The following is a 54805-nucleotide window of genomic DNA, read 5'->3' as shown; positions in this document are numbered from 1 at the left end:
TCTGAGCCCCACTCCATTTTTTCTGGCACATAAAGATTTGCAGCAGTTGCTGTTCGGGTTGTGTTTAAATCAATAATATTCTTTAAAATATAAAAGAGTGGCTGCATTCTGCTACTTTCAGGTGCAGGTTTGCAGTTTATACCGTCCGTGTACTTGCTATTTGAGTGTCCTAAGAAGGAGAGCAGGGTTGGCATCATGAAGGACAGGTATGGGTCAGAAAGCACTGCCTTTCTCCCGAAATCTGAGCTAAAGCAGGGCTTAGAGCCCACGAACTGCTGGAGAAATGAAAACCGCAGCTGTATCCCACCCCAGAGCAAACCAGATGCTCACCACTCTTCTTCTCCCACCAGTCCTTCTTCAGCCTGGAGATTATTGAGCTGGCAGGGAATGGTATTCATATTTGCTCCCCAGGGCTTGGTGTTGGGGCTGGTTCTCTTTAATATCTTTATCAATGACCTGGATGAGGGGATCGAGGGCACCCTCAGTAAGTTTGCAGATGACACCAAGTTAGGTGGGAGTGTTGATCTGCTTGAGGGTAGAAAGGCTCTGCACAAGGATGTGGACAGGCTGGATGGAAGGGCCGAGGCCAATGGTGTGAGGTTCAACAAGGCCAAGTGCCAGGTCCTGTACTTGGGTCACACCAACCCCATGAACACTACAGGCTGGGGGCAGAGTGGCTGGAGAGCTGCCCGGGGGAAAAGGACCTGGGGATGTTGGTCGACAGCAGCTGAATAGGAGCCAGCAGTGTGCCCAGGTGGCAAAGAAGGCCAACAGCATCCTGGCCTGTATCAGCACTAGTGTGGCCAGCAGGAGTGGGGCAGTGACAGTCCCCCTGTACTGGGCACTGGTGAGGCCCCACCTCGAGTGCTGTGTCCAGTTTTGGGCCCGTCACCACAAAAAAGACCTTCAGGTCTTTTTGAAGGGCACCGGAGGTGGTGAGGGGTCTGGAGCACAAGTCTGGTGAGGAGCGGCTGAGGGAGCTGGGGGTGTTCAGCCTGGAGAAAAGGAGGCTGAGGGGAGACCTTCTCGCTCTCTACAACTCCCTGAAAGGAGGGGGTAGCCAGGGGGGGTCAGTCTCTTCTCCCAAGGAACAGGCGATGGGAGCCTCAAGTTGCCTTGCCAACTCCCTCAAGTTGCCCCAGGGAAGGTTTAGGATGGATATTAGGAAAACTTTTTACACAGAAAGGGTTGTCAAGCATTGGATGAGGCTGCCCAGGGCAGTGGTGGAGTCACCATCCCTGGAGGGATTTAAAAGCCAGGTAGTCATAGTGCTTAGAGATACAGTTTAGTGATGGTTTGGACTGGATGGTTGGACTGGATGATGTGAAAGGTCCCTTCCAACCTAGGCAATTCTATGATTCTATGATTTTCTACATCAAATAAGCAGGAAGCCCCAGAGACACCTGGTTCCTACTAGTGGGTCAGCTCCTACAAGTGTGAATTCAACGCTCAAAAGGCTGGGTGAGAAGGTGAAGTAGGGCTGATGGCTGGGTCGGAATGGGCCAGATGGTAAGCAGGGAACGAAGAGATGTGGGAATGGGTTATTCCTAAGAAGATTTTGTGGGAAAAGAAAAAAAATAATAATGTTGTTGAGGAAGAGAAACAAGACTAACAGAAAGGAATGTGGTAAATGTGGGAAAGATGCTCGACAAGAATCCAGTATGTGGGTGGGGTATCAAGAGTCCAGAGAAAACACACAGGTTTGGTGGGAGGGTCTCTGAGGACATCTGCAGCCCAAGCTGAGCAGCTGGGACAGCCCTTTGGGACTGAGAGAGAAACAGTGATGCCAGGCCTCTTTTGGTCATGAAATAAGGGGGGAAAGAACCCAGACTACGACATTTTCGGGGTCAAAATGAAGATGTACAGGCTGGCTGTAAAGCAGAGAAATGTCTGTAATACACCAACTGTTTGACAAGGATTACCACACTTCAAAACAGAGCTCTACTCCCTGACTTTGGGTTTCATCAAGGAATGCCCTCTGACGGGGTATAGATGTTCCTCTTTCTTGTTTTTATTGGAGGTGTCATAGAATCATAGAATGTCCTTCCAGATAGCAATGCCATGGCTGCTTCTGTCTTCCTAGCTTGAGATGCTGATTTCTCCTGCCTTTTCCTCACCCCACCAGGACTTCTGCAGGTTGGGGCCAGCTCCTCTGAGCTCCACAAGAGCCCCAAATGCCATCCGATTTACTGCCGAGCTGGCTGGTCACTCTTGTGTCACCCCGCTCGCGCAGCCAGCTGCAAGCACACGCTGTGCGCAGGGGAGTCAGCTCCTGCTGGAAGCACTGGGATGGATCCCTTTGGGTTGACAGTGCTTCAGATGATCCTTTTTCTCTGTGGTCTGTGACCTTCTGTTGGAAAACAAGCTGGGAGAGGTGTGAGCCATGGGAATTTGGGACCAAGACTAGGCAGAAGTACTCACGTGTGACATGGAAGCAATTGTGTTTGCCTTTATTTATTAAGTGCTTTTCCAGTCTGAATGGAAAGAGCTTTAAATTTTCAAAAATGCTGTTTAGGACTGCTCGCTGTCTTCAAGGTCTTTTTAAATTCAAAAGCATAAATCTTTGGGTGTTAATGAAGTTCCTACCTTTTCTTCTCTTTTCTTCCATACCAGAGACTTGCTACTTCTCTCATTTCACTGCTGCAAAGCAAGTATCATGGAGGTTCCGGGGATCATAATTCAGGTTGGAAGGGACCTTGGGGTGTCTCGGGTCCAACCTGCTCCAAGCAGGGTCAGCTCTGAGATCAGGCCGGGTAGCTCAGGGCTTTTTCCAGTCATGTCTTCAAAACCTTCAAGAACAGCAATGCACAACCCCCCCCAGGGGCCTGTCCCACTGCTTGGCCATCCGCATGGAGAAAAATCTCCTAAAGTCCAGTCTGAACCTCTCTCATTCCAACTTATGGCCGTCTAGTTACCTCAGAGTATAAAGCAGGAGTGAGTGAGATCAGGACCCGATCCCATGGCATTTTCATAAAACAAAAAAGAAATCCTCAGCTAAGAACTTCAATAAACTCATCTCACCCTCAAGGCAATCTCCAACACCAAGACACACACACGCTGTGCCCTGAAGGTGAAAAGTGTAATTTTACACTTACCAGGCATGTTAACCCAGGTCAGGAAATCATCCGGAAAGCTCAAAGCAGGAAACTGAAAGGAGGAAAAAACAAAAGATGAAAAGAGACCTTTTTTAAAGAAAAAAAACGCTGAGTAATGTCTTAAGGCCCGCACACTCCTTCCGCAACCCAAACGCCAATGTCAAGCCAGGAGCAAAATGTTGCAGTACAAGAATAGCTACAGTGAAACAAGGAAAAAGAGAGAACAAGGGTGTGAAAGAAAGTGCACGGGACTGCAGGAGGAAGAGGATGTATATAATTTTGTTACCAGCAAAACAAAGATGATGCCAGCTGAGTAATGCGATTGTTGTGACCAGGAGAGAAGCACGCTGTGGCGCCATGTGCGTCACATGAGTTTATTTTAACACTTATTAAACGTGTGCAATTTCCTTCCCTGACCTTTGCCAGGTAAAAAATTGTTGCGTTCAAGTGAGGATTTGTATCCACCTGGAGTTCTCACGGAGTGACTGACTGCACTCAGAGGAACGCACCCTCCTGCTAAATGTGGCTACTGTCGGGTGGCATCGCTGGGTGCCCTCCCCAGCCAGCAGTTCTTATGGAATCATGAAATCACAGAATGGGTTGGGTTGGAAGAGACCTTAAAGACCATCCAGTTCCAACCCCCTGCCCTGGGCAGGGACACCTCCCACCAGCCCAGCTTGCTCCAAGCCCCGGCCAACCTGGCCTTGAACCCCTCCAGGGATGGGGCAGCCACAGCTTCTCTGAGCAACCTGGCCCAGGGGCTCACCGCCCTCACAGCCAAGAATTTCTTCCTCAGATCTAACCCAATTCTCCCCTCCTGCAGTGTAAAACCCTTCCCCCTCGTCCCATGGCTCCCCTCCCTCATCCAGAGTCCCTCCCCAGCTTTCCTGGAGACCCTTGAGGGACTGGAAGGGGCTCCAAGGTCTCCGTGGAGCCTTCTCTTCTCCAGGCTGAACCCCCCCAGCTCTCTCAGCCCGTCCTCCCAGCAGAGGGGCTCCAGCCCTCCCAGCATCTCCGGGGCCTCCTCTGGCCCCGCTCCAACAGCTCCGTGTCTCTCCTGTGCTGAGGCCCCAGAGCTGGAGGCAGCACTGCAGGGGGGTCTCCCCCGAGTGGAGCAGAGGGGCAGAATCCCCCCCTCGCCCTGCTGCCCACGCTGCTGGGGATGCAGCCCAGGCTGTGGGGCGGTTTCTGGGCTGCCAGTGCACATTGCTGACCCATAGCCAGCTTTTCTCATCCCAGCACCCCCAAGCCCTTTCCAGCAGAGCTGCTCTCCAGCCATTCTCCACCCAGCCTGGATTTGTGCTTCTTCTTTGAGGCTCTGTGCCTGTGGGAGCTGTGCAAGAGCAGAGTTTCTTCTGGGATCACACAAACCTGCCCATCCAAAAACCAGATATTTGTTTATAATTGGTTATTTTTCAGCTTGCTCAGCTCTTTAAGGCACCTCAGCAGAAAATTTCAGAAGTGCCAGTGTGCTATGCAGTGGGGATGAAGGGGAGTAGGCCCATCTCAGACACGGTTTGCATGAGCGGAAGCTGCTGTGAAGCAGCAACAGTCTGAGGTTCAACAAGGCCAAGTGCCGCGTCCTGCACTTGGGTCACCCCGACCCCATGAACACTACAGGCTGGGGGCAGAGTGGCTGGAGAGCTGCCTGGCAGAAAAGGACCTGGGGGTGTTGGTCAAGAGCCAGCTGAATATGAGCCAGCAGTGTGCCCAGGTGGCCAAGAAGGCCAACAGCATCCTGGCCTGTATCAGCACTAGTGTGGCCAGCAGGACTGGGGCAGGGACTGTCCCCCTGTACTGGGCACTGGTGAGGCCCCACCTCGAGTGCTGTGTCCAGTTTTGGGCCCCTCACCACAAAAAAAGACCTGGAGGTGCTGGAGCGTGTCCAGAGAAGGGCACCGGAGGTGGTGAGGGGTCTGGAGCACAAGTCTGGTGAGGAGCGGCTGAGGGAGCTGGGGATGTTCAGCCTGGAGAAAAGGAGGCTGAGGGGAGACCTTCTCGCTCTCTGCAACTCCCTGAAAGGAAGGGGTAGCCAGGGGGGGTCGGGCTCTTCTCCCAGGGAAGAGGCGATGGGACAAGAGGAAATGGCCTCAACTTGCCCCAGGGGAGGTTTAGGATGGATATTAGGGAAACTTTTTACACCGAAAGGGTTGTCAAGCATTGGAAGAGGCTGCCCAGGGCAGTGGTGGAGTCGCCATCCCTGGAGGGATTTAAAAGCCGGGCAGACGTGGTGCTGAGGGACATGGGGTAGTGGTAACTTGTCAGTGCTGGGTTAACAGTTGGACTCGATGATTTTAAAGGTCCTTTCCAACCTAATCGATTCTATGATTCATGCCACCACTCCATGGACACTTTAACTGGCATAGTCAGGTACAGCAGTGCCACCATCCTGCTGTTCCCCAGCAGCAGTGTGACAGGGTTTCGAGCTGGTTTGGAAGGGATTGATCCAGACTAAAATTAGCCCAGGAAAAAGTTTGGTTTAACCTAAATAGGTTCTCCTGACCCAATTTGCAGTATGGCGGCACAAACACTTGTGCTGGCAGCAAGGAGGAGACGGTGGGTGGTGGAAGCTGGCAGGGAAGAGCAGCAGAAGCCTGGGTTTGCACAAGCTGAGAAGAAATGTAGCTCTCCCACTATGCCCAGCAAGAGCAGCAGAGTTCCATCGCCCAGGCTGGCGGCGTGCAGCTCCAGGGCTGCCAGGCAAGCGTGGTGTCCAACTGTCACCTGCTGACTCAGACAGGGAATTGCATGGGAAGAGATGATTTTGGAAATGCGGTGCCCACACCGCGATATGAGGTCGATGCATTCACAGACCTCATCACCTGTCATTGCTGCTCAGCCATTTGCAAGCTCTGTTAGAATCACAGAATGGTTTGGGTTGGAAGAGACCTTAAAGATCACCCAGTTCCAAGCCCCTGCCCTGGGCAGGGACACCTGCCACCAGCACAGGTTGCTGCAAGCCCCCTCCAACCTGGCCTTGAACCCCTCCAGGGATGGGGCAGCCACAGCTTCTCTGGGCAACGTGGTACAGTGCCTCACCACCCTCACAGCCAAGAATTTCTGCCCGAGATCTCAGCTCAGTCTCCCCTCTTGCAGTGGAAACCCCTTCCCCCTCGTCCCATGGCTCCCCTCCCTCATCCAGAGTCCCTCCCCAGCTTTCCTGGAGCCCCTTGAGGGACTGGAAGGTGCTCTGAGGTCTCCACGGAGCCTTCTCTTCTCCAGGCTGAAGATGTTCTGTAGATGAACCCCCCTCTCACGACTGTAGTGGGTCTTTTTCAGAATTTCTGTTTCTTGCTGTCACTTATCAACTCTGTTATGGGTTATTTTTCCCCAAAATCTACCAACCAGCCTTTTGGGGAAGTTGAATCTCACTAGCAGCTAAGTGAAGGTGTACAGAGACATCAAAGAACCCATCTTCAGCCTATTCCCAGAGCTCATATCTCGCAGGGCAAGGGGTAGCTTAAATTTTCTTCTTACTTTCTTTGACTGGGGTATAAGATAGGGAGGAGGGAAGGAGTGGCCCCATTTTCTCACCCTGGGCACAGTATGTGACACAGCTGAGCTGACGCCTAAGAGTTTGCTCCCGATATCTCTGTGCCTGCTTGTCCCCAGGGTGCTGTAGCTGTGCACTGCCCTGCATTTGGGGAGACGCTTCCCAGCTCATTCTCCTCTCTGCTTTATCAGTAGTCATTCTTCAGAGCATTTTCATTATTTCCTAACGGTTACTCTTGTTTATCTTCCTTAATAGCCTGTCTGCTTGTGGAAACAGATCCGCATAGCTGCTAGAAAACAAGCTGTTCTGCCACAGCTCTTTCTGTGCCCGTCCTACTATTGAATAAATGTCAAATAGTCCATGCTGAGGCACACTAATTATCTTGAAATAAAAGACATCAAGAACAGGAGTCCATAGGGGAACTATTCCATCAGTCTTCCCGTGCAAACAGCCCCGAGAACATGCTCGGAATGAAATGTGGGTATTAGTTAATAACCTGAAGGTAGAAATGCCAGCTACTAAGGTGACTCAACACGGGAAATTTGTCATGATGCTTTTGAAGACATTCACATCAGTCATCTTTGTTTAGATGTGACAACAAGTACTTGGTGGTAGCAGAGATTATATTTTTCTGGCTGATGCATTCCCAGATGGCTACACGTGCTTTTTTTCTACTACAATGCTTCAACCTTGCATTTTTATTTTTCGAGAAGGGGCTCAATAAAAAAGTACAAGAGAATTTGGCACAGAAGCCTGTACGAAGTATAAAAGCAAATCCATCCGCTCATACCATTAACAACGCAACATTGCTTTTTATGAAGGCATGTGGCACCGTGACGCACCACAAAACATGTGAGTAGTCTGGGAAGCAGCTCCAGATTAAGACACTTAAACTTAGGTGTCTCCGCATATGCTGGGTGTCAAAAACTCTCCATGTTGCTAGTGGAGACGGTAGTCGGTGCTGTCAGCAGTGCCAGGAGTGACTGGGGTAACTAAGACAGACAGCAACTGGCTGTCGGCCGTCACGCTGCTGTTCTCTGCTGGTTGTCAGAGGGGAGATTCCTGCTCATATATCCTTCCGCCTGAAACTTAGTAGTTTCCCAGATGCCTCTCCCTTCTCGGCATTATTGCTGCCTCACTCTGTGTGCATCTCAAGATCTTTTTATTGTGAACACGCATAGAAAAGAACATAGAGAAGGAGACTGAGCCATGCAAACCTATCCATCTGCCTCAGATAGAGCTGTATCCCATGATACCAATTTTTTCCTCTAGTTTATGGACATGCCTGTGCTGATTCTGACCCTGGCAAGTCTAGAAGCAAATGAATTCCCACTGTTTTTTCTGATGGTGTTTGATCCTAAGTCTTCCAGCCATGATTATCCATTTTGTATAGTTAAGGAATGAGTCATCACCCTGACTCCTGCCTTAACTGTGACTCGCCCATCACACGGGTTTCCTACTGAAAGACCCCACTAATTCTACCTGGTTATTTGTAATTCATCTCTGTGGCAGAAAGGAGGAGGTTCAGGCTTTCTGTCTCCTTATATATCTGTCTTACCACTTTCATTTCGTAACTGAAATCCTCTACTTCTCCTCCGATGAGATGCATTTCTGCCCAAAAACTGCATCTTCAGAAGCTTCTAAATAGATCTGACGAGCTCCAAAAGGAAACGGGTGCCAGGACCTGGATGATTTTTGAACAGATTCAATTAACGGTGCTTTGACGCTGGGATCTCTACATTTCTGTTCTCCCTTCAGCATTGCTCGGTTGCTCAAGAAGGTCCCCCTCATACGACATTAATTAAAACTTCAACAGAACTCCTTTCACTCAAACTCCTCCTCAGGCAGATGCTTGCCAGCTACTATATATAATAAATTTCCAGAGGCTCTGCCCATTCTTTTTTGTTTTTTTGGAAAGCATTTGTGAAACAACCATTATTATGAGTCCTCAGGCTCAGTTTCTGCTGGTGCTGGTGGTTTTGGCTGTGGGGAGCTGTAAGTACCAGGCATTTTGTTATTAACAAGCGATCTTTGAAAGAATCCTTTATAGTGCTTTGAGAAAAAAAAAAGTCTGGAAGTCGGGATACTTGGGCTTTACACCTGGGAGTATTGAAAGATTCTTGGACAAATCACATAACCTCTCTGTGTCTCAGTGTCGTCATCTTTGAAATGGGGATAACACTTCTCTACTTCTTCAAAGAGGAATGTACATTTAATGTACATTTTTCAGAGCCACGTATGAAAGTACTGCAAATCCTATACAAAAGAGAATTATCAGACCTTTTAAGGGAATACTCCCAAAGCATTTCCAGATCCTCCATTAGGATTCATACACCCTCCCATCTCCAGTGGTGCAAGAGAAATCCCAGGCACGTGCTCTTCAGCATCTGTCAGTTTGCTGCATTACAATGCGATTATTTCTCCTGTTCCCATTTTTCCTTCTTTTTAAACTACTGCCGTGGTTTAGCCTCAGATGGCAACAAAGAACCACGTGTCGCTCGCTCGTGCCTTCCAAACACAGGAAGAACCGTAAGAAAAGGCAAGACTCTTGGGTTGAGACAAAGGCAGTTTAACAGAACAGCAAAGGGAACAGGCAAACAACAACAACAACAACACGGATAGGGGAATATACAAACGCGATTACGGAACCGCCGCTCCCCCCGCCGCTCGCAGCTCGCCGGCCGGACCCGGGCCGCCCCAGCCCGCTTTTAAGCAGCAACTTCCTGCCCCCTCCCCCGGCAGCTCAGGGTGGGCGTGGCTCACATGGCATGGAATACCAGGAAAAGTTAACCCTATCCCCACCGGAACCAGGACATTATCCACCCCTTATTCCATACCATCTATGCCATGCCCAGCAGGTTCCAATGAATTGCCACCACTTTCCCCTGTTATATATATATATATACACACATATAATACCCTTAGTTTATGGGTCATCCCTCCAAAGTGTCCGTTGAGTTCTTTTAATCCACGGCTTTGGGCTCCATCTGTTAGAACAGTCTCTCAGGGCAGGTGAGATGCTGGGTGGTGCTGGTCTGTTGCATGCTGTATTTTTCGGAGCTTGTGACTGGTGCACCTGGTGTGGCTCATGCACGCAGTCTGTAGGCTGAAGATGTAGATCTTGAGGAAACTGCTATAACAGCACACAATCTGATTCATTGGCTATTCTCGCCCAAAATCAGATCTCCATGAGGTACACATCGGACTTCCCCATCCTTCCGCATCACCCACCAAGTGCACCCAGGTCCTTGGGCAAAAGCAATCCCACGGATGGGTTTGCCTTTGCCTGAGGCAGGACTAACCCAGACTGTCTTCCCTAGCATATTCTTCATGTGCACTACGGGGACTTTATCCCCTTCTACAGTACGTGGAAGTTTTGATTGGGCAGGGCCAGCCCGATTGTTAGATCCCCTGGTGTTAACTAGCCAGGTAGCTTTTGCTAAATGCGTATCCCAGTGTTTGAAAGTCCCACCACCCATTGCTCTCAGTGTAGTTTTTAACAGTCCATTGTATCGTTCTATCTTCCCAGAGGCTGGGGCGTGATAGGGGATGTGATACACCCACTCGATACCATGCTCTTTGGCCCAGGTGTCTATGAGGCTGTTTCGGAAATGAGTCCCATTGTCCGACTCAATTCTCTCTGGGGTACCATGTCGCCACAGGACTTGCTTTTCAAGGCCCAGGATAGTGTTCCGGGCAGTGGCATGGGGCACAGGGTATGTTTCCAGCCATCCAGTGGTTGCTTCCACCATTGTGAGCACATAGCGCTTGCCTTGACGGGTTTGTGGCAGCGTGATATAATCAATCTGCCAGGCCTCCCCATATTTGTATTTCAGCCATCGCCCTCCATACCAAAGAGGCTTCAAACGCTTGGCTTGTTTGATCGCAGCGCATGTCTCACATTCATGGATGACCTGTGCAATAGTGTCCATGGTCAAGTCCACCCCTCGGTCACGAGCCCATCTATATGTCGCATCTCTCCCTTGATGGCCTGAGGAGTCATGGGCCCACCGAGCTATGAATAGTTCACCCTTATGTTGCCAGTCCAGATCCACCTGAGCCACTTCAATCCTAGCGGCCCGATCCACCTGCTGGTTGTTCTGATGTTCCTCCGTGGCCCGATTCTTTGGTACGTGGGCATCTACATGGCGTACTTTCACAACCAGATTCTCTATCCGGGCAGCAATATCTTGCCATAGGTCAGCAGCCCAGATGGGTTTGCCTCTGCGCTGCCAGTTGCCCTGCTTCCACTGCTGTAACCATCCCCACAGAGCATTTGCCACCATCCATGAGTCAGTGTAGAGATAAAGTACTGGCCATTTTTCTCGCTCAGCAATGTCCAAAGCCAGCTGAATAGCCTTCACCTCTGCAAACTGGCTCGATTCACCCTGTCCCTCACTGGCTTCTGCAACCCGTCGTGTAGGACTCCACACAGCAGCCTTCCACTTTCGATGCTTTCCCACAATACGGCAGGACCCATCAGTGAACAGGGCATATTTCTTCTCATTTTCTGGCAGTTTATTATATGGTGGGGCCTCTTCTGCACGCGTCACCTCCTCCTCTGGTGACATTCCGAAATCCTTGCCTTCTGGCCAGTCCATGATCACTTCCAGAATTCCCGGGCGACTGGGGTTTCCCATTCGAGTTCGCTGCGTGATCAGTGCAATCCACTTACTCCATGTAGCATCGGTTGCATGATGTGTGGTGGGGACCCTTTCTTTGAACATCCAACCCAGCACCGGCAGTCGAGGTGCTAAGAGGAGCTGTGCTTCTGTACCAACCACTTCCAAAGCAGCTCGAACCCCTTCATATGCTGCCAATATCTCTTTTTCTGTTGGAGTGTAGCGGGCTTCGGATCCTCTGTATCCACGACTCCAAAACCCTAGGGGTCGACCTCGAGTCTCCCCTGGTGCTTTCTGCCAGAGGCTCCAGGTAGGGCCGTTCTCCCCGGCTGCGGTGTAGAGCACATTTTTAACATCTTGTCCTGCCCGGACTGGCCCCAGGGCCACTGCATGGACTATTTCCTGTTTGATTTGTTCAAAAGCTTGTCGTTGCTCAGGACCCCATTTAAAATCATTCTTCTTCCGGGTTACTTGATACAGAGGGCTTACAATTTGACTGTAATCTGGGATATGCATTCTCCAAAAACCCACAATACCTAAGAAAGCCTGTGTTTCCTTTTTACTAGTTGGTGGAGACATAGCTGCTATTTTGTTGATCACATCCATTGGAATCTGACGGCGTCCATCTTGCCATTTTATTCCTAAAAACTGGATCTCCTGCGCAGGTCCCTTGACCTTACTTCGCTTTATAGCAAAACCAGCGTTCAGAAGGATTTGGACTATTTTACTCCCTTTCTCAAAAACTTCTTCTGCTGTGTTTCCCCATACAATGATGTCATCAATGTACTGCAGATGTTCTGGAGCTTCACCCTGTTCCAGTGCAGTCTGGATCAGTCCATGGCAAATGGTGGGGCTGTGTTTCCACCCCTGGGGCAGTCGATTCCAGGTGTATTGGATGCCCCTCCAAGTGAAAGCAAACTGTGGCCTGCACTCTGCTGCCAAAGGGATTGAGAAAAATGCATTCGCTATATCAATCGTGGCATACCACTTGGCTGCCTTGGACTCCAGTTCGTACTGGAGTTCTAGCATGTCCGGCACAGCAGCACTCAGCGGTGGCGTGACTTCATTCAGACCACGATAGTCTACAGTTAGCCTCCACTCTCCATTAGATTTTCGCACCGGCCATATGGGACTGTTAAAGGGTGAGCGAGTCTTGCTGATCACTCCTTGAACCTCTAGTTGACGAATCAGCTCATGGATGGGAATCAGAGAGTCTCGGTTAGTGCGATACTGCCGCCGATGCACCGTTGTGGTAGCAATCGGCACCTGTTGTTCTTTGACCCTCAACAACCCCACAACAGAAGAATCCTCTGAGAGACCAGGCAAGGCAGACAACTGTTTAACTTCCTCTGTCTCCAAAGCAGCTATGCCAAAGGCCCAGCGGTACCCTTTTGGGTCCTTAAAATACCCTCTCCTGAGGTAATCTATACCAAGGATGCATGGAGCCTCTGGGCCAGTCACAATGGGATGCTTTTGCCACTCATTCCCAGTTAGGCTCACTTCTGCCTCCAGTACAGTCAACTCTTGGGATCCCCCTGTCACCCCAGAAATACAAATGGGTTCTGCCCCTCTATAGCTTGATGGTATTAAAGTACACTGCGCACCCGTGTCCACTAGAGCCTTATACTCCTGTGGGTCTGATGTGCCAGGCCATCGAATCCACACCGTCCAATAAACCCGGTTATCCCTTTCCTCCACCTGGCCGGAGGCAGGGCCCCCCTAATACTGGTCATAGTATCCATTACTCACTTCTTGCATAAATGACTTGGAAGTTCCTTCAAGAGGATCAGAAGCAAGATCAAGCCTTCTGCTTTGTCTGGGGAACGGCCCACTGGAAACTGGGGCGGCACTTTTCCTGGAGGGATCCCCTTTTGTGGTTGTCCTTCCTTGCAACTCCTGTACCCGTGTCCGCAGGATCGAAGTAGGTTGTCCGTCCCACTTCCTCATGTCCTCTCCGTGGTCCCGCAGGTAGAACCACAGGGTGCCTCGTGGTGTGTACCCTCTGTACTCTCTCTCTTGAGTGGGGAAATGCCTGCTTCTAATAGCCGAGATGCTGGCCCGTGCAGGTGGGGAGTAGGACATATTCTCTTCAAGTTGCTGGACCTTCCGCGACAGTTTCTCCACAGCTGAGACAAGGGGGGAAGAGAGACTTTCTTCATATCGCCGGAGCCGGCCAGCTACCTCATCCACCGTTGGTCCCTCTTCACCTTTCCATTCCATTACTGCCAGGGAGTTGGCATATGACGATGGTGCGCTCCGTACAAACTTCCGCCACATGGGCCTTGTGCATCGCACCTCATCAGGGTCTGTGGGTAAGTCTGCATTGTCCAAGTCATAATAAATCATCTCCCGCACGGCTAATTCTCTCAGGTACTGGATACCTCTTTCCATGGTAGTCCACTTGCTTGGCTGACATACAACATCCTCGCTGAAGGGGTACCTCTCCCTCACGCCTAATAGGAGTCGTTTCCAGAGGCTGAGGGCTTGGGTCTTTTTCCCGATCGCCTTGTCAATGCCGCCTTCCCTAGACAGGGATCCCAGCTGCCTGGCCTCCCTACCCTCTAATTCCAGGCTACTGGCCCCATTATCCCAGCACCGGAGCAGCCAGGTGACAATGTGCTCGCCTGAAAGTCGGCTAAAATCTTTTCGCATATCCCGCAGCTCACTCAAGGATAGGGATCGAGTAATTATCTCTGGTTCTGCCTCTTCCTCCTGCTCTCGTGATGGCCCTGGTTCATCATCATCTCTTACTAAGCGAACTGATTTCTTTGTGTACTTCTTCTTCTGTATGGGGGCAACTGATACTGGCATGGGTTGGTTCCCTGGTTCAGTGGCAGTGGCTACCACGGGGGTTGCAGTAGCCGCAGTGTCTGTCGCAAGGATTGCAGTAGCCGCAGTGTCTGTCGCAAGGATTGCAGTAGCCGCAGGGGCCGCCGCAGGGGCTGCAGCAGCCGCAGGGGCCGCCGCAGGGGCCGCCGCAGGGGCTGCAGCAGCCGCAGGGGCCGCCGCAGGGGCCGCCGCAGGGGCCGCCGCAGGGGCTGCAGCAGCCGCAGGGGCCGCCGCAGGGGCCGCCGCAGGGGCTGCAGCAGCCGCAGGGGCCGCCGCAGGTCTGGTTTCCATCTCTTCCCCTTGAGGGTGCTGCATAATTCTGAGCAGTGCCTGGTAGATACTGGCCAGGGCCCAGCACAGCGCGGTGAGTTGTGCCTCTCTAGAATAGCCACAGCATTTTCCCTTCAAATATTCTACCACTTTATCAGGGTCCTGTAATTGTTCAGGGGTGAAGTCCCAGACCATTGGAGGTGAGTAGTTCTCTAGGTACCTGCCCATGCTCTCCCACATGCCATGCCACCCCTGACTATCCAGCCTCGGAGCAGATCTCCGGGTGGTAGTCTTAAATAGTCGCTTAACCCAAAACAAGACCTGGAACGTATTCAGGAGACATAGCACTACGAACACGCTAGTTTGAGTATCCCAAGGATATTCAAAATTCTCAAAAGCTGTCATACCTGACCCGAAGGAGAAAAGGGAGGCAAAAGGGCTGGGGAAATTATTAACAAATTCTGAGAGACGGTGTCCAATGTACGGACAGGACAGCAAAACCGCATAAACACCCCAAAATAGCCGTCTGAACAGTGATGTTATCATATCATAAACAGATATCGCACAGGACAGCAGAATGATAATCCTCATCCCTGTTCCAGACATGGTAAACAGCATCGCAGGGAGTACATAAGCCATATAGGAATTTATGTAACACAGCCATGAGAACAAACCAAGCAACATGATGACCAGTGACTACTTACCTAATAAAATAAATGCATACAAAAAAAAAACCAAAACCGTTTTTTCCACGTTCTAGTTGGATTCTGTCGTTATCTCAACCCTTCGAGCCCCACGTTGGGCGCCAAAAGGACTGCCGTGGTTTAGCCTCAGATGGCAACAAAGAACCACGTGTCGCTCGCTCGTGCCTTCCAAACACAGGAAGAACCGTAAGAAAAGGCAAGACTCTTGGGTTGAGACAAAGGCAGTTTAACAGAACAGCAAAGGGAACAGGCAAACAACAACAACAACAACAACACGGATAGGGGAATATACAAACGCGATTACGGAACCGCCGCTCCCCCCGCCGCTCGCCGCTCGCCGGCCGGACCCGGGCCGCCCCAGCCCGCTTTTAAGCAGCAACTTCCTGCCCCCTCCCCCGGCAGCTCAGGGTGGGCGTGGCTCACATGGCATGGAATACCAGGAAAAGTTAACCCTATCCCCACCGGAACCAGGACAACTACTTTACGTATTTTAGCTGTGAAAGATCATTTACAATGTTACCATCCAGGGAAAAGAGACAAGGTGAGTTCTAGTTTTAGCTCCTCATTCAAGTTAACGAGCCAGTCTATAGCTACTCACATACTTTAATGTGCAAAAGTAAATAATGTTCACTACAAACCATAAGGATCCGTGCAGCTCCCTGGTCAACTAGTGCTGTCCTTATTTCCAAAATCAGCGTAGCGTTAGGTAGATTCCTGATCCAAAAAATTTGACAAAGTCACACAGGTTGCAAGGAGATGTTTTAAAGGTCATTTTGTACCGTGACAGGTGTAGATGCTGGCACTGAAAACGGGGCTGTGACTACCGGGGCGACTGCTGCACACTCGTGTCTTCCTCAGGAGGATTCGCTGGGACCCAAGGGCTGCTCTGCTGGGTTCGTGTGAGTCCCCGCTGTTGCACCTCTTTCCAGATTTCCTTTTTCTGGCTTTTTCACAAAAAAAAAGAAAAAAGAACCCCCCCAGATTCTCAGAAAATAAACTGGGGCTCACAAAATTAATTCACAATGATATTGCTGCTGATATGTGGTGATATCAGGGAGATGCACCTGGTTTACACTTCGCACCTAGTATGTACAACCCGAAAAGTGGCACTATGTGCCAGGTTGAAGGGCAAGCACAGATAAGATCACAAATAACAAGCCGGGTTATCACACACACCCCTGGTTTGCTCAGCTGGACTATGAGGTCCACAAGTGTTCAGCTACCAAGCTGTTTGATCTCCACTGATGGTAGAATCATAGAATCACAGAATCTTCATGGTTGGAAAGGACCTTTGAGATCATCAAGTCCAACCAAACAACCTGCAATCTCTGCCACTAGAGCATGCCCTGAAGTGCCACATCTAGACGTTTCTTAAACACCTCTAGGGATGGTGACTCAACCACCTCTCTGGGCAGGTCGTTCCAGTGCCTGACCACTCTTTCAGTGAAGTAATTCTTCCTAATATCTAATCTAAACCTCCCCTGCCGCAGCTTCAGACCATTTCCTCTGGTCCTGTCATTATTCACCTGGGAGAAGAGGCCAACACCCACCTCTCTCCAACCTCCTTTCAGGGAGTTGTGGAGGGCAATGAGGTCTCCCCTCAGCCTCCTCTTCTCCAAGCTAAACATGCCCAGCTCCCTCAGCCTCTCCTCATATGACTTGGTCTCCAGACCCCTCACCAGCCTGGTAGCTCTCCTCTGGACACGCTCCAGCACTTCAGTGTCCCTCTTGTACAGAGGGGCCCAGAACTGAACATAGTACTTGAGGTGAGGCCTCACCAGTGCCGAGTACAGAGGCACGATCTCTTCCCTACTCCTGCATAGAATCATAGAATCTCAGAATGGTTTGGGTTGGAAGGGATCTTTAAAGCCCATCTAGTCCAATCCCCTGCCATGGGCAGGGACATCTTCAACTAGACCAGGTTGCTCCAAGCCCCGTCCAACCTGGCCTTGAATGTTTCCAGGGATGGGGCATCTCCTACCTCTCTGGGCAACCTGGGACAGTGCCTCACCACTCTCACAGGAAAGAATTTCTTCCTCAGATCTCAGCTCAGTCTCCCCTCTTGCAGTGGAAAACCCTTCCCCCTTGTCCCATGGCTCCCCTCCCTCATCCAGAGTCCCTCCCCAGCTTTCCTGGAGCCCCTTGAGGGACTGGAAGGGGCTCAATGGTCTCCGCGGAGCTTTCTCTTCTCCAGGCTGAACCCCCCCAACTCTCTCAGCCTGTCCTCCCAGCAGAGGGGCTCCAGCCCTCCCAGCATCTCCGGGGCCTCCTCTGGCCCCGCTCCAACAGCTCCGTGTCTCTCCTGTGCTGAGGCCCCAGAGCTGGAGGCAGCACTGCAGGGGGGTCTCCCCCGAGCGGAGCAGAGGGGCAGAATCCCCCCCCTCGCCCTGCTGCCCACGCTGCTGGGGATGCAGCCCAGGCTGCAGGGGGGTTTCTGGGCTGCCAGCGCACATTGACAGCTCATGGCCAGCTTTTTCCCCCCCAGCACCCCCAACTACAACTCCCTGAAAGGAGGTTGGAGAGAGGTGGGTGTTGGCCTCTTCTCCCAGGTGAATAATGACAGGACCAGAGGAAATGGTCTGAAGCTGCGGCAGGGGAGGTTTAGATTAGATATCAGGAAGAATTACTTTACTGCAAGAGTGGTCAGGCACTGGAACGGCCTGCCCAGGGAGGTGGTTGAGTCACCATCCCTAGAGGTGTTTAAGAAACGTCTAGATTTGGCACTTCAGGGCATGCTCTAGTGACAGAGATTGTAAGGGTTTGGGTTTTTTTGTGTGTGTATGGTTGGACTTGATGATCTCAAAGGTCCTTTCCAACCATGAAGGTTCTATGATTCTATGATTCTAAGTCCTCCTCAGGGCTGCTCTCCATCCCTTCATACCCCAGGCTGGATTGGCACCAGGGGTTGCCCTGATCCAGGCACAGGACCCTGCACTTGGCTTTGTTGAACCTCATGAGGTTCACATGGGCGCGCTTCTCCAGCTTATTGCTGCTGCTCGCTGCAATATTTTTATGGGAATCAATGCATTCAGAGAATAAAGTCTCAAATGGGATCAACGCACCTTGGTTCTTCTCCTCCTCCATCCCGACCTGGTGTACAACCTCAGGGAAACCTCATAACTTACCCCAAGTCTCTTTCTATCCCTTTCTGCAGTTCTGTTTCAGGACTTTTATCTGCTTCTATCTGTCACATCATCATTTCTTTTTACTTTAACTGTAAGAAAAATGTAAAAGGACGTTAATATTAAACTGCTCCATACTTTGGTCACAGGTTGTAATTTTTATTTATTTGTTTATCAGCTGCTGTGTTTCAAGCAGTGTTGGGCAAGATCATTTTTGCCCAAGGACTTGATTCACAGATGAAATTGCACAGTGACCAGCTGTGGGCAGTACTGAAGACGTCTCATACCAGTGACAAGAATAACCAGCGAGTCCCAGTATCTGCAAAACCCCATTGCCTTTTCGTAACAATGAGCAGTATGTGGGTAATGATTTTGACCTTCTGCTCCTTTTGAAATCAGAAAGAAAATCTCTGACTTCATGGAGCGAAAGGTTCTTGCTCAGCACTTCACGGAATCACGGAATCACGGAATTTCAGAGTTGGAAGGGACCTCTAGAGATCATCTATCCAACTCCCCTGCTAAAGCAGCATTGCCTAGAGCACATCCCTCAGGGCTGCATCCAGGCGGGTCTTGAAAATCTCCAGAGAAGGAGACTCCACAACCTCCCTGGGCAGCCTGTTCCAGTGCTCTCTCACCCTCACTGTAAAGAAGTTTTTCCGTGTATTTGAACGGAACTTCTTATGTTCCAGCTTGTGCCCATTACCCCTCATCCTCTTACTGGCAACCACTGAAAAGAGTCTGGCTCCATCCTCCTTCAACCCACCCTTTAGATACTTGTAAACATTAGTAAGGTCTCCCCTCAGCCTTCTCTTCTCCGGGCTAAAGAGTCCCAGCTCTCTCAGCCTTTCCTCATAAGGGAGATGCTCCAGTCCCTCCATCATCTTCGTTGCCCTACGCTGGACTCTCTCCAGTAGTTCCCCATCTCTCTTGAACTGGGGAGCCCAGAGCTGGACACAGTACTCCAGTTGTGGCCTTACCAGTGCAGAGTAGAGGGGGAGAATAACCTCCCTTGACCTGCTGGCCCCACTCTTCCCTATGCAGCCTAGAATTCCGTTGGCCTTCTTGGCGACAAGGGCACGTTGCTTGCTCATGGATAATTTACTGTCTACTAAGACCCCCAGATCCTTTTCTTCAGAGCTGCTTTCCAGCAGGTCCACCCCTAATTAAATGTCCACTTGCTAAATAAATATATACTTTGCAGCATCACTAACATTAAGGCTAGTGTCATGACCTCAGGTACCCGGAGGAAGATCACTTCTTTGAGATGTTAAGGCTAATTTTGTCGCCTTTCCTTGCAAACCAGCAGAGTCTGTCTCTCCACTTCTCTTTTGTTACGGGTCTCAGGACAAATACGGGACAGCATTCATCTCACACACCCAAATTTCATTTGAAATTCTCCTGATGAGCAGTTCAGCCCCGTAAGCCATGGCACTCCATGTGGACCTCTCAGTTTCCTGACGCCAGTACTCCTAGAGACGATACATAAATCAGGAAAACACCTAATGCTCATAAAGGTAATGTTTCAGTGATCTCTTCATTGGAGGAACTCACTTCTGACCCTAAAAGCACATTTTTCAGCTCAGCATTGTGTCCCACCTGAAAAGGCAGAGAGCAGAGGAAACACGCACCACTTCTCTCCTGCAGAAGCGGGTGTTGTGGCAGTGTTAGACGCTAAAAAATTATTTCTTCTGTGTTGCTTTTACTTAACTGTCAGTAAAATGAAGAAAGCCATCTGCATGCAGTGCCGGGGGGACAGGTCCTGCTGTAACAATTTCATTTTCCCAGTGAAGGGAGAGGTCTATGGAATTGACTCGGGGTGGTTTGATATGTCATAGACCATTCCCCGTCATTTAAATCTTAAGTTGTAAGCAACGGACAGGTCCTGCTGTAACAATTTCATTTTCCCGGTGAAGGGAGAGGTCTATGGAATTGACTCGGGGTGGTTTGATATGTCATAGACCATTCCCCGTCATTTAAATCTTAAGATTAAGTTGTAAGCAACACTTTAGTAACCGAACTAGATGGTATATGGAAAAAAGAAATTCATTGAGCTAAAAAAAGTGACGATAAAATATGCTGGAGACAGAGGCGATTCGGGCCGATGAGGCGCAGGGAGGGTGGGAGATGTCAGACATCCCTCTCCATGCAGCAGCAGTCCCTCAGATCCAGCCAAACCCCCATGGGGCCATGCTATAAACCAGCCAGGACAGGTAAATAAGAAACATGGCAAATAAAATGTAGTATAACCCACACTGAAAGGAAGAAAACATGACCTTAAAACCACTTCATTGACTTTATCAGATTTTAAATTAATTTTATCATGGGGAAGTATTTAGAAAACAATATCGATATATCAGTGAAGTCCTCAGCTTACTGTGAAGCTGTATTAAAAATGGGACGCAACTGTGATGGGATTGGGAATTACAGATTGGGAATCCCAGAATCACAGCATAGCAGGGGTTGAAAGGGACCTCTGGAGATCATCTCGTCCAACCCCTTCCCAAAGCAGAGTCACCCGGAGCAGGTGGCACAGGAACACATCCAGGCAGGTTTGGAATATCTCCAGAGAAGGAGACTCCACCACCTCTCTGGGCAGCCTGTGCCAGGGCTCTGCCTCCCTCACAGGAAAGAAGCTCCTCCTCATGGTGAGATGGAACTTCCCGTGTTCCAGTTTGTGCCCGTTGCCCCTTGTCCTGTCCCCAGGCACCACTGAGAAGAGTCTGGCCCCATCCTCTTGCCCCCCGCCCTTTAGCTCTTGCTGAGCATTGATGAGATCCCCTCCCGGTCTGCTCTTCTCCAGGCTGAACAGCCCCAGGGCTCTCAGCCTTTCCTCAGCACAGAGATGCTCCAGCCCCTCAGCATCTCCGTGGCCCTTTGCTGTCCCCTCTCCAGCACTTCCCTGTCCTTCTGGAACCGGGGAGCCCAGAACTGGAGCCAGTGCTCCAGCTGTGGCCTCCCCAGGGCAGAGCAGAGGGGGAGGATGACCTCCTTCCACCTGCTGGCCACACTCTTCTTGATGCCCCCCAGGAGACCATTGGCCTTCTTGGGCCACCAGGGCACATGGCTGGCCCGTGGGCAGCTTGTTGCCCACCAGGACTCCCAGGTCCCTCTCTGCAGAGCTGCTCTCCAGCAGGTCAGCCCCAACCTGTCCTGGTGCGGGGGGTTGTTCCTCCCCAGGGGCAGGACCCTACACTTGCCCTTGTTGAACCCCATCAGGTTCCTCTCCACCCAACTCTCCACCTGCCCAGGTCTGGCTGGACAGTGGCACGGCCTTCTGGTGTGTCACCCACCCCTCCCAGCTTGGTGTCACCAGCAAACACTCTGTCCCCTCACCCAGCTCGTTGATGAATATGTTGAATCTCGTGATGCGGCATTTGCTATTTGTCTCCAAAAAAACAGAAAGCGTAGAGTAGTATTTAGCAGGTGCTGTGAGAAGCGCTGGAAGTGGTCACCAGTGGCAACATGGGGAGAGTTTAACTGAGATTAAGAACATTTTTAAGTAACATTTCACCTTGCCTTTTAACAACGACAGGATTTATCTAGGGGAGGGAGCAGCAGGACTCCAATGCCTGGCTTGCCTCCACCATTCTGGTGAGGATCAGGCAGGGCTGAAATGAAAGGAAAATCGGAACGAGGGAAAACTGGAGATTCCCAACCTTTGTCTCAGCTTGCCCTGCTCCGCACCATGGCTCATCCTGCCCTGGATGGCTGGGACAGTGGAGGAGAGGAGGAGTGGGAGGGCCGTGGGTCTGTGAAGGGACAGTGTGGGGACGCGTGAGGGGATGGTGTGGGGCTTTGGGTCTGTGAGGGGATGGCGTTGGGGGCATGTGAGGGGATGGTGTGGGGTTGTGGGTCTGTGAGGCGACAACGTGGGTCTGTGAAGGGACAGCGTGGGGCCATGAGAGGACAGCGCGGGTCTGTGGGTCTGCTAAGGGACAGCATGGGGCTGTGTGAGGGGACAGCGTGGGGCTGTGAGGGGACAGTGTGGGGCCATGTGAGCGGACAGCATGGGGCTCTGGGGCCATGAGGGGACAGCGTGGAGTCAGCTGAGGGGATGGCATGGGGCCATGCGGGGGCAGCGTGAGGCCGTGAGGCGACAGCATGGGTCCATGTGAGGGGACAGCGTGGGTCAGTGGGGGCACGGTGTAGGGCTGTGGGGGGACAGCGTGGGTCAGTGTGAGGGGACAGCATAGTGCTGTGGGTCTGTGAGGGGACAGCGTGGGTCTGTGAAGGGACAGCGTGAGTCTGTGAGGGGACAGTGTGGGTCTGTGAGGGGACAGAGCAGTACGTGAGGGGACACCGCAGGCCCGTGGGTCCATGAGGGGACAGCGTGGGGCTGCGTGAAGGGACCGCGTGGGGCCGTGAGGGGACAGCGGAGGTGTGAGGCGACGCCGCCGCCGCCGGCGGGCACTAGGACCAGGCGGCGCCGCCGCGCCCAGCCCGCTCCTTTTTGTCCCGTCGCGGCCGCCGTCTGCTCCCCCTTCCGGGCTCGGCGGGTTGCCATGGCGGCGGGCTGGCGGCCGCGGCCCTGAGCTGCGCGGGAATCCGCCCGCGGCCTACCCGGTCCCGCCCTGCCCCGCCATGGAGGACGAGCTCTACCTCGAGAATATCGACGAGTTCGTCACCGACCAGAACCGCATCGTGAGTCCTGCAGCCGGGGCTGTGCGGGAGGGGGGGTGTGTTGGGGGGGAGGTGCAGGAGACCGCCGCCATTGCGCGACCCCCTCAGGAGGGAGCGACCCCCCCTCTTTCTGCCTCCCCTCAGCGTGGCAGCCATTGCGGGGCGTGGGGGTCAGCCCGCATGTTTAGGAGACTCCCTCAGGCTGGGGGGAGGGCTGGAAACGGTGAAGGGGGTGGGGGGGCGCCATAGTGCCAGGCCTGGCACTGTGTCAGCGCCTGGGGTGACACTAATGTAACACCCCCCCTCTCAGTTTCGGTTCAAACAGCCCAAAGCCGCCGAGAGCAGCTGCTTTCCGTTGGCAGTTGTAAGGGGAGGCAAAGGCAGTGTGTGTGTGTGTGTGTGTCCCATCGCACCCACCTGCGGGACACGTGTGGGTGCCCAGCTTCCTCTCTGCAGGCGCAGAAGGAAGGAGGCCTCTGCCTTGCCCCTCGGGGCTGTTTGCTCAAGTTTTACTCGTTTTGGGGGGATTTGTGTGCGATGCCTGGCTGCGTTTGCAGTGTTGGCTTTTCCACAGGTCACAACATAAGAGTCAGTGCAGGCTTCCTGGGTAGGAGATGCCTTTCTTGGCAGGATCTTTTCCCTTCTTATGCCTTAAATTAATTTAGTGTCTCTAAAAGTAATTGGTGATGCCATCATTTGCGTCACAGAAAAAGCAACCCTTCCTAAATTCCTTATGCTCCCTAATGGGTGAGCGGGTTTTCTTCAAAAAAAAGTACTATAGCACTGTTTCAGCTACAGGTAGCGGTGTTTCAGCTCAAGGTATAAATGACAGAAGTGTATGAAATGGTGGGTTTTTTCCATGGAAGGTTAAGGCAACCACATGGAAAGTTAAGGAACCACTATTTCATCTTAAAAGTAAAATTACAACTTAGCATATCTAGCCTTTTGAAGCCTTGCTTTTTTTAGGATACTTCAGAAAAATGGTAAGCATGGGTGTCTGTGTTTCTTTCAAAATAGAGATTTTTGCCTAGAAAGTGATACAGTGAAGTTGGTGCATCTTGACTGTAAAGCATTTGTATTAACACGAACTGCCTGTGTCATTATAATTCATTTCAGTGAACTGCCAGACTAATAAAATGTAATTTAATTGTTGTATTTGAGGTAGGAGAGGCCCTAGCCCGAGGATTAGTTTAAAAAGGCAGAGTGGGAGGAGAAACAGGTGTAAAAGACATGCCTCGTCTAAATAATACAGCAGGTCAGTGGGATATGGAAAGGGCTGGGATTAGAGCTGTAGTTTCCTGAGATTTGGCACATTGTGCTGTCAGACTTGTGATGCAGTTGGAGATCCCTGTGTCCCTGTGACAGGCAAGAGTGCAGAAGTCCAATAAATCCTCAACAGTTGTTTGGAAGAGCAATAAGAGCTGGTCTCAATTAAAAACTCGTAGAATGGTTAGAGTTGGAATAGACCTTAAAGATCATCTGGTTCCAACCTCCCTGCCCTGGGCAGGGACACCTGAAAATTGTGCTGTTTCATTTTTTTCCTCTCTGTTTTGAAGCTGAGCACTGTGGGCATTTTAAATGGCTTTTATTTATGCAATGGCATTTCAAGAAGGTGTTCACAAAACCACACCTTTTAGGATAGTTTGTTTAGGTCTCAGGGATTCAATCTACTCCCTAAAGCACAGGTGGGTGGGTGTCCATGTGTCCTCGCATTTAACAGATTTTGCTGTGGGTTTTTTGGAGGGGGAGGTCTAAAGAGTTTGACTTAACCATGAAAAGAACAAAGGAGGGCAATTTAACAAATCAAGAGAGGTTTTATTACTAAAGTTTGGTATTTTTTTCTTGTACAGGTAACATACAAATGGTTAAGCTACACTCTGGGAGTTCACGTCAACCAGGCTAAACAGTAGGTATTAGTGCATCCCACAAACTTTTGTTTTGTGGCAAGGTCTTTAATTACCGTTTTCATGATTGTGGTTAGTGTATTAAAGTGATCTCTCTGGAAAAATTTAAAAATCCTGTGTGTCTTCTCAGGAACAGTAAGGTATGTTATTCAACATGCCTTACCCCTCCTGTAGGCAGTTCTCGCCTTGGCTTTGATGGGAGTTGTGCCTCAGAGAGTAGCACCTCAGCTGGACACCTTGTGCTGCTTTATATCATAAATACTTAGGTCAGAATAGAAGTTTTAGTGTTATATTACTACAGAAATGCATGTAGCTCCTTTCATCCCGAAATGCAGATTTGTTTTCTGAACTTGGACTCCAGTCCTGCAGACAGAGCTGTGCCTCTGTGAGAATCTGCCACTGCACATCCCAGCTCAGGATGCCGTACGTTATCCATGGATATTGCTGGGAGCAGAATCAGGAAAATGCCGAACAGCTTGTGTATGGCAAACGCTCATCCAGTCTGATCACCCTGCTGTGTAGTGCATGATGGATTATTAATATTTACTTCTCAGGCTTGATGGGCACAGGGAAATGTTTGAAGTATCTCCAAACTTAGCATAAATGTGTAACCTTGTCTTGGTGTATTTTGAAGAATAAAAATTACTGTAGCCTTTTAAATATCCTATAAAACAATGAAGGATTCCAGGCCTGTTGCTACACATTGAGGTAAAGTTAAGCATAAGATTTGAAGGCTCCATAAGGAGTGTCAAGTCCCATAATAGAAATATTTTCTCGTTTCTGACTATAGCTTGGACCTAAAGGGGTGTTTGCTGTGTATTCAGCTGCAGTGTACTGTGCCAAGCTTCACCTCTCTGATTGTGCTGGCTGTGACAGCGTGGTAATTGCAGTTTGTCTCTGAACCAGTAATGATCTTCAAGTATCTTTACCAGATAGTGTCCTCATGGAGTGTGTGGTAGTGTCTCTGCCCAGTTACACTCATCAGAAAGCAGTAGTGTAAGTGGGACCTGAAAGTTTGAGTCTCAGCTCAATCTCACCATCACTAATCATGCTCTTTCCTCATGTTTCTGATCAACACGTCAGTGGATGTAACTGGGATTGTATATATACACCTGCCAGTGTGATTTTGTACCAAAAATCACCAGTTCCTCTGTCAGGTGTTTCAGAATGCTGAACTGTAATGAGGGAAACAGCCTTATTGAGGAGAGACTTTGGAACAAGCTGCTCAGAGGATGTGAGACCGTCTGCAACCAACTATTAAAGCTTTGAGAGCTTGTATTCATTTCACCTTTGGTTTATATAGCTGTTGGACTGAGATTCTTCAAAGTGGCAGAGCAGAAAGGTGTCTCAGTAAGATTAAATTAATCCTATTTAAAATAACTGCGCTTCTGTGAAATATTTCCATGTCAGGTTGGCTTTACTCTTTTTTTTATGTAAGCTTCACAGAAGGGGTGGTGACGGGCTCTTTCCTTTCTGGGTAATTAACACTGGTTTCTTTTGTGCAGGATGCTGTATGATTACGTAGAGAGGAAACGAAAGGAGAATTCAGGAGCTCAGCTTCATGTCACCTACTTGGTAGCAGGAGACCTCATCCAGAATGGGCATGTTGTGAGTGTTTTATTTCTCAGAGGTGTCTGTGAACTCTTTGTTCTTGTGTTTCTTCCATCTTGTTTTGTAATCTTTGGGTTAAAAGCTGAAGTTTCTCTCTTTTTTCTGTAACGGGCACAGTGTGCTAGGTCTTCTCTACTTGTACAAACTATCTCTGTCCCAGCACACAAACAATGGGGAGGAAAGATCAGTTAGTTGTGGTTTGGTAATACAGTGATGAATTACACACCAGGGTTTTTAATTAATTAACTTAAATCCTGCTACCAGTCATTGCTCGATCCTATCACTGATAGTGGACAGCACATTTTCTAAAACAGTCTGAAGGGGCCCTTGTAAGAGCAGCTAATCCATTTCCCAGGATCTGCTGTGGAGTGGAAGTGTGCTAAGGAGTGTTTGGAGAGAGCTTGGAATTCAGTTAGAATAGAATAATAATAAACAGAATAATAAATAGTTGAAGTTGTCTTGTTAATTAAAGCAAGTTTTTTTATCCTGGTATACAAGAGAAGCATAAATTAACAGTATTTTGTATTTAAAATGCTTTGACTTATTAAGCAAAGGAATCACTACGTAATATATTTATTTTTTCTTGTTGCTGCTTGTCAGATTTTCAAGAATATCATCTAGAATTTCAGACATACCCCAGAGGTTTTTGAAAGAAGATGAACGAATTGAGTGCCTGTTTCCCTTTGCTCACGGAAGAATTTAATAGCGAAACACTAAGTGTCTTTGACATTCCACTAGGTGTCTCTTTGTATATTTAGATATGAATTTAGCTATTCGTATATTTAAATACTGTAATAGTCTTACAATTCCAGTCCATAGTATTCATTTAGAATTAGTACCTCTCAGGGTGTCCTAGCATTTGTATGTAGACTGGGGGGGAAAGCAACCAACAAACCTTTTTGGCGTTCGTAAATAATAAATTGGTTCACATGCATAGAACGTTCTCTTTAAATCTCCAGATTTGTCTGAAATTGAAGGTAATTATGTATTGCATTAGTTCTGTATAATGGAACAGACTTATTTAAAGCTGTACAGGTAGTGTTGCATTTATAGCCTGAGTTTAACAGGTTTTTCCCCTGATTTCATTTGGAAATAACAAAGTAGCATCTCTTGGCTCACTAGTACTGACCAGAGGTTTGTCAACGCATTCTATTATTTTAAAATTTGCCATAACATATTTAAAACAAACAAGTGAATTCTGACATAGGAAAAAAAATTTTTTTAAAACTGTCTTAGCAGCTTATATATTTCTAAAACAAGATTTACCGAGGTAAACATATAAAGGTCACTTTTTTTCTTGTTTTTGAATATCTTATTTTTGAATGCTGCAATAGCGGTGCCCTTTAAGAAAGGTGACCTGCAGGGGCAGTAAGTTGTGAGGGGCAGAGATGAAGCAATGCCAGGGTTAGGAATGCCACACAGGAGGAGTTTAAAGTTCCTCAGACTGGAGCAGGTGGGAGAAGAGGTCAGATCTGGAAGATACTTCCAGAAGATGTGCAGGCACTGGAGTAGCTGGTGTGTGTTATCTGTCACAAGTCAATTTTGGGTCGTTAAAGGGATGCAAGTGCTTCAGATGCAACTCTGTGCTTGCTGGTAACCCTGCACTACTGTCTGCTGTCAGTAGGTGTAGCCACAAGGCTGTGGATTCAACTGCAAGACTGAAGGGAGGTATGGATAGAAACTGAATATAGAACTGGATAGAAGTGAAGGGAGGTGTGGATAGAAATCAGTCACAAATAGTTCTTAGTGTGTCTTAAGCACTGCACGCCCTTTTCCTTGCTGCTTTTTATCAGCCTCAGGGACCGAGACTCTCCATCTTTATTTACCATTTCAGGTTGCCTACATTTTCTTGCCTCTTACTCTTTTGCTGGCTAGTCTGTGGTATCAGTTAAGCACAAAATTAATGGTTGGATTTTGTCCAGTCTGTCTGTTTGGATATTCTCTGTATTAACCGCAGCCTGTTAAATGTCACAGAGCAAGTATAGTCCTTGAAGACTGCCTGTAAGAGCACATTTCCAGAAACATTCATTTGTGACTTTTAAATTAATGCTTCATTTCTCATGGTGTTTGGCTTCTCTGGTGCCGTGTCTGTGCTACAGATTGCTACATTACAGTTTTACTGGCAATCTAAATATACATGGGTGATGTGGGCTGGTGCGGCAGATTTCTAGCAGTTGGGTCATCAGCTGTGTTAATTTGCTTTTCTCCACTGTGCCGCGCAGTTGTTTAGTTCTCGTTTCATCTGTGTCTCGTCTCCCAGTGTCAGGAATGGAGGACAGAGGATTTCTTTAGGGTTATAGTGATCTGCGAAACAGTCTATTAAAAAAGCAGGGAGATACACCTTTAAAAAATAGCAGCTGATGATTGTTTAAAGGCATTGGCAGTGTTCTTTGCAGCTATAAAGCTGCATCTATAATCTGTAGACTTATTCAACAGATAACTGAAAATATAAATTTTAAGAAAAACAGGTCTTTTCAAATTTTAAGATTGCCATTTATTTATTTTTCACAGTGCCACAAGGTTGCAGTAGTGAGAGAAGATAAACTGGAAGGTAAGCAGATCCTGAAAATTCTGTGGTTTTAACTTTTTTTCTTTGAAAGAACAGCAAAGTGAGTAAAGCTCAGAACTTGCCATCTGCACGTAAGTGCCTAGTCAGGCTGTTGGGTTCAGGTGTGTACTTTTTGTACTGGCTTTTTCTCAGAATTTTGAATATCTGAGCCAACAGCTGTGTAACTTCAGATTTGTGATTTGGGTCTGGTTGTTTTTTTTGTTTTAATGTTAGCATTTTAGTTAGTGATTCTTTTCCACCTCCCTGCCACTGACAGGCAGCTCCCCCTTAAATGCAACAATATCAGAGTAGCATATACCAGTGTCTCACAGTGTTTTAGAACAATTACGAGCCTTCAGGCTCCCAAGGATGCTGAAGCAGATAATTCTCGTTATTGATTGAATGCAGTTGCAGTCTTTGTTTGCCCTGAGTGCTGTGGGTATTAGCTAAATGTCCTACAAGAATGTTCTCACTTTTGTCTGTGGTATTTGCTTTTCCGGTAAAAGGTGAAGAAAAAAAAAAACAACAAAACAAACCACCGTTATAACACTGCTTCCTGCAACTGCTTTCCATGCAGCGTCAGTCATCTTACCAGGTCTGGTGCTGCTGATGAGATCCGATCCACAGCAGGTTCTTAGTCACTTTCAAATAACGTTTTAGGCATTTAGGAACCTACTGTGGCCTTTGTGACCTTAAATATCCCTACTAATGATCTAACTTTGTTTGAAAGACTTGTTTTATTTCCCTTTGTGAAATCTGAGGTAGAATTCTAGCTAAAGTCGTCTTCGTCAGGGTAGTAGATTGTCAAGCAGTGCAACTACTATCTGTCCTGTTTGAATTATGTGTGCTGCGTAATGTTCTGTTATGCTGTGGAGGAAAGGGTTGTTCATGTTTTTTGTATCAGAAGACGGGCCAAAGGTATGACTTACGTTTGGAAGAGCCTGAGATTTGTGATGGGAGTAGGGCTGCATAGTCTAGGACTGGCCCCAAGAAATGATTACTGTGTGTATTTTTACAGTGCCTAGAAGCTCTGTCTCAGATCAGGACTGTGTGGAAAGAATACTATAAGCCACGAACAGAGAATTCCTAAAAACCAGTCCTTGTCTCAGGGGGGTTACAGTTTAAATAGCGTAGAAGAGACAAAGCATTGATTCCAGCAGACTGTTAGAGAAGACACGGTGCCCCTAGTTGATATGGTGGATGCTACCTTAATGTCAGAGAGCAGTTCCAGCAGGATAGAGATACGGCCTTCTATTTTCTTCCTTAGCTTTGGGTAGTCATTTGGATATGCTGGATCCCAAACACCGGGTATTTTGAAGGTAAACACAAAGACATTGCTCTTAATTCAGTTGTGTAAGAATGAACAGTGTATCGTGGAAAGCACGTTTGAGAGGCTTGTGGAGTCTCTTACCTTGATTTCTCAATCAGTGAGCACTGGAAGAAGGTACAATTACACATTTTTATATTTAGGTCCTTGCCGTCAAGTGGTCTGTTGGTCTCTCCACCTTGGTAGAGCCTGATACTTAAAGTTGCCGCCTGATTCTGTAAAGGCTGTGCTAACAGAGGACTTTTTTTTTTTTTCTTTTTTCCCCCCAGCAATGAAGTCTAAACTAGCCATGATTGCAAGCGTGCACGTCTACAGCATTCAGAAAGCCTTGCTCAAGGACAGCGGGCCACTCTACAACACAGACTATGATATCGTCAAAACAAACCTCCACAACTGCAGCAAGTGAGTTGCGTCTTGGTTTTTCCTCTTATGCTATGTGATTTGAGACTGAGGAGATGTTGCTACACAGTGCGCTTCAGCAGAAGTCAATGGTTACCAGGTATGCCTGGATTTTTAGAAAGCTAGAAAAAGATATCTTCTAAGTGATGCCAGATCAGTCCCCAGACAGCACATTGTATGATTGGTAAACTGAGTTATTTCCAGTTTACACTTGGTTCGCTTGCTCTGTTACTTCAATGGGCAGATGGTTCCAGTACATCTCTTCCCTGATGGCTAGAAACCTTTTTCTCGTTTCCAGGCCATGCTTGGTCATGACCATTTTTATCCAGTCCTCAGTCACACAGTAAGAGTAAATCAAAACAGACTTATGAAAACATGAGTGATGTGCTCAGCAAAGTGCTAACATGAGCTTGCCTTCTGTTTTGGGAGTCTGTGTTTTCATCCACCGGACTCCTCTGCTTCTCTGAAGATGTCTTGCAGGAACTCATTCTCTGTCTATAAGATGAGAGCCTGAGGCATAGGGGAAGCATACAAAACAGACCAGGCAGCACAAGTGCCCTGTATGGTTGAGGTAGAGAAAGGTTGTCCTGGAATTCAGGGGGACTTCAGTCTCCAGGGGTCATTATCTCTCCTCTTGCACAGTGCCTGGCAGCTGTGGCTTTTCATTTATATGTTGTTTCCACCACGACAGCTTCAGCTTGATGTAATCGGGATGTACAGTGCCATGACCAATCTGGTTTAGCAGAGGGGATGCCTGAATGTTGTGTCATAGAAAGAGTATAGAATTTGAAAGTAGAAGCGTAGCTGTCTTCAAAACGTTGACAAGTGAGTGGCTGAGCAAATAATGTCCTAGAAGCTCTGTGTTTCAAACGTGAATATCAATACCCTGCTAAGTGCTAGAAAACCCTGATTCAATGCAGACACGTGCCATGGGTTTGGCTGCAGTTGCCTTGTTTCCAGTCATTTTACTCTCGGACATCCCTGCATGGTGATGCTTGTGTCTCAGAGTTTGCCTTTCAGACTTGTGCATGCAGAAGGTTTAGACAATTCAGATTCTGAAATCGCTTTCTGAAGCACGTGTGTAAATCCCTGCCTGGCTTTGGAGCAGACTTTTCCAAGCGAGCTATGAAAAATTCAGCTTCTTCACCTGTGACCTGGCTGAACTAAGTTCAGACTGACCATATTCGCTCTCCCTTGTCAACTACATGAGTTGTCTTTTACACTTGAGACAAGATTTCTGTAGATCCTGCAAAAGACAGAGGTTTAACTATGTGCGTGTTTATAGCAAACAGAACCTACTGGCTTCTTCCGCTTCCCTCTCAGTCCACGTATCTCACAAGCTCTAGGGCAAGGATCTTTATTCTCTTCTGCTGTGTTTGTATGGGACCTGGGAAGACGGCGGAGGTGGCTGGATGTTGTACTAATATAACTAACTGGATTTAATGCATGTTGCTAATGTCAGCTTTCCAAGCGGAAGCAGCTCCTTGCTTGCAGAGCATAGTCCAAACTTTGCTTATTTTTTCAGTGATTATTTAGTGAATTTTGGATCAAGCCCATCAGCTATAGTCACACAGCAGCATTAAGGCAAGCTAACTTCCCAAGTGCCTGGAATATGCGAGGTTTTGACATGCTTGCTGCACAGTCAGTATGTTTTATCGTCAGTGGTTATTATTTGTAATCTGGAGGTGTGGTGGTGTCGCTTTTGGATGCGTGAAGTAGGAGTGAAAGCTGTCCAGAGGGCGGCGTTGACCATGTTGAAAACAGATTGAAAGTAGAAAAGAAAGTAGGAATATTTTTTTCTTCAGTGTCTTCTTTCCTTCCTTTAAAGGTTTGAATCTCAAGAGATTGCTGCTGAGGTCTAGAAATGCTAGATGCGATGGTGTTGTTTTGTTAATACATTTCAGTTCCTGATCTGAGTAGAAGTAGACTGTGCATGTGAGCCGCTAATACTGAGGTGCAGAAACTAACTGGCAGAAGACTGGTTTATTTCTTATGCAAATAAAAATATGCTGTGTAATTCAGTGGATTGGAAGGCGTGAGTCTGTGCTCTTTTGTGGCATTTGTATAGGAAATCTGGAAAGCCTCGCCTGTGATTTGCACAGTGGGGAGTAGAATTCAGTTATTTTTGGGTGCTGCTATTCCTGACTGTCAGGGAATTGTATTGTAACTGTGAGCACGTCATTTAATTCTTCTATCTCCATATCCCCAAACAATCACGTTTGAGACTGTTACAAGCTGAGATGCATCTCTGACTACTAGTGATTACATGGAAATGACTTTATATAGTTAAGTCTGAATGTCACGGATGTCTTCTGAGCCGTTTAATTAGTTCAGTTTCAGTTGTGATTTACTTACCTGGCTGGTGCGACTGTGGCCATTTGTTGCGGCAGTAGTGGACACTGTCAAAAGATCTGAAAGTTGTGAATGTTTTAGATCATCAGCCAGCAATACAATTTATGCCACAAACTTTAGAGAGTGTAACCCGTTTAGGAATAAAATGCAGCCTGCTCCATCTCCACCCTGGGTGTGGAGACAGGCTTTCCCCCACACACACCATGAAATCCAAACAGCTTGTTTAGCATTTGAATGCTCTGGCTCTTGCTGACAGGTTCAGCTGATCTTTTCGGTAGAGGTCTCCATCGCTCTCCTTCTGTGCCAGCCTTTCTTGTCCCATGTGCAAATTAAATTCCCCTTTTTCCCATAACAGGAGAACACAGGACCAGAGAAGCAAGGCCCTACCAGTGAGGAAACCAAGGTGAAAAATAAGTCGTTAAAAGGCTAATTAAATTTTTCACTCCATCACACAGGTTTAGTGCCATTCATTGTGCTGCTGCTGTGCCCAGGACGTTGACCGAAGTTTCTCAAGTGCAGACGTCTGTGCAGGCTGATTCCCAGACACCAAGTGACACGAATGCTGTCAGCGTACCGGTGGTCAACGGCCACGGTCCATCGACTGCTAAACAGACCTTGCAGCAGCCCAAAGGGATCATGGGAATGTTTGCAGCCAAAGCAGCTTCTAAACCCCAGGACACAAATAAAGAAACTAAAGCAGAGGCTAAGGAGACCCCAGGTGTAAGTTACCTCAGACCCTTTGGCAGCCCTCTGGGTTAATAGGCTTAATGAACCGCTCTTCTAGCTTTGCTCTTACTCGACCTACATAACCTTAGCCGCTGTGGTGCTGCCTTGTCCACTGCGTCTAGAGCCTCTGTGGTGCTGCCTTGTCCACTGCGTCTAGAGCTAAACTTGCTGTCCACTGGGAATGCTTTTCGTAACCGTTTTGTGAGTATTTAACTGTATAGTACAGTCATGCCTTCTGTCGGTCATCTTGTGGGACAGTATATTGTGCCACGCTCTTGACCTATCCACAGGAGTGTATTTGCCGTAACTTTGACGCTTTGACGTTCCTCCTTGAGCCAGATCTCCAGCAGTATAAACCAGCATAGCTGCATTATTGAGACAATTGTTCCATTGTCCTCGGTTATGCCAATATATACACCCGTTGAGGATCTCGCTCTTTCCATTGTGCTTAAAAGGATTTGTTTTGAGCAATAAGTGAAATGTGAGAAGTCCAGGTCTTAAAAGTATCAAGGTGTTTAAACTTGGTCTGCGAGGGAAGTTTCAGAGCTTGACCTGTGCAAGACTAAATTGTTTATCTGCTCAACTGCTGGTTTTTCCAGGATAGGATTACGTATTAATTTTAATTAGTATAATTGTTTTTAAAGCAGTGTGGCCAGTAAATGGGTATTAAAATGGTAATGTTCCCTGCATATGATTTGGCTTTTTTATAACAGCTGAGTACATTTTGGTTCACTTTTCCGATTTTTATAGTGAATTTAGAACTGGTGAAATGTGCATGTCTGAGTGTTTTGGGAACTTTAGTGTCTGGTTGCCTTTTTTTTTTTTGTGCTTGAAAATAAATGGGATTAGGAGGCCAAGCTTCCTTAGGTGGGTTTTTTGTGTGCGTGTGTGATTTTTCACTTTGGTGGCTATATTAATGGAATAGAGGAGTGATATTTTTTGCAAATGGCTCAGCAGAACAGCAGACGTGCCAGAGTAGCTGGATAAAGTCTTCATGGTTTGGCCAATCTGTGTTCTTTCCTCTGTCGGTTACCGTGAATTGAGGCACTGATAGTTTGCAAAAAGAATAGTTCTTTACTGGGAACTGACCCAAGTCTCAACCACTTATTTCAGTAACACTGTCAGCCATCAGATGGGAATGTGATCCAAGTTAGATTTGAAGGCCTAGCTAAGGAGCCATAAGTAACTTACTCTCGACCCTTTGATGCATGTAATATCTAATGTCTTCAGATTCTCCCAAACAGATACTGAAATCTAAGACACTGACTAGTCAACAAATTATACGTATTTATTTTGCTTGCCCAGAAGCAGTGCTACATGTTTTGAGGGCTGTGTTGCATTAATAATTCCTGTGGTTACTCCTCTGTTTGCTTCTAGGTGTCTGCAGTAAGCAGCAAACCACCAGCAAAGGGCAACATCATGAACAACTTCTTTGGAAAAGCTGCCATGAGTAAGTACTTTCTAACATGCATCTGTTTTCAGAAACCATTGTGGTCAGGGACCAGCCTGCTGTAGTTTTAAAAAAATAATAAAAAACCTGAGGGATACTGGAAATCTCTCATTTGTTTGTGGTTTTTTTTTTTTAGCTAAGTAGCAATTAAAAAAATCAGTGATATCAGGCATCTTGTTATACAGCTGTGATGGGAGGCATGAACAGAGATGAGCAGAAGCCTTCCTTCCCGCCCTGCCAAACTTGTTGGATTTTCTCCCCTCTTTTCTTACAGTTTTCCATACTATTCTCCTGCTTTTTTGGATTTGGAGGGGTTAATGGGTTTCTGTGCAGCTTTTAAGGCAAAAATTAAAAGTTGTAAGAGGAATTTTTCAGACAAAAAGCTTGCTGGATGGAGATCAATTAAAATGACATATTTGTGCAGACTAACCCAGGACGGATTTTTAGTGCAGAAGAAATCTGATTTAAAGTGAGTACTTGTGGATGGAAAACTAGCTATTGGTAAAATGTTTGCCAAAACCTGTTACGCAGGGCGTGTTAACGATGCTTGCTTTTTATCACAAATCACTGAGGAGTCTGTAGTTAGATTTAGGGTTAATTTCTTTACTGAAAACCAAAGAGCTAATAACTGGAGGATAAAAATTAAGGGTGGCCTTCCTCTCTGAGCAGGGGTTTGGAGTAGGTGGCCTCTGGAGGACCCTTCTGACCTAAATTATCCAACTCTAAAGAAAACATGCTGAAGCTTTTAAGTAGACATTGGAAAAGGACTGTAGGACTTTCTTCAAAGATGCCCTTATAATTGTGAGTACAAGAGGATTCAAAGAAGAGTTGCTGGGAGAGAGTAAACAGCTAAGTTCACTTTCTGACAGCCATCTGTCAGGGTATGCAGGGTACAGTTCCAGCACTGAACACACAAGGCACAGTACTGTTGGGCATCTTTGAGTTCCTGTTTTGATGAGACTGAGGGAGCTGAGGACACTTTCAGCCTAAACTTCACAAGCTTAAGAACAGTTACTACAGTTAAGTAAATTCTTAAGATCTGAGAAGAGCCCCAGACCAAAGTTCATACGCTGAAAACCCAAGAAGTTGAAATTGCATGGTAAAGATAACCCAGTGGTGGAGGAGAAAGCTTTCTGGATGCATTTCCACAATTTCCAATGGGGTTCACTTCTCTGGTGAGGCCTGTCAGGGAGCACATCAAGGAAACTTGTGAGGTTGCTGCAGGGAAGGAGCAAACCGAGCAGAACTGGAAATGATTATGTGTATAGAAGAGATAGGGTGATTCCAGAAGTAAGATTTATTCCCTATATGTTGTACATCTCTCCTGGCTTCAAAGATTTCGCCGTTGCCAGAAAGTCCCGAGTTAACAATAATTGGGTCCTCCAGCTCTCTGCTGTTGATCGTAAATAAGAGAGCTGTCATTCAAGTTCTTTTGTATGAGATGTTTTCCCTTGCTCAATGAAGCAGCCAGCCTGGTTTCCAAGCAGTGTCAGAAAGGCCTTGGCATGGAGTCTTCTAGCCCTCTCGGCAGCCTCTGTTCCTGTTGACAGTGTAGTTTGATCTCAATCTTGAACGCTTTTTCTTCCCTCGGGCATCTTGTGCTTGGGATGATGCAGGTTTCTAACTTGTCTGCTCCTCGTTTCTGGTGAGGTGTGGGTAAAGCTGCTGAATGAAGCTCACAGACTGTAATTAGGTGCTAGTGTGCTAACAGCACCACCTATCAGGTTGATAAATATATGGTTTTGCTCCCCTCTACCTGCTGCCTCTTATCTGGTACTAATGTAAGCCTTTTGGAGAACTGTCCTTGTATGTCGTGCTGTGTAGGCAAAAGAGGCTGGTTCTTGATCACGTTGGGGTTGGCATGGGACGAGAAGCCGCTACATTAATGAAAATACTACTCATGGGCTCCAACGTTATGCAGGGTGGAGGCTGCACGCAGCTCTCGTTGCTTTTCATCAGGGCTGATTCTTTTGTTTCTGGGCCCTTTTGTGCTTGATTAAAACTGTAATTTAGAAGGGATAAAGTGGCTATAAAGATGGATGTGGTGTTATGCCAAGGGGGCTGTCTGGAAGAGGGGTTCCCAGCCCTTCTGTGCCTTTCGTCCTGGTGACTGCAAGGGATTCTGCCGCTGCCTCCAAGCCCGCTTCTGCAGAGTTTTAACTGCTGCAGCACACTCAGCTTGCAGCGTGCTTGGGCTATGCCATCGGGAACAGAATCAAACTGTTAAATCAGCTAGAAATTTAAGCATGCCCGTTTTTTCAGTATGACATAATTTGGTCAATCTAGATCCCTAATGCCTTTACACATCATCTGTAGTGTTTTCTGTATTCTTGGTGCACAGTGTTTTGTTTAGCCGGCTCCTTTGTAAGTTGTCATTCATACTGAATGCTCAGTGTTTGTGCTTTTTTAATGGTTTATTCACAGATAAACTCAAAGTCAACTCTGTGCCTGAGCAGCCAAAGGAAGAGAAAGTAGTCAAGCCTTCAGTTCCTGAAGCAGAACCAGAGTCATCCCCTAATACTGTAGCAGAGAAACCTGGGAAGAAAACAGAGCCTGCTAGAAGTCAACAAAAGGACAAAAAAAGGTGGGCCACGCTGTTCAGGGTCCCTGTAATCTGTTAACCCTCTTGTTGATGGCCTGCATGGAGCTGGTCATACGATGCTGGCTTCCCTCCTGTTTCCAGCTACTAAATTGCATTAAACCTGGCCTAAAATTATCTCGCTTGGAATTCTTTCTTAATATTTCTTTTCCATTTAGCGCTGTAGATGCCTCAGGGCCATTTGTGCCGTTGCAAATGGTAAGGGACACGGTCCAGGTAGTCTTCAGTGGGAGGGGGTGGCTTTCCAAGAGACAAGCTCATGCTGTGAGCAGACTTAGTGTAGACCCCGCAAGCAGTCTGTGGGGGCTGGCAGGAGCACCTGTAGTGTAGGGAAGGGACTATATTCCCAAGCTTATATGTACACAGCTTCCAGCTCACAAAGTTCTGCTTGTTGATTTCCATAGCTAATGTACTGCTGCTTTCAATGCCCCTGGTTTACTTTGGGCTGAGACTCCAAGTAAATTTTAAGTCCAGCCCTTTGTGTTTAATCCAACCCAAACTGACAGAGGCAAAAAATCATTACAGTCTGATGGCTCTCTGGTGGCCTATGAGTAATTAATTGGTGGTCTCAATCCGTTTCTAACTAAATAGGTAAGCGCGCCGCCCAGCCCACCATCGCAGTTAGTGCTAACTGGTCGTCTTATTGATAGCCTTATTCAAAAAGCCAAGGGCCTGGAAACTGCATGTTGGCAGTGTGGTGTTGGGAAGGCCACTTGGGCTGTACCAGCTCTATGAGGATACGTGGGCCTTTAGCCTCCAGGCTTGTTAGTCTGACACGTCTCGCCAACACTAAAAAGAAAGAAGCTATTTTATTTTTCCAGTAGTCTTTAAAAATGGCTCCAGGATTCTGAGACACTACCTCATAGTCAGTTAGTGGCAAGCAGTCTGTCAAAAGAGCTTCTGAGCGATGCTGTTGGGGACATGAGTGTTTGGGAGCCTGAGCTATAGAGACAAGATCAGAAATGTGCTCTTGCCAGGTTGCTGTGGCCAAGCTAGGTGAGGTCCTGGGCAAAACATTGAACCGCAGAGGGGCTAAAGAAATCCTCCTTGTTTTGGAGAACTGGGTATGGGTAAGGATGAGAGGCTTGAAAATGCTCGTGCACCTATGCCTGATTGTTTAGGTGAGTATACTTCAGTCTATGTGATGCTTATCTTTTTAAGAGGTACAGAGGTATTTGATTTCCTTAGCAGTAGTTCCGTCAGGAGCATGCTCGTCTAGGCATGTGTGATGCTTTCATGCACACACAAGGGTTAACATGTGTTTGTTCCTTTTTTCCTTTTCTTTTTGTGGCAGTAAAATGAAGAGGGTGGACAAGTCGGATAACGAGGAAGAAAGAGATCCCGAAAATCTAAAGAAAAAGAGGAAGCGAATCAAACAACTTCAGTCTGACAGCAGTGATGAGGAAGGTAAAAAGATATGTAAACAACCAGGCATGTAGGTCAGGGGCCTGATTTCGACAATATTACTGTCCAAGGCTGTTGGTCAACGATTGAGGGAATAGTTTAGAGGACTAAAGACCGTGCAAATGGCTGTAGCTTGAGCTTTCTGTTTATCTTGTGCTGCAAGCACTTGAGCATACGGTTGAGATGCCTCAGTCATTCAGTCTTTGTTTTAGCTTAGCTCAGATCTGGCTGTCTCCTCACCAAGTGTGCTGCCAGTCACGCTGACGTGTGGGAAGGAGATTCTCAAATCTCTTGTGAAAGATATCGCGCCTTCCAGAATTGTAGGACTGGTCATAACCAGTTTATTTGGTGAGTAAACACTCGCAAAGTGACTTCCCCCCTCTCAGGGTCATTTTTAGTATCTTTATTCTGTCTGTTTATAGAAATGGTTTGGAAGACAGCATTGGAAGCAAGACTTCAAAAAAAAAAAAATAAGATAATAGAGAAACTGGAGGGAAAACAGTTGAGCCATATCCGATGCGACTCTGCGACTCCTCGGTGGCTGTTGGCTTTGATAGGAGTAGGGTGCCCAGAACGTTGCAAGATTTGGGCTTATAATGAGGAACAGCAGGGCTGGATTCCAAAGAATGTGGATAATTGAGGTGACAAATGCCGTTCAGTATAGATAATTGGAAAATAAGTTGGGATCGAGCTAAGGAGTATGTGTTAAATGGAACAGTCATCCAAAGAGCTGATCAGGAAAAGAATTTAGGGATCATTATGGGCAAATAATTGAAACCACTAGTTTGGTGTACAGCTTGAGTAAAAAAAGGTGAAACAGCAACTAAATTGTATTGGCGAGGAGGTGGACTCCTGCAGGAGAGCTGAAGCTGTTCGCTTATTTAGCGTGGCTAGCACATGAGAAACAACAACGAAACTAAGAGAATTTTTTATACAAGTTAGAGAGGCGAATGCTGCTGGATATCTTAGCAGTCTCCTTGCCACCTTAGGCCTATTTTCGTGGTTTTTCTTTTGCCCAGCATAATTTCAAGTGATCTCTGTCATCAGGCATCCATCGCTTCTACTCGGACTATTCCACAGGATGATAAATCTCTCAGGAAGCTGTTCTTCACGATCAGCCTTAATTTTCATCACATTCCTGTGTGCAGCTCCTTGTTTGGCCATAAAAAAACATATATGCCCACACTCTTTGGTATTTATTTCTTTAAATGTTTGTAAGCTATTATGTGGTCTTTCCATTTACTCATCAGTCAGCCTACTGACAAGCTGCGTTGTTTAGCTCTGAAGAGGGAAGATTGAAATCAGCCTGTTTGGCCACTTGAAGTGCTGCTCCTTGCTGGGCTGGAATCTCTCAGCTCGTCCACTCTCTGCTAATGAGAGTGGGCAGCAATGAGCAGAAATGAGACCAGTGTTTCAGGTGCATGGTAGGGCTGTGTGGAGCAGCTGCTCTTTGAAGCATGAGGGCTTATTGGTTCAGTTGTGGTTTTGCTGCCGTGAGTTGGGGACCCACAGCCTCCTGTGCTCCTGACAGTGCTCTGAGCACACAGCAAGCCCAGAGGTGACCGCACAGTCTATTTGCCGTATCTAGTTCTGTTAGAGCTCTCTTAATCTCCTGAGACTAAGAGCAGTGCTGTAAGACTCACAAATTGAGGAGTGCTTTCTATAGAGAGTACTTGAGGGAGGTGATTCTACCCCTCTACTCTGCTCTCGTGAGACCCCACCTGGATTACTGTGTCCAGCTTTGGAGCCCTCAGCACAAGGAAGGACATGGACCTGTTGGAACAGGTCCAGAGGAGGCCACGAAGATGATCTGAGGGCTGGAGCCCCTCTGCTGGGAGGACGGGCTGAGAGAGTTGGGGGGATTCAGCCTGGAGAAGAGAAGGCTCCACGGAGACCTTGGAGCCCCTTCCAGTCCCTCAAGGGGCTCCAGGGAAGCTGGGGAGGGACTCTGGATGAGGGAGGGGAGCCATAGGATAAGGGGCATTGGTTTTATGCTGAAAGAGGGCATATTTAGATGAGATATGAGGAAGAAATTCTTGGCTGTGAGGGTGGTGAGCCCCTGTCCCAGGCTTCCCAGAGAAGCTGTGGCTGCCCCATCCCTGGAGGGGTTCAAGGCCAAATTGGAGGGGGCTTGGAGCAGCCTGGTCTAGTGGGAGGTGTCCCTGCCCAGGGCAGGGGGGTTGGAACTGGATGAGTTTTAAGGTCCCTTCCAACCTAAACCATTCCATGACTCTCTACTGCAAGCTCCTGCTTGCTGCATATCCACTTTTGGTTTTGAATATTATGTTGAATACCTGTATTGCATTGGCATATGCTGACTAGTTAATGCCTTTGAATGTGGTGCCTTCTGTTTTCATTTATTCCAAGGTGTGGTCCAGAGTCTGTATGTATACTTCTACCTCAGTGCATGCAGCAGGTCTGTTTAGTTGTTCTCCCCTGTTTTATTTGTGCTCTTCAGCAAGAGTTAACTGGATTTGCAATTAGAAACCATGGGTCTAGTCCTCTGGTCAGGTTTGGGGCCCGGTTGTCTCATTAACCTTATTCTCAGTAGCTTTAGACATTAAAACCAGCACAAGTAAGGCTACCTCCCCACTCGGCTGTAGGGAGGCTTGGTTTTTGGTTTACTCCTATTTAACCTACTGGAGATGTATGCAGAATGTTTGCCTTTCAGTTTGGAGAATTTTCTTGCCGTTGCTCCTCCTGCATCGTAGTCCTTTTTGTTCTTTCCATTATGTCCAGAATGGGGTTTGTGTTATGGATTAGAATTGTAAATTTATGCAAATTATAGTTTGTGTATACAAATTTGTATATTAAGCAGATTAGCTTAGTACTCTGTTCCATCTTTCAAAAGGGAAAGATTAGAATCGAGAGGAGCTTCTCTGTTCTTTTGAAGCTAATGGCTATCTAAACCACCCTGATTAGGTCTGTGTTCGGCCGTTTGGTTCTGCTCCTTGCCCTTCTAAATCCAACAGGATGAAAGAAGATAAATTTGAATTCTTTGAAAGATTCATATCGAATATTACGCTCAGTATTCAAGTATAAGAATGTAAGTTGGAAGAAACAAATAATTAAAAAAAAAAAAATAACGTACAGCAGCTGGACTTTGAGAGCATTTATCCTTGGAAAGGTTAGAAATGGGTTTCTCCAGAGAGGAGGGGCAATTTTAATCGGCAGCATCAGTGAGCAAAATGGGGCCTGGAGTGACATTGTTCCATGCTGCATCCCTGTGGGAACAGGGAGGAAGGCGCCATATGCTGCACAGCATTTGGAAATCGCCGCCAGACAGGGGCACGCTTCATCCACCACCTGCGTCATTCACCCGCAGATGATCTGGGGGTAAGTTTTAAATATGCAAAAGGCAATATGGGAAGCTGCACCACCAGAGCAGATATCAAAGGCTGAGGGTTTAGCTGCTGCTTATGCTAACGTGCCACGCTAACCTGGCTGACCTCAGCTCGGAGAAAACGGGGAGGTGGTCGCCCAGGCTGCTCCGCGCCGCGGGAGGAGGCACGGCCTCGGGCAGGGGTGCTAACCTCTCCCGCGGCTGCAGCTGCGGATACAAGGGGACGCTTGTCCGCAGCCACTGCTGTGATTAAATGGCGTTCAGACAGGGCTCCACCTGTGTAACTGCTAGTAAAAGCACGGCCCTTTTTTCAGGCAGACTTAGCGACATTTTGTGGGTTTGAAACTAGGTCCGTACGACTGATGCGAAGCACTGTATAGGTGTTCTTATGTCCAGGCGAGTCTTTTTGCGTTGCTCTGTATTAGTCTGCTCTTTATGTACTGAAATTAGCCTAAAATAAGCTCATCTTACACGAGTGTCAGCACATTGTACCAAGTTGAAAATACAGGGAGGGCATAAGGCACAATCCTCTCCATTTAAATGATTTTTCATTAAAAAGTTATATTGGTATGAGGGTGCCTTAGTCACTGCAGGTTGTTTTGCTTCCAGTGCCAGAATAAACTACACAAGTGCGTCCACAGAGGACAGGAGGTTTTGGCAGCTTCAGCTATACCAACACAGGCAGCGTTTCGCAGTGTTGACAAGTGTTTTACAGCCACTTTGGAGGGTGATTTCAGTGGCACTGTAACCTACAAACTCTATCGGTTTCGCAGAGCCGCAGCAGAAGCACTAAAGCTTCTCACAGTTTTTCCAGGCAGGGTCAGAGCAAACCGAACAAAGCCAGGATTTACATCTTTGGTACATCCAATTGCCCAACTTGTATCCATTTCATGCAGCTGTTGCTGTTGAGTAAACTGTGGGCAGCAGCTAGAGGTTGACTCAGGAGTTATCACATGTCAGAGGGCTGCGTTGGCTAGAAGAGGATAATAAAGTAACAGAGATGCAGCTCGATGGCAGTCCGAAACGCTCTGACGTGGGGAGAAAGGTGCCTTCTGCCTGACAAAAACTGGGGGAACTTGTTTGAAGGAGGATGAAGAAAAGCCCAAATTTCCCCCGAGCAAGAATAGTGGGGTTGACACGCTGGAAATACCTTCAGCAGCCTCTGGAAGAGGTAGCAGTTTTTCACCAGGCTGATTTTCATCCCTCTTAGCCCATGCTCTCTTAAAAAATTTTTTTCAAATTGGTGTGGCCAGCCCGTGTAGCCGGTGAAGCAGGTTTGGTGCTGTGCAGAATATGGGCACTTCAGCCTGCAGTTGCTGTGAGACTATGATAAATACTGAGAATGTCGAGTTCCCTGCAGCTCCTCGGCTGCGGTCCAGGCTGCCCCAGCAGTTAGCACCTTAGAGCAGATCCGTTGTTTGGTTTTTATCTTCACGCAGCTGCCAGACCCAGCTCTTTGGAGCAAGGTGAAATACCGAGTCATGTTATCCCGCTCTGTTTGCATTTCTGTGCCTCGCTTACTGAAGTAGTTAGGAGGCTGAGTCCTTGTTTGAAGAATGTAATTTATTATTTAGCCTTGGCAGCCAACCACTGTTTCGCTTGAGCCCTTCTTAACCTATGAAGGTCAGTTGGCCGTATGCCTGGCACAGTCATAACTCTTAACACTGACCTAATCGGTTGGGACAGCTACAGATCCAGAATTCGTGTTACAACGACAGGATGAATGCGGTGCTACAGCCAGCAGAGCTGGGAGGAGAAGCCAAGCAGGCACTCTGTCCTCCTGTCCAGCAGCATCGTTGTTATTATTAAGCAATAGGTCAGATGAGGAGTTTCTTCCCCCACGTTCCTAGCTCTCCCCCACATTTGAGGACTTGCATGGCAGCGTTTCTCACTTGGATTTGGAGAGGATTCCTTAAAGCCATTTAAATTCGTCACAGTGCCTGCTGCGCGGTGCAAGGTGCTGCTCCTTCCCCTCTTGACCTGCGCTGATTTTTCTTCACCGTCATGGCTCTGTCCCTCTGCCAGCCCCACAGCAGAGTGACCCTGGCTTTCTCATTTGCCTATAAACCCTGCTAGTCTCGCTGAGGCCCAGTTTGACATAGCTGGTAGAGGCTCCAGAGCTGGTTTTGCTGTGTACAAATTTGTGAAAGTGGCCTTGACTATTTCAGTTATTTTTGCCATTGAAAGGATTCCACTATCTCTGGAGGAGAGCACAGGTGATGGCAGATGAGAGAATGGGCTTAGTTTTTTGGGGTGGTTTGGTTTTTACTTGTTCTTTAAATGAAAGGTTGGGGTGTCCCTTAACAATCTTTTAGGGTGGGTAATAGCATGTTGCACTTAATTCTTGGATTAAGGTAGTTTTGAGCTAATAGCACGGATTGTTTGGGATGTATAGCACCACTGTTAAGCAATGACTGTTTTACCAGTGGGGGAGAGGTAGAGAAACTAAGGTCGTCCAGTGTTTTGGGCATACGTAGTCTTAAACCCTGCCTCTTTCAATTTCTAAACAAATTACAGTCCCTCTTTTTAATGAGCAAGTGAAATATATGGCTAAAACATGCCAGTTTCTGTGCTTATTTTTAAAGTTTCATTTGGTGGAACTGATTTTTGGCTTACCAAAAATCCCAAATGCACTTCTCCCATCCTATCTCACTCTCCTTCCTTTGGGAACTGGTGAGCACTCTGGCTGCAGGCCGACCACTTCGGACGACTTGTCCCGACATGAATTAAACAAATCTGAGCGAGAACTTGTAAACCTTGATCTAAATGCAGGTTACAAGCAATTGCTTAGGGTTAAATGAAATGATGAGACAAAAGGGTACCTGCAAGCAGGCATTAGACCCATGTGCTATTAAGATGTTCATCTTCTTAGCAGATGTCCCACTGCCTCCCACACCCGAGGAAGAGAAAGCTCCATCTCCACCCCCTGTACCTGCTCTGAAAACTGAACTGGAGCCTGCATCCACAGAGGTAAGAGCATAGTAGGGTGATTAACTTCTGTTTTTATCCGACTCGATGGGGATTGCCCAACCACTTTTCAGATGCTAGGGGGGAAGTCCTGTTCACTTGTCAAGTCATCGCATCATCCTGCTTGAAAGAATCCACCACGTTCACTAGTTCATTCATTTTCTAGACCATTATTTAAACTCTAGCTTTTCTGCTGACATGATGCAGTTTTCTGTTTTCTTCTCTTTTTCCCTCCTAATGGTTCTATGAATTGTGGCTCATATTTGAACACTCTTTTTTTTCCTGAATCTTGGCATCCGGAGTCAGGGCAGGGTCAGAAATGAAACCAGAGACTCCTGGTATTCAGCCTTGTATCGCAGGAAAGCTGCTGTTTGAGGGAGGTGGGCTGTGATTGGCAAGAAGTTAACCTCTGAGCTGAGAAAATAAATGTAGTTTCACGAAAGTGCAGCTTTTTGTCACAGCAGGAGCTCTGATGTCTTGCACACCTTGTTATTTCCTCATTCTTCAGAGGTATGATGGGACAATCCCAGTGCCAGCTTCTCACATAATTTAACACATTTCAACACGTTACATGCCCCAGAAGAGAAATGTGCCCCCTGTGCTGGCAGACGGGAAAGCTTGCTGTCTCAGTTAAGTTGCATTGTGCCTCTCTGAAATTTGTCCTGGTAGGATGGGGAGAATTGTGGCATTTACACAAACGAGACTAGGATATCCTGGGAAGGGACAGAGTTGCTTATCAAATCATGCTCAGCGTCATTAGAGAGACCACATTTCACTCCTGGGGCTGCTGCTTTTATGACCTGTGTACGTGCATGGGGCCTTAACACTTGATTTCTCACAATACTCAATATCCTTCAGGTTTCAGCTGGAGGGAGGAAGAGGAAACGGAAGCGTGTGCTGAAATCCAAAATGTTTATTGACTCAGAAGAAGGCTGCATGGGTAAGACACCTCAGTGGAATTAACTTTATTGAAGCTGTGTTGAAGATTCTTACAGGCCAGCCTCTCCCAGGCTTTGAAAGAGGTTCACAAAATCATTTTGTTATTCCCCTTCGACCTCATGCTCCCAGACTGAGGTAACTGCCCTTTAGTGAAGGCCTGGGTAAGGAGTCATGGAGCTGTGGCTGAATCCTTATTCTTTTTTGATTATTCACAGAATTTCTTCCATTTCTTCTCTATTCCCTCCTGCCAGCATGAGCACTTGTTTCATCTGCTCTCTTCTCCAAAGATACAACTGCTTAAAGGTGATGCAGAGAGGTGTCTAGGTTTTGGGATAAATTCTGTCTGGGATGAGTTGTTTGGTTGGTTTTGGGTTGTTTTTTTTTCTTTCGGAGATAAATCCAGAGCTGTGCAGCAGAGCTTGATTATATGTTAATATAAACTTTAAGTATCCCAAATAAACAAGGAGTAAGTTGGGGATTAAATCCTTGAGAAGGGTTTCTGTTTCTGATAAGGATGGCTCTGCTTTCAGGAGGGAAGAGAGCCTCTACAGAAGTACTGAGAGCCAGAGGCTTTGAATTCCAGCCTGACTGGACACTGCTTCCTCCTGTTACCTGCAAAAAGCTGCGTAACACCGCTGTACTTGTTTCCTCCTCTGTGTCCTGACATTGAAGTAGAGCTGCAGGAGTTCAGAATTTTTTCTTTTTCTTTTTTTTTTTTTCCCCCAAAGGTTTTAAAAAAAAAAAAAAATTAAGAAGGTGGAATGTGTTTTTTGTAGCGCTGTTGTCAGCTCAATTATATGGGATGCTTAACATTCTCCAGCCTTGCTGATTTGAGTAGATGTCACGGGAGCTCAGCCAGTTCTAGGAGGAGATCTGTTGCCGTTGTACAGGTTTGTCATTGTGCATAAGCGTAGATAGATGCAGGCTTGCTTGGCCCAGATTTGGAGCTGCCTGGACATGAGTCAGCTTGTGTCTGTTTGCACCTGCCTGCGTAGTTGTATCTTATGTTTCCTATTAACTTTGTGTGTCTCCGTTAAAGAAATACAAAGCTAGCACTCAGCAACTGGCTGTGCTAGTAACTGAAATCTCAAGTACTGGATTTTTGTCAAAGAATTGGACTTGCACAAAGTTATTGACTGCTTTGGCTAGTTTTGTTATGGGGTGTTTTGCTCTCCCATCCCAGATAGAACCATAAAAACACTTGGAAGGAAAATGGAACAAGAAAGCATTAGCTGGGCAGTTGAGTTGAACGAGGTCTGCATCCAGAGCTTGCAGTAATGACTGTTCCGGGTTCAGCGTCCAACAAAGAGCGCTCTTCTGTCTCTTCAGCCCTTTCCAAACATACCAGGGCTGAGAAAATTGCCTTTCTTTCTCTTCTCCCCGCCCCCAAGGGGCTTAATAGTCTCTTGTGAAATCCAGACCTTTGGTTTCATAGTTCATATCCACTACCGCTTTATGAAAAGGGAAGCACAAGCCCCTGTTGTGCCTTTGGGAGATGGATCCTCTAGGAAGGAGGGAGGGATGGAGCTGGGATGCTGAGGAACTGGGTAGGGAGGAGATGCTTCTTTCTACTAAAAACCTGCCAGTCTCTGTTGCGCAGAACGTGCTGTCTGGTTATTGTCCAGTTTCTCTCCTCCCCTCCCTTCCCTACCCTTTTCATGCACAAGCCTAATCATTCGAAGGCTAAATAACTTGCAAATCTCCCAGGCTAATGTAAATTGTTGTTATTCTTTGAAATATAGGGGCTTTCCCCCCTCTCCCTACTGTCTCTTTTTTCTTTTTTTTTTCTTTTTCTTGAACAAGGACTAGATTATAGAGACATCAAATCCTAACATTAAGATTAGGCTGTTCTCCATGATTTTTAAGTGATCATTTTCACAATAGCTGCAATAGCAAGGAATTGGTGTCAAAAAGCAAAAGTAATTTAGGGATTAGCCCTGAGGGAAATTGAGCAATTAAAGTATCTGTGGAATTAAGCACAAGACACGTTACCATGCTTCAACTGGGACTCAGTTGAGTGCCTGCTCTTAGTCTATAGCAAAGGGGAATTACTGAGGTTTAAGCTAGTGCGTTTCTACCTTCCACTTTCTAAAGCTTGAAAGGATGCACATGGACTTGTATATTGGAATATATGCGTGTACATTGCAGGTAAATTTGTCTTACAGCACTGGCTTAAGTTAGAGCTCACATAATTTGAGTTACTGCAATTTAGTGAGTCTTGCTGCGGGATGAGCATCAGTAACGATCTATCTGTGTGCCCGTAGTTGCTGCAAATACAGAAGTTTTAAGTTCAGCTGAGATCTCGGTAAAAGAAGGTCGATCTCAGATGTGTTGTCTTGCAGTTGGGGAGGATTAAGTGCACGCCCTTGGAGTTATCAACAATTACTGACAGGGGTGACAACACGATAACTTTTTAAAGCTCACTAAGTGGCCAGTGGTCTGTTAAAGCTTCTCGCTGAAAAGCCAGTTGCCTCTGAAGGGAGGTTAGCTTGGGTTTACAGTCCATGTCTGAGCATCCGCTGGCGCTGCGGAGCAGGATTTCCTACCATTCCTCTTCCCGGTTTCTGGTTACGTAGAAAACCTTATTTAATTTGATGCATTAATACAAGTGAAAGCCAGTTTCCCAGAAGAAGGGAAGTTAGGACATCTGTTTAAAAGAATACAGTTGCTAAAGAAAAATGACTTACTAGAAGAATACCAGAGCACTGCTGGGAAAGCCGATACAACAACATTTACTAGTATCTAACGATGGCTTCCATCAGTGGAGCTGACTTCAGTTTAATTTCCGTGACCATTGTTTTATATCCCCATCACTCGACGCTGACAGCAGCGAGCTGGCAATCCCATTCAGTCATAGTCCTTGATTTCAGCCACGGGTTTGGTTTTACTTTTTTAAGGGATTTCTTTATATTTGCCCTGCTTGCCCACCTGTATAGGAAGAAGCCGCCCCCAGGGTTTTGTGCTCCTTCTCTCATCTCTGCGATGCGTTTGCTTCGCTCTTCCCTGACCGTCCGATGTGTGTGGTGCTGGTGAGGGAAGGCTGTCACTGTCTCTGGGTTGTCTTGTCTGGATTTCAGGATGATCTGTTTGCTTTGGCAAATGGAAATCAGGCCAAGTCAAAATGGTGGATTTTAACCTTAAAGTAGATGTTCCATCATCAAATGCTAAAGTATGGATTCTGATCTTGTTCAGATTCATCACTTTCTGATAGCTCCTTGTCAGCCTGTGCAAGACAAGTTGATGGCTGCAGGCCAGTCCCTGGTAGAGAACTGTTTGAGCTGCGGAGGTCTTCAGTCCAGTTGACCCTCGTTTCTAGAAGAGGGCAATGCTTGAATAGGTTTGGAGAGGGAACTTGTGTTGTCGAGGGCCCTTCCCGGTGGGGAGATGCTATTTAGGGTGTGGGTATGGTGAATGAATGTGTATAAGCCGTTTTGAAAGAGCTAGATGACATTAAAGCTCCTGAGTCACTAACCTGCCACCTTACACTTAAGAAAGAAGGGAGACGGTTTGGCTCAGTGTATGGAAAGCCCATCCAGTCCTCTGGATCTACTGCATAACCTTGAGCAACGGATTTAATTCCTGTATCTGGCATGTTACTCCTTTGAACCCAAAATGCTCATTTCCAGAAGTGCAGTGGGGAGGTCTCAGGCTTAACCATCATCATCTGTTCCTCTTTTCTTTTAACCAGTGACTGAGAAGGTTTATGAGAGTGAATCCTGTACAGACAGCGAGGATGACTTCGCCAAGACCAAGCCACCAGCTGCACACAAACAGCCTGCGCAGCCTCTGAAGAAAGAACCAAAGGAAGAAAAGAAGAACCTTAAGAAAGGGGCAGCTACTGCCAACAGAGCCAACAAACAGGTCTCCATCATGGGTTTTTTTCAGAAGAAATGAACTGGGTTTTTCTCCCGGTCCTCTTGGCAGCTTGGGAGTGTTGCTCTTTTTGTGTGGCTTTCTGAAAGCCGCTGCGTTGGAGGATAACAACATGCAATCTTCACTTACGTAAGATATCTTGCTTACTGTGTAAGTAAGCCCTCTGGACTAGATTTTGTATCGGAGAAAAGTTTTATTTGTTACTGCAATAATTTCAATCGTCTTTACAAAGCAGTATGGGAATCGCAAAATCTAGAGGAACTCTTGAAAGACTTTAATCTATCCACATGAAACTTTATTTTTTTATTCAGCCTCTCACCTGTTCCACAAGTGGTAGTTGGACTTATTTAGGAGTCAAGTTGTGGCTTTTTTTTCCCTTCTCTTTACGCCCCCAGCTCCCCAGATTGATCTAAATGTTGGTTAGAAGCTGCAATATAGCAGGTCTTCGGGCATACACACAAATACTGAACATCTGCTGCGGCTTTAACTGAATGAAATGAACTTAATTTTCCCCCTAAGACTGGTAAATAGTTTTTGCTCTGCCTTTCATAATCTTTTTTTGGACAAAGCAGTGCATATAAAATTCTCTTACTTTTTTCTTCCTTGAACATATCCTCTGTAAATTGCTCAGATGCCTAATTATAGACCGGGACGCTGTTGGTGCTCTGTCTTTGCAAAAACATCTTTGAGGCTTCCCACACAATTGGCTCCCATGTAATTGGGGGAAGGCTTCGCTGTTATTGGGAAAGCAACTGTGTCTTCAACCTTGAAAGTTAATGAGTCAAAGGGCAGGGTGATTAGAGGGCAGTTCTGATAACACCCGTCAGGTACCTGCTGTCCTTGTCCATGAGGGATTGCACGCTGCTTTTTGGGTTTGTAGTTTTTGGGTTGCCTGAAGTTCTTTTTACAGGCATAAACCAAACAACGGGAGAGTTGTTTTCTAGGACATCTCGTCATCTGCCTGCTGAAGGAAGTATGTCACGGCAAATGGTCCTGAGGAACCAGTTATTGGAGACGAATAAAGCACTGCAGTCCTGTTAATCAGAAATGAGTCGTCTTTTTGGATGCCTCCTGATTTTTTCTGGTGCCAAATTTGATAGATGCATGTAAAGCCAGATCTTCTAGAAGATGGGTGCTGAGCATTTCTGAAGCTTGGCTTGGTGAGGGCTCCCAAATGGGTGACTGATGTCATCAGTGGTTGTTTCTGGGTGGTGTTAGGCCAACGTACGTATGGATATGTATATCAATATTCGTATAGAAAGTGCTTGTGTTGGCAGAAAGGTAGATAAAGTCTGAGGAGTGTGAACCAAGGAAGAAATGTCTTTAGACACCCGGCTGAAAGTATTCCGACCTGTGGGCAGTAAAAGGGCCAAACAACTGTATTGACAGTCATCCTGACCAGGAGATCAGGTTGGTGACTGGAGAAATTTGAGCACACACCTGTTAGTGACCAAGAGTTGACTCAATTGAAGTCACATCACCCTCGGCAGCTTGCACCCTCAGCAGATGTGAGAGGATCTCCTTCAAACCACCCAGTGTCCTGGCTGGGTGGGTTCAGCTGCTCACTGTGTGGATCGCTGCTCCTGGGGCTCTTCAAGGGTCACCTCGTCGCTCAGCACCCTCCCCATGTGGCTCCCCGTGAGAGTTAAGAACTGAAATTCTGGACTTTCTGTGTTGGAGATGTATAGGGAAAAAAATAATGGGAAGATGGGAAGGCAGAACTGGCACGGTACTCACAGAGGTTGCTGCACAAGCCGAAAAAAATGTTTCGTGCTCTCGTGGTACGTTGGAGTGACGTGGGCAGCAGAGGGCCATGGGGGAAGAATGAACAACCTTGTTCTGACTTTTATGAAGAAAATTTAACTGTTAAAAAAAACCGAACTGCTGTAGTGTTTCTGTTATTCTTGGTAGAATTGGGGGTGTATTTTGAAAAGTAATAAGTAACAAAACCCCTTAAATAAAGATTTTTTTTTTTTTCTTTTGTCCTTGCTTTTTCTTAAATGATGTGCTGCAGCCTGATTTCCCGTGGTCGCTGTGACATTCAGCTGCATGGAAGGATATCACTGGTGAAGTGGGGAAAGAGTTCTGCCATCGAAACCAGGGTTGCGAGCATTAAACTGAGCCTTTTAGAGCATCCCAAATGTGAGTGAGAACATCTCAAACTCTCAGGATCTGTATTGAATTGACCCCTTGAGTCTTATTCCCGTGGCAGATGTTGACGGGACGTGGTGTCCCTGCTGCTCTTGCACCTCACCTCCACCGTGGTCTAGCTGGAGCTCGCTGCTCCACCCCGACTCCCTCTATAACCAGATCAACGTCATATGCGACTTCCTCAGGAAAATGACTTAATGTCTGAAGAAGCAGGACATAGGCGAACTTCAGGCTTCCAAAAATCATGATCTCATATTCCCCTCCTGCACTTCATGGGCTGCCAGCCCACAGGGGGGCCTCGGGTCCCTTGGCGAGCCTGGAGCTGTGTCCCCAGGAACGGGGCTGCGTCCCCTAGCTGCTGCTTAAAGGGAGAAGGTTCCTTCTTCCAGATGTCACCCATTTGGCACCCTGTGGCTGGTGGGGGACAAAATGTCTGGGAGGCGGTGGCAGCCCTGAGCCAGGCACGAGGACCACATCTCCTGCCTCCCGGTTGGCTCGAGACTTGGTATCGATGGTGCTCAGGGTCCAGAACCTCATCCTGGAGATACAGGAATCTTTTAGGGATTTTTTTTTTTCTCATCTTCCCCCTGCATTTCCCTTCCCACCCCCTTTACACCCAGAAGAGGCTGTGGGAGAGGATGTTAATTTAATATTCTCTGCTAAATAGCGTATTTCACAGTGGTTCTTTGCTCAGGCTTCCTGAAAGCCTTTTTTTTTTTTTAGGCGGAGTGAGCTTCACCCTTGTTTTGCAGGTGGGGTGAGAGGCTGAAGAAGCTGCACCGCCACGTGCTCTGGGGCAAAGCTATAGATGCACCAGTTGGCCGAGGTGCCTCTGACCCAGCGACCGCCTGTGCCCTGGGAAGGGGCTAGAAATGCTGCTCCTATGGATGAAAAGTCCCCGTCCCTTGTTCAGGAGATAGCAGAGCTGATTTACAGCCCTCTTTCCCATGGGGCAGAGCCTGCTCGGAAAAAAAACCTTCTGTGTTTCCCACTCCGTGGTTGCCTGGCCTTTATCTAGTTAAAGAAAACCAGAGGAGGGATGGGAGGAAGCGCTGCTGGGTGCTAACGGAGGGCAGGAGGGTGTCCTGGCGGCGTGTGGGGAATTGTTTTGCTCTCTGAAGAGGCAATGCCAGCTCGGCCGCAGATACCGGAGAGGGGAGCGCAGAGCAGCAGGGCCTTATAAGGAAGCAAAATGCGACTCGGCGAGGCCGAGCGCCGGCGGAGGGGAGAGCGGGCGCTTGCCAGGGCCGTGCGTCAGCGCCTCGCTGCTTCCCCAGCTCTAGGGAGCGTGCTGCAGCACCCCGGGGTGCACGTGGGGTGCTGCTGGGCTGGATTTGGGGCACCCCCTGCCGCGGCACAGTCTGCTTCCGTGGCAGCGGGTCATGGCATCTGTAGCCCTCGGTGCTGAGATCACTGTAGAAACTTGACGGCAGCTCTCGCTCCATTAACACCCCATGAGCGCTACAGGCTGGGGGCAGAGTGGCTGGAGAGCTGCCCGGGGGAAAAGGACCTGGGGGTGTTGGTTGACAGCGGCTGAATAGGAGCCAGCAGTGTGCCCAGGTGGCCGAGAAGGCCAACAGCATCCTGGCCTGTATCAGCACTAGTGTGGCCAGCAGGACTGGGGCAGGGACTGTCCCCCTGTACTGGGCACTGGCGAGGCCCCACCTCGAGTGCTGTGTCCAGTTTTGGGCCCCTCACCACACAAAAAGCCATTGAGGTGCTGGAGCGTGTCCAGAGAAGGGCACCGGAGCTGGTGAGGGGTCTGGAGCACAAGTCTGGTGAGGAGCGGCTGAGGGAGCTGGGGGTGTTCAGCCTGGAGAAAAGGAGGCTGAGGGGAGACCTTCTCGCTCTCTGCAACTCCCTGAAAGGAGGGTGTAGCCAGGGGGGGTCGGGCTCTTCTCCCAAGGAACAGGCGATAGGACAAGAGGAAATGGCTTCAAGTTGCATCAGGGGAGGTTTAGGATGGATATTAGGGAAAATGTCATCCCCGAAAGGGTTGTCAAGCATTGGAAGAGGCTGCCCAGGGCAGTGGTGGAGTCGCCATCCCTGGAGGGATTTAAAAGCCGGGCAGACGTGGTGCTGAGGGACATGGGGTAGTGGTAACTTGTCAGTGTTGCGTTGATGGTTGGACTCGGTGATCTGAAAGGTCCCTTCCAACCAAAACAATTCTATGATTCTATTCTATGATTCTATCTGTTCCTCCCAAGCGCTGCCCCGTGTGGTGGCCAGTTCAGCTGGGGAAGGATTTAAAACCCATTAAAATTGGTGGTTGAAACCAGCCCCACATGGTGCGCTGCTGCTGGCTTGATCTCGCTTTGTGGTTTTTTCCAAGGCACATAGAGCTTGAAGGGAAGAAGGTTTGTGCGCGTGGCACTGGGTGGATGACATCCCGTGTCTCCTCTTCTCTGCTCTCCTTCGGAAAACAGTCCCTTCCCGCTGGTGGGTGCGCCAGTATCC

General features: G+C 47.6%; 1 protein-coding gene across 3 annotated transcripts; it reads left to right on the top strand.

The window, feature by feature from the left end:
• The first annotated feature begins 22621 nt into the window (after positions 1–22621).
• On the top strand, positions 22622–51722 carry POLD3 (DNA polymerase delta 3, accessory subunit). Of its 3 annotated transcripts, none has more exons than XM_054221334.1 (12): positions 22622–22776; positions 24606–24661; positions 26165–26267; positions 28782–28821; positions 30415–30547; positions 33352–33616; positions 35000–35072; positions 37497–37656; positions 38966–39078; positions 45294–45388; positions 46244–46325; positions 50013–51722. In XM_054221334.1, the coding sequence occupies exons 1-12, from the start codon at positions 22717–22719 to the stop codon at positions 50216–50218; spliced, it is 1386 nt and encodes a 461-aa protein (XP_054077309.1). In that variant the 5' UTR covers positions 22622–22716; the 3' UTR covers positions 50219–51722. The 3 variants fall into 3 exon arrangements, with proteins under 3 accessions (XP_054077309.1, XP_054077300.1, XP_054077319.1); XM_054221325.1 differs by having other exon boundaries at positions 45291–45388; XM_054221344.1 differs by lacking the exon at positions 24606–24661 and having other exon boundaries at positions 22636–22776; positions 45291–45388.
• Positions 51723–54805: the final 3083 nt, after the last annotated feature.

Source organism: Rissa tridactyla, chromosome 1 (assembly GCF_028500815.1).
Source record: "Rissa tridactyla isolate bRisTri1 chromosome 1, bRisTri1.patW.cur.20221130, whole genome shotgun sequence".
Lineage (NCBI taxonomy): Eukaryota > Metazoa > Chordata > Aves > Charadriiformes > Laridae > Rissa > Rissa tridactyla.
This window is presented reverse-complemented; position numbering and strand designations above follow the sequence as displayed.

What these genes read in the sequence shown, in the direction of transcription:
- POLD3 (XM_054221325.1), top strand. Translation starts at nt 22,717, where the DNA reads ATGGAGGACGAGCTCTACCTCGAGAATATCGACGAGTTCGTCACCGAC. An exon ending in AACCTCCACAACTGCAGCAA is followed by an intron (nt 30,548 to 33,351) that starts GTGAGTTGCGTC and finishes TCCATCACACAG; the next exon opens with GTTTAGTGCCATTCATTGTG. An exon ending in CTTTGGAAAAGCTGCCATGA is followed by an intron (nt 35,073 to 37,496) that starts GTAAGTACTTTC and finishes GTTTATTCACAG; the next exon opens with ATAAACTCAAAGTCAACTCT.